Source organism: Hirundo rustica, chromosome 1, assembly GCF_015227805.2.
Source record: "Hirundo rustica isolate bHirRus1 chromosome 1, bHirRus1.pri.v3, whole genome shotgun sequence".
Classification (NCBI taxonomy): Eukaryota; Metazoa; Chordata; class Aves; order Passeriformes; family Hirundinidae; genus Hirundo; species Hirundo rustica.
Genome location: NC_053450.1, coordinates 114,731,192 through 114,799,694, shown reverse-complemented (window position 1 = coordinate 114,799,694; position 68,503 = coordinate 114,731,192). Strand labels below are relative to the sequence as shown.

Below are 68,503 nucleotides of genomic sequence, written 5' to 3'. Positions count from 1 at the left end.
ACCTTTGGCATGGAAATTCCAATGCATCCTAAATTTTATTAACAGGTGGGACATCAAGACATTGTTTGTGGCTAAATTCTGCTAAGATCTCTGCTGCTAGGCAACCTGCCTTAAGCACAATGTGAATAAGGTCAGTCAAGTTTCTGGTCAGCAGGATGTATTTTCTGTGAGTAAAATGTAGTGGCAGACTTGATCTCACTCTTGAAATTATCCCTTACTCTGCATCTCTGCCTGTCTTGTATTTAGCCAGCTCTTTATCAGCTCTGAAATACTGCAAGGAAGAGGCACCTCCTCACAGAGACTGGTGCTCTGACTAGCATGGGCATCATGGGGGATTATTGCAATGCACTTTAGCCTGGAAACCTGCTGAACGTTCTGCCATGCTGAAAACACACATTGCAGACCCTGGGCAGGTGTTGGGACAGGGATTTAGTAAAATATGCTAAGTGCAAATAGATTGGCTGCAATTGCTATGAGATTACACCTCTTGTTCCAGGTCACATCTGAGGACAGGCTGGAGCTACTCCAAGCCAACAAAAAGCCTCTCTGCTTTTTCTTCAGCTCCCCAGAACCACAGAGTCTGCAGGAATCCATAACTCAGTGCTAGGAATACGTGCAGTGCCACTGCCACAGCAGAGACATGGTGCCAAACAGATAAATTAAGGTTTTAGTGATAGAAGTTCAAGAGCCAAAGGCCAAATGACTTCATGTTATGGGCCCAGAGCCACCACAGCTAACTTAAGGTCCTCCACTGAGGCATCCAATCCCTAGACTTCCACTGTACCTGCCCTTCAGTGAGCAGCTCAGATGGTGTCTGCAGGTAAGTTAGTTCTTTTAGCCCACATGCTCCAGCTGAGTGTCTCTGATGAAATGGGGTGAACAAGGAGCATGGATCCCTTTCTGGATAACTGGTCAACTGCAGGGGTCGCAGTACAGCTCACTACAGCCTCATTCAGTGGTGACATGATGTCCCCTAACTCCAGCTAGCAATAGTTGTAGGTCTGAATTGCTGAAATAGCTAAGGACTGTGTCCTGCACTGTATTAGAAAAAAACCCAAACAACAGTTTCCAGTTTATATGTCATATTTTCCAAAATACAGTTGTCCTGAAGATATGGATGGCTAAGAAAAATGGACTACCTGCCACAATCACCCAAATTCTTCTTTGTTTCGACACTGGATCTAGACAAATATTAAGTAATGAATACACAGCATATGAATATATATATATGATTGAATACTAATTCTTGCTACTGTGTGCCAAAATTGATCAAGGAGGGTTTTTGATCTAACTTTAAAATAGTGCAAGCAGTGAACTCTGTCTATGCATTTTAAATAGCCTGACTGCATAATAGAGTGATTTTTTTTTTTTTTTTCATTATTTCTTAGACGAAATACACGTGAGTTGAACACACTAGTAATACATATGGGGTTGGGGGTTTTGCCTCATGCCATATTATGCTATGAATAATATGTCTGAAATTTTATTCAGTATTTTTGCCGCTTTAAACGGAATTGTCATATTCACATTTAAAATAAGTTTGTCCATTAAATCTTCAAATAAAAGCAAAACATTCGCCATCCTCACTATAAAGCTGCACCTGGTAGACTTTCATATGAGAAGTGCTTCCTGAAAGACGATGGACCAAATGGAGATGACAGTGAAAGTATTTTGCTAAACAAGAACAAAAAGGAACATGCATAAAATCCCCTTGTTTTGATGGCCAAAACTGTCACAGTTACAGTGGGAGTACCTGAAATCTTTTAAGTCAAGCAAAACACTTTGAGCCAGTGACTGTGTGCTGTCTAAATTACGTCTTTCCAGGGCAGAGGGGATTTTTTTACTACCAGATGGTTGTTGCTCCGGTTGTGGTATCCTAGGTATGTGCTGACATCTAGCGGGCCTTTAGAGAATAAATACAGCCCAAACGCTTATTAATTAGCAATAAAGAATAATAACCTCAGATTCAAAAACGTATTTTCTTCCTTTCCCCCCACAGTGCATGTAATAGTGTTCTAGGTAACTGAATTTTAGTGATTATTGTGATTTTCAATATTTGTTCAAGCTGATGTTTTCTAAAGCACTGTTTCCATTGACACCATGCTGAGTCCGTTGGGAAAATTTACCTGGAGGCATTTCTTGACTGACAATCACCATGTGTTTAAGCAGAGACTGTAAAATTGAAAAAGAAATAGATGCAAGTGCAGTTCTGCATGTCTGGAGCCACAGTAGGATCTCTATTACACCTGGTTTGATCAGAAACTCCTTAAGCCATTCCTACTAAATTCAGATCAAAATTTGTCTTTAAGCAGTTGTTTACCTATTATTGTAAGTAAACAGCCACAAATAGCCTTTAAATGATAATTTAGTTTACTACTATCTTGAAAACACCTTACTATATTGTCAACACCAATGAATATTTATGAGATAACAGTCAAAACTCTACTTAGAAACCCACTTTCCATAGCATTTACTCCATCTTCGTTTAGCACATATTTCTGTTCATTTGCAAAACCATGCATGCAATGCCCTCCTTACTCGGAATCACTAAACTGGGGAGAAACTACTAGAACCTTAACCACTGATTTTGAAGTAAGCTGAAAGAGGAAACACGACCAGAAAATTAACTGCCTTTAGGAAGAGCTGATTTGGGAGAACAAAAACTCCTGCTTAGATTTCAATTGATTTTAGAGTCCCCACCAATGAGAAAGGCTTTTATTACTTGAGAAATAAGACAGCTGAAGGTTTTACTGTGATGTATGTGATCAGAGAACCCCAGACAAATTCAAACCCTAAAAAGAAGGTCTATACCACCTCCAAGGGGTCCCCGAGGCCGTCTTTTAACCAGCTTCGATTTCCAGGACACAGTCTCTTAGGCTAAAGGAATAGGCATTTGTAGAAGACCCCAGGTCACAGAAAGGGAGAGGAATGATATGCTGAACTAGCACTGAAGAGATTTATTCTGAAGGAAGAAAATGGAAAACACCCTTATAGCTGGCATATATGTGCTGTCACTGTTTCACACGATCACCGCGGTCCCTGACACGTATCCACCAGTGTCCCTAATAACCCAGAGTGCTCAGCTCCTCATGAACAGGTCATTACTTACCACTTGCATGACATTCATTTTGGGGGTATTACCATTCAAGTGGCTGCTCAGCTGGTACCCTATAAAGAGTCTTGCCACATAATGTTATTTTTCATTTGTTGCCTCAGTGCAAGACCTGCTCATGATTTATCGGCTGTAGCAAAGCACAAAGCCATAATTTTCTTTTATTGAACTCACTCTGGGTAGCCATCACTCTGCAGAAATGCAGATGGTCATCTTATTCTTATTCGTAGCAGTGGGATGAATGCCACAACTCTGCTGACAAAGACAGCAAAGCAGCCATTTATAACAGTAAGAGAAGCATTCAATTTAATATCTGTGTTAGCTGCACGTAGTAAGGCTTTTTGGACACAGTTGTTATAGGATCCTGCTCTGCTAATACTTCAGGACTTTACAGCATTTAGGCAAATTTGCATAGCGTGCGTACTGGCATCCAGGTGCGATTTCTGTGCCTTTGGCAAATGAAACTGAACTGTACACTACTACATATATAGCTGGCCTCCAATTGAACTCTAATCATAATCAGGCTTTATGATGTGTATTTGAGATAGTGCAGTTTAGTAATTTGTCTACCTCTTCTCTTACTTCAGTTTTCAGGGGCATCCACACAGTGCAGATGAAATTCTGGTTCTGGATCAGAAACTATGAGCTTGAGTGAATTAATGTATTTAACTATTTCATTGTCAATGGAATTAAGGAGATGACTTGCAGCTTCCCTTCCATTTCAGAAAATAAGGATTTAGGGAATGTCTGGTGCCAGCATGACACACAAAACACGATTTCTCTGTTCTAGGGTGAGAAGAGTGGCAGTAAATTATCCACAGCAACTAGGGGAGTGCCCAGAGACTTGCCCTGTGATAACCGGTGAGTTTGTGGAGATCAGAAATATGGTGTTGAATATTAAACAGAAAGGGGCAGGTGTTTTCTAATAAGCACCCTGCTGGATCCTGCCAAAGGCCCCCATACAGACCTTAACAGCTGAATCTGGAATGTGCTTCACTTCATCACAGAACTGGCTATTGCCACAGCAACAAGTCTTGACTAATAATTCAAAGAAACAAAACAGAGATGCGAGTCAAATCCAGAAATTAGAGTATTTAATCGTTTAGAATAAGGGGAGATTTACCTAGCATTTTCAGTGAATGGATTCAGAGCAAAAATTCATCCATCTGCTAATGCCACATTTTAGTATTGCCTCTTCAATCAGAGTAAATTATATAGCTTAAGTGTTCATATCACCAATTAATCTCTTCTGAATCAGACCTGCATATTAGTTGCTTGAAATAGGCTTAATATAGCCATAATTGTACAAAACATGAATACCATTTTTCATAATAATTAGGTAGTCACTTTGCCCTTTTTCTCAATTTGTCTAAATGTTCATATTTACATTAGAAGTTAGCAGTTAATTTTATCCATACAACCCTTCTCAATTACTCCATTGGTGTGTCAACAGTACCTTCAGCTTAAGGCACCAAACCTGAGCAAAGTACAAGTATTCAAGGTTCACTGTATCAATTTCCTAAAAGGCCCATTTGAGAGGACTGGAACTCTGCTCCAACAAGCACATGGTAGGGAAGCAAATAAAATATTTCCCACTTTGGAAAAGGCTCAGTGAGAGGAACCAAGCACACTGACCATCCTTTCCTCCCAAGCTGAGAGCAGGCCAGGAGCTTGCTGTGAGAGGGCCATGGAGCCTTGCAGAGCAACTGCCTTGTGCCAGAACTACCCAAGTGCTCTTCCACAGCCATCTGAGTGCCTCGTTTGCTACAAAGACCCCAAAAGTGACTAGGACATAATTACTCTGACCCCTGCTTGTTGGATATTGCTTGAGAGGGAATTGATAGCAGCCTCATGAACTATCCTCATGTTTCATTTCTTGATGTGCTGTAAACCTTTGACTTGCTGCCAGAATTTAAGGTTGCCTTATGAGATAATCCCAGCTAAGAAGTTCAGTTTCTATGCATCTTCCTGCCCTTTTGCTGGAGACAGGGGCATGATGTAGTTAGCTAAGAAAAGAAATACAAAAGCTTAAGGGCTGCGAATAATGATCTTGAATGAGTTCTTGCATTTGCAAAACAGAGATAGTACTATTTACCCTCATATTAAATTTATAAAATCTTTCTCCCCTGCTGGAGTCTCTAAATCCCTTATTAGACCACCAAGAATTCTCTTATACATTTCCTGCTGCTTTTAATCGCCTACTCCCAATTTCAAGGGTATTTTCCCAAAAAAAGAAATGAAACAAAACCAAACAAACAGAAATTGTGCACTTCAGAAACAAACACTTACAGCAGCACTCGGGAAGAGCATGAGACTTGGCTTGCAATAATAACTTAAAATATACTGTAAATGCTTTATTAATCCTTGGTGTTGACAGCTTGGAATGCTGTCTGTGTTATCTGTGTTGCAGTGAGCCATGAAACTATCCCATGAGATACTAAAGTCCACCTTGAGACAGCATTGAAGCCAAAGCTTTGATCCTCAAGGCTGACTTGAGTAAATCATTATTTTTAAACTCTTTAATCCCTCATGCATTCGTGGCACATAATTTAGTAATGCATTTGACTTAAAGTTCTTATTACTTTAAAATTCAGTCCAACTTACTGCAAATAAAGTCAGAGCTCCCAGGGGCTCCAGAGAGAATTACTGCTGCTCGAGTGCAATTCTCCATTGAACTGATGAGACGACAGTGTCATCAGGAACCATAATTTTACCTTCTTTAGGTGCTTTTTTTCTCTTTTACTGTATTGCAGTGCAGTATTTTCGGGAGAGGAGGAGCACAAGAATTGGAAATCCAGAGGTCTTTAATTTCAGTTCTTGCTCCCACACAGGATCATGAGATAACTGCTAGAAAATAACCACAGACATCACACTTAGTAGCAGACAGCACCTTACATCAGCTCAGATACACGAAGCTAAGGTTTGGGACCTTACCCACACTGCTAAATAAAGTTCCAGCTGTGTGGCATTGTCTCATCACTCTGCATAACGTTTGGTCAAGGGTTTCCCTTTGGTCCTCTGTGGTTCCCTCATAGCCTGATCGTATAAACACCATTTAAATGTGTATTATTCTCAGTTCACAGAGTTTTAAATAACACCACAGCAATGTCACAACCCATCAAAACAACATTTTATCAGTACAAAATGCAGGCTATAGGTTGCATTATCTGGGGTTTAACAGAAGCCTTGAAGGTGCAAAACATCTTAGGATATCATTAAGGAGAGGAGAAGACAAAACTGGTCCTGACAACACAAAACAGTGCCGGACTGCAAAACAAGCATTAGCAGCCCCAAGAGTTCATTCCCTGTCCCTAGTCTCTCCTGCAGCAGAGACACAGCCATGGATCCCTACACACACCAGCTGCCTTGGTCCATACTGTAGGCTCTACCCTGTACAGGGCTGCCTCAAGGTGCCCTTCCCTGTGGCACACATCTTGTGCAGCCAAATGCAAACTCAGTTTCTGCCTGTAATGCAATGACAATAACATTTACCCAATTACTCTCCATAAAGTTCGCCTTTTCAATGCCAATATACCGTTCATCGTATTGAAAAAGTGTATCTTCTTTGTGAATATGTACCTTCGATAAAGAGAGTAAACAGAGAGATGTTCTATATCGCTGTGATCGCAAACTGTACCTGTGATTTAGGCTGTCATTTGCCAAGTGCTGTAAAACACACCCACTTCTAAAACTGCCCTATCTATTAACTGTCAGTTCAAAATCAAAGGCCAAAACGAGCTCCTACTGGCAAAAATAATTAGTGCCTGAATATTGCCGCAGCATTCTGCTCTCTCTGCAGTTCCTGGAAGGACTGGAAGACTGGAGAGGGAACGTGGTGTCTGCAGGATAGCCCCTCAAATGTTAAATATACCCTGCCTATGGAAAGTATCACCAGCAAAGCTGAGGAGCTGTATGTGCATAATCAGAAATCCTGCACACTAGCTGCTTGGCTGATCTATGTGTCTGTTAATTTTCATGGTGGTGCTGTAACTTAGACATCATTCCTGTTGAAGGAAGCTTATTTTCCACGATATACAGTGTCCTGAAAAAAAGCCTGTCACTGCTGTCTCAGGCTTACATTGCTACAAGGAGTCAGTGAATCTCAGTGAACTTGGCAATGTCTTTGGAAAACAAATTTCTTACTTCTCAGAAAAACATCACATGCTGAGTGTGAAAGGGATGGATAATACAATCCCCTACTTTGCCTGCTCTGCTCTTTTCAACTCTATAAGTCTTCAAAAATCTCCTTGATGGAAAAAATAGGCTGAAGTGTGGATGATCCTGTTCTGTTTATCAGAAGTATACATTGCACATGTGTGTGAGTGAACCTGATTTCTAGATAGCATTTTTAAAAATCACAATCAGCTAAATGTTTCAGATATTTGCTCTTGCTTTCAGGGTACAAAAAAGAAAGATTTAGGCAGGGAAAAATAATTTTAAAATAGCCAAATTTTACTAGCTTAAGGCATCATGATTATTCAGTGAACACAGTTCTCATTTAGTACTGCACACATGGCAAGGGCTACAAATCCACTTAGACCAAGCAGGGAAAAGTATTTCACCTGCCATCCTGAAAAAGAGATGAATGCTTGTCCTCCGGGTGGCGTCCAGCAGATATCATCCCTTTAAACAAACTTGTTTATATAAGCTGCAGAAATCACAGTTCTTCTAGTGCCCCCACCACATGGTGGTGAAAAAATGACCCTCAATTGAGGGAAATAACAGAGACCCTACCATGCACTGAATTCTCAGTGAGCAGTTTGATGTGCTTGCTTTCGGGCGCTTGAGATGCTGTACACTGTACCCTGTTCACTTGAGAAGGACCTCATTTCTACAATAATAAAAAAGTTTTTCATAGACTGCCTCACAGTTGCTCCTTCTGTCACTAACTTCTCCTGTATAAAATGCAGAAATCAGTGCTAACAAAAATTCTGACGTCATTTCAATACATTGCAGACCTCCCTGCTTAGACACGCGTAGCTTAGCAGCACCCTTCAGTCTAGCTTCTCAACAGCAGATTAAAAATATGACCTCTGAATCCCATTTGGTTGGCTAACAGACTGAGGGCTAAGAGGCAGACAAAAATCAGAGCTCTCCAGAAGTTTGACATGCTGAATTTCCACATTGGTGGTATTGAAAAGATAGAAAGAGGAAGGTAAAGAAAATGTAGTACGACTGTCCTTTCACAGCTAAAATGAGCGATAAAGTAATTGCTAATGAAGAAATTCACTACCTATGAATACAGAATTAGCTGTAATTCTTATGAGAGAATCAATTAAGATCAGCATAATGGTAGTCATATATAAGTTTATATGACAAAAGAATTATCTTCAACAGTTCATTAATATTAAAAAGTGTCATTAATATTACTTTAGAAAATGTTCTTGACATGTTTGTAGGTATATATTTTTATGTTTTCTGTATATTCTAAGTCCTTACCACTATAGATTTTGAGCACCTTACAACTTTCAAAGGAAATCCATTGTTTTTTACTTACTTTTCAAGGATGGGAGAAAAAGATCATGAAAAACAGTCAAAATGCTCTACGTTTTGTCTGTAGCTTTGCATATTCACTGTAAACATGGTCCTAGTCTTCTTAGTGTAATAATGTCAATCAAAAGCTTTGTTATTTCACAAAAAGGAATCCACAGCCAACAACTGTTGTAGCCAACTGAGAGAAATTAATGTGGTTCTAGATTCTATTTCCACCTATAAACTCTGCCACTAACACAGCAGGGAGCAAGCTGAACATGATGCAAAAATGGTCATGCTATTTGTACAAGGAAGTGCTTACCAGTTCACACACAGCAGAATCTTCATGCTCTGCATTCTGTGCAGTAAGGGGATGCTGCAACCTGCCATTCAAAACAGTCCTTGGAACTACAAGCAGCTGTGGAATCTGGGGAAAACAGTGAGGTTGTATAAGCTAGCTTATTATCCAAGGCAAAGAAAGAGTCTGTGCCATTATCATAACAGTCAGACAAACTATGGATTCACAGCTATTTGAAGCTCAATTGCAGCCACAAGCTGAATGGAGAGAACTGAAGGCTGGTGAGACATTTCTTCTGCTGCTGGAAAAAGTCAGTGACTACCCAAGAGGCCTGAAGGAACAGGACTGAATATCAATCAGAACAGGTAGACTCCACCTCAGGAAGACTAAGCTGGAAAGAAGTGGCAAAATATCATAATGAAAAGGTGTGAACATGGGCAGTAGGGAAAGAGATCTTAACAAAATTTCTCTTATTTTCTTTATAATCTCCATCATCCTTATTTCCCTCACTGTTTTGCTTATTTGAAATACCCTCCCCTTCCAGTCATTGGCCTTCACCATTCTCTTAAAAAATGCTTCAATCTTTTAAAGTTCACAGAATCCAACCTGAGATAAGATATTAAATATATGCATCTTGAAGATGAAAGGACAAGTGAGAAGCCAGAGGCAGAATAATTTAAATGATTGGGAAAATTCTGGCCATGAAATCAAAAGGTGGGAGAACTTATCCCACTCCTAAAAATTCAAGCACTTTCCCAACATTCTCTTTAATTCAGATTGCCTCTTATGTCTGCTCTGTCCATATCATCACTCCCATGAACCTTCTCAAATCTTCTAGCTTCTGCATTCTTTGTAGGATGCTGCTTAGAAAACAGATGTGCTACATGTTAGTTGGCAGATCTGAAAGATAGGGTGAATAGGGGCATTCTCCACGTTAACACTTTGTCAGCTGAAACTAAGAAAAACACATGCAGAAATGCAAAAAAAAAAATTTTGAAACACTGAGTTGTGAATTTTAAATCATTACAGGAAGAGATGTGGGACTGTAGATTTTTTCCACTGACTTGGATACATAGATACATAAATCACACTGCTCTTTCAGAACCACCCCATAAATAAAATCAGACTCATAATCACATGTGCACCAATGTGCCTAATTCAGAGTCAATAAGTTATTTAGTAATAGCACATTCTGAGGTGCGTGAACTCTGCAACAGGCAATATACAGAAAAGGGATAATATCCTTTTAAGCAGTCCATGAGCTCTTTAACAACCTCCACTCTTGTTCTGTGTCCAGAAGGCTCATAAGAGCAGCTGCATACAAAAGGAAGTAACCTTCACCTGCTCTGTGTGATTAATAAATGCATTTATTGGTTATTACTATAATTATCCATGTAGGCAAAAAACTGTTCTGTTTGTGCAAGTCCTTATCAGGATTATATATAGACAGTTATATCTTGTTAATATAGAAGAATGTATGATTACTAATACATGCTAAACTTATTCAATTTAATTATATTGTAAAATTACATTATTTATATAATTGTATGATAAGCATATATTATATTGCAATTACGCATATAATAGAATATCACCCAGTTCCAGACATCAGTATTTGCATTGAGCTGCTCGTGTTAGCTTGGAAGGGATGTTCCTGAGGCAGCTTTAATCTACAATCTCAAGCTTTTGCCTCTTGCTCTTTGAACTCCTCGAAGACCCTTGAATCTCGAGCAGACCACAGGATTCCATAATCTGAGAAGATTTACCATTATAGTTAAAAGGCACCTCAAGATAAACTGGACCTTCTGCTTAATTATAGTGCAGTATGGAATAATTCTGCACACTGCACAAGTACAGACAAGTATAGTGGAATATGGTGTTGTCTTTTAACTACAGAAAAAAAAAAAAAATATATATATATATATATGTATATATATATATATATATATATAATGGAGGATAGCCAAGTTTCCAGATCCTTTTTAGATGATGGAAACAAAGTAAGGCATCTTTTGACACACAGGAGAAACACAACCTGCAGGGCACTGTGTAGGTATTCTGTAGCTTGCACTAGAAATGCATTGATATAACATGAGTAAATGTGAGAATTGTGGTCAGACTGCATTTAGGTGAGTAGATAGAGATGAAAAGCAAAGTTGGAGTTTCAATGGTGTTTATGGTGTCTTGGAACCCCATTCTGTGAACTGTTATTTTTGAACTTGAGCTTCCAAAGCTCTATTAGCATACTTCTCGTCTCAAAGCAAGGGATGACCTGTAACAAATAATATTCAGAAGACATTCATACACCCACTTGCAACATGCACAGATAAAGCTGATATAAATATAGTACAGTTTTTAAGATTCTAATACACACATCTCAAAATTGAATGTTGTAGAAAAGAGACATATGGGTAAGAGCATAATTTCTTTCAAATGACATAAATTCTTATATTGGAATGAAAACACGGCATGCTGCCTGTGCTAGATACTAAATTCATTCTATTTTTTATATACACAAATATTTCATAACTTTGCTAATTTAAAAGGTTTCTACCTTTTCGTGTTTCCCGGTTATTCAAGCGAATCAATTACTTATGGAAGGTTATACATTGCCAAAACTGATCATATAGACCTAGGACTGTGTTCTTTATTTTATTAAGCATCAACATTTTTTATGTGGGCCTGGGTGGCCTGAAAATAGCAATGACTGGAGGGAGACCTAAGTTAGAGAACTTCCTCATAAGCTGGGATGTCTCTATGGTGTATCCTGGCAGTAAATCTGAGTCTGAAGTAGAGATAGAGGTCACACATACTTTGTCCTCTCTTTTCCTATGGAGGTAGTTGGTGCAGTATAGATTCTAGACATGAGCTGGTACAGATGTTTGACCAGCAGAGTAAAACATGCTGTCCCAACAGCTATTGCACACCTCTTCCGAGGAAGAATTGGCTAGCCTCATGGAAATATCTCACAACCTCCACAAATACGACACTCCATAAATCCAATAGCACTATACTGCAGGTTTTGGACTGGATACATCGAACTATAAGAGGAATTTTAAGCATGTGAACTAATGAGACCTATGCATAGTTCTCTTCTGGGTGAAATATCAGAAAGATACTTATAGGGTATCAAAAACTTCCCGAAACTTCTCATGAACATGTTGAAATATTGGCATAGAGACACTAAAGTAAGAGAGTTATTCTAACTCCAGCTACATTCAACTTTCAGCTGCTTTGTTTACAATTTTCACAAAACTCATAGTTTTATTAGTACTTTTTTATTAGCAATTTGACTGACACCTTATCAGACACTACCAGCTATCAAAAAGTCACAGGCTCTATTCCTACTGACTGGCAGGAGCCACCCTTTAACTGGCTAATATGGATGTCTCAGGCTATTCTGTGCAACAGCAAATACACAAAGCACATTTTCATTAGACCCCAAACTGTTCACCAAAGATGCATTTGGAGTCACAGAATAAACTGCAGCTGCTTCAGAAACAGAATATACATTGCCATGGCAGGAATCACAATACAGAAAATGCTGAAAGAAAGAGAAACAGAAGCCGGTAGGGTTAAATTAAAAGTTCAATCCAAATGCTGCTTAGCAGTATGAATACAATTGTCTGTCAGACAAAGAGCATAATTTCCAACACTGTCAGTCATTTACCACAGAAAACTACAAAGTTGCATTTTGAACTGGTCAGAGCCCAGGAGACTTCACATGAAATGAAAAGCGGAATGAAGAAATGCCAAGGAGGCAGTGAACTGTTTAAAGATCTTTCTTTTTAAAGCAGGGGGGGGAGGGCGGGGGGGGGGAGAGAGGAGAAGATTGAGAGATATTTTAAGCTAAAAATAAGAAAAAAACAGAAAATAAATATAATTTTAAATAATTTCTTATGTGCAAATATTCCAAATGGCCTTGAGCACATAATAATCTCATAAGTGCTGTCGAAGAGTGCTCACTAGTCAAAGCACTTTCCCAAGTTTTATTGCAATTCCTTAAATTTTATAGAGGTAGTTAAAAGGGGTGTGAAGCAAAGGCAGCATTATTCTCTTAGCCTTTTATGACAGACCTCACAAATTGCTTTATCCTAAGGAAATAGCTATACCTATTTCCTACTGTACACAATAATGGTGCTTAGGAAATAGTTACTTGAGTGAAATCAATTGTAAACTAGTATTCTTTTTATTTTGTAGGTGAATAGAACTCCAAAGATACTGCCAGCATTAAATCCTCGACATTTCTTGGCCATGTAGAAAATCAGTAATGGGTAGGACTATCATGCTGCTTTACTTCTAGAATTACTACAAAATACTTAGTAAGACTGGGAAACAAAAATAAATTCTAAGGGGAAAAAAAAGCTGTTTCATCCAGAAAGATAATCAGAGATATAGCTTGGGGTTTAGAGGAATGATTCAGGAGTTAGTCTTTCTTTATATTTAGCTAGTCATTAGAAAGAAAAATGCTTCTGGAATATCTTTACAGAACATAAAAATCAAAGCACAGGTGAACAGCAAATCCAAACAAAAGGAGGAAATGTTTGCTATTCAGATCTGCATCTCTGTGAGGAAGAGGCACTTACTATTCCAGGATGTGTGTGTCAGATGAATGTTAATCTGCCTTGTTAAGATACCTGGCCAGGTTTTCTTACATGTGACCCAAATAAAACTACTCTAATTCACAGACACAGCACCATGCACAGGCATTCAGACAAGGATTTCTAGAAGGTCAAACAAAAAGATGCCAACTTCTGTAGAATCTCAGAAAGAAAGGGATGCCTAACTCATCCAGGTGCCTTGGCAGATCCAGACTGGGACAGAGGCAACCCTGAATGATGATGTTTCAGGTGTTCATGACAAAAAAATATTTGAAAGGCCACGTTTGACAAAAAAGTTAGCCTTTTAAAGTTTTGCCTTTATTTCTGCTATATTCATTCAGCAGCTATCTAATTTGCTATAAAAAAGGCATCTGTCCTCATGAATGCTTTTTTTTTTTTTTTTTTTTTTTTTTTTTTTTTTTTAGAAAACTGAGTTTTATCTAGCTAGAACTTTTCATCTCAGTAAATTTCTCATTTCTAGAAGTGATATTGATTCCAGGACACAGGAATGGAAAGAACAGCTGTACCATGCTGGATCTCTGCCACATCAACTCTGCCACTGGCCAGTATCACTCTGCCTAGACCTGAGTGTAAGAAAATAAACATTTACCCACAGCACTGCCCCAGCTTCTTATAGTTTATTGAGGCAGATATAAGAATTTTCTTTAGGCAGCCTTGTTCAAATTTTCTTTCATGAATCTGTCAACTGCTCTATAAAACCTTAATATTTTTCAATATTTATCTTGTGATGATAATTTTCTTGGCTGAATTACCCATTATATTCAGAAGCACTTCTTTTTGCTGTGAAAGTAACACTTTCTAATTTCATTTCAGGTCTCTCTGTTTAGCACTGGAAAGGATAATGAACTCTACTCACGTTCTTTATGTCAAGCTTTAGGGACTCCTAGCTTGTTGTTCCTTGGCCAGCTTTTCTCCAGACTAAACAGTGTTAGCATACTTAACTTCATTTTATGGAAATTTTTCAATACCCATGATTATCTTTGTTATTCATCTCACTAACTTTTTAAGCTATTTTATATTTTATTTGAGATAGGGGAACCAGAATTGTTTAAAGCATTCAAGATCCAAGCCTAATGCGGATTTATACAGTAGTATAATAACATTTCCTTAAAATTGTGAAGACAGCTTGCTTTCATCACATAAAAATACAGAGATAAAGCATCAGAACTTAGAATTCAGTATCTCTAAATAGATTTAGACAATATTCTTAAATATCCTTACTGTCCTTAGGGCAATCTTATTTTCATATATATCCAAGAGAACCTACAAATCACTCCAATCCAATAACTGAGACTGACCTGCATTACTTCCTGTTTCTTCACAGGGCAAGAATTCCAGTCCTTCTGCTAACATCCATATGGTAGTTGCTACTAATTCTGTCAAATTATTAAGTGATGAGATAAAACAATGATCAGCACATTAGAAGAACCCAGATAAATCAGGCAGAAGATAGTAATAACTCAACTTATTCCCCACCCAGACAGTGCTGACATCCAATATGGGACTGGCATGGAACAACTGCTTCTCCTGTCGAGAAAAGTCAACCAAGCTGATCAAAGACTATAAGGTCCACCAGTAAATTTCCCTTGCAAAGCCCTGCACCCAACAGGTGGCAAAAAAAAATGTGTTTAAGTTCTCATTTTAGTTCTTTCAGATATTTTCATAATAGAAACAAATGTTATAGGACTGTTGTAGCCTGGGCTCTGTAGCAGCTCCTGGCAAATGGCAAAGCAGGTAATGCTCCACACTGAGGTGCTCTGGCAGTGACATTGCCCATGACAACGTGATGGAAGTTGTTATAGCTGCTCTATCAAGCCTGGCAGTAGCAGGCTACATCTTCCACTTTGAATGTTGTAAAAGTGCTATTAGGTTGAATGGAATATTTCATTTCATAAGCAAAAGATGTGTGAGATAATACACTGAATCATAGTGCAGCTTTTCTTCCCTGCATCCCTTCCTCACAGCAAACTGCTGAGTGTGTGTTGACAGGTCTCTTCAGACTGAAACTTTAACATCATCCTTCAGTCATCAAGCCCTCAGCAAACCACAGAAGGAATAATCAAAGGCCTTAAGGCTTTGTGCTGGAGGGAGAAGACAAGAGAGCTGCACTAAAATACATGTACAGATGGTGTTCACACATCTGTAACACACCCAAACTGGGGCTGTCAACTGGTCTGCAAGACGTAACACCAGACCGTAATGTTCCAGGTTGCAAGGTCAGCCAACAAATACCCTGGGAACTGTTCCTCAACACTGGAGAAAATCAAAAGGAAAATTATCCAGCATTTCTCAGCTTCTCTGAGCTGTTCAAAATTGTTTTATGGAGGGACATACATCATTTCTTCTTGTAAAGAATATCTATGGTACCAATTTCCTACCAACACAATACAAACTGAGACAAGAAGCAAATATCTGGAACTAGATATATATTACTTGGCTGAGCAGACTAAATGCAATAAAACTGAACTGAATCCCAAGAGTATTTTAGTTATTGTGTATAGCACCTTTAACCACTTCTCAGTATTTCTTCCAATAATTTAATATAAGTTTAAAGATTTGTGGGTCTAAAAAAAAAGTTAAAATTAAACCTAGCACTACGAGAATGTTTTCTAGAGAAAGAACTGTCAGGATATCTATCAGGATGTTCTTACTCAGATGTCTAACAATAAGGATTTATTTTTGGATGAAATCCTGCACTGGAACTGAGGTTGCTTATATTTAATCAGCAGCACTGCCATCAGCTTCTTGCATGACCTATGGCCAGTCAGTAAATTACTCTTTTATTCAATTCTTGTCAGTGAAGACAATAATAGTTAATTTTTCCTACTTGTGTTTATTTAGCAAGCAATTTGAGGCAGAGACGCTTTCCACCCTCATGTATATAAAGCACCTATCACAAAAAGAACTCTGATCATTTGTGCTGCTGTAATAAAAGTAATTGTACATATTATTTCCTCCAGGTATTCCTCTATTCTTTGAAAGCAAACTCCTGGATCTACAGGATCCCTTTATAGTCACCAGTAGAGGCAGGGCAAAACAAAGAAAGAAGCCTCGAGGTAAGAGTCTTAAGTAACATTCACGGTGTATATGACTGAAGAATGTCTTGGCAAGATATTCCAGTTCATTTAAGCACAGAATTAGCCTTGATTAACTGTCAACTTTTGCTATCAAATACCTCCTATTTAATTAAGTTATCCTGTAAATTACCCATAATAAGAACTGTTGTGGCTTAGATACAAGATGTAGCAGCTGTAGAGAAAGACTCTCTTAGACTGGTGATTGCAGCATGAAGGCTTGACGTGTGAAGATACCACAGTTACATGGTCATTTTTATATTATTTTTATGCATTAAAAACAAAAAGCAGGTCTTAAAATTTACCCACTGTTTAAATTATAGTTCTTGCCCTATTGTATTTCCTTTTTCCAAAATATAGTCAAGCAATGCCTTCAGGGGTTTTTTTTGGATCCTGAACAAAATTTAAGAGAATGTTATTCTGAATGGTAACTACTACAAAATATACTCTTGACAGTCAACAAAATAGAACAGAGAAAATTGTTTAAGAAACTGACCTATCACTGTCTTCTCTATCTAGAAAATGAAATAAATGTGACCAAGTGCCTTAGACAAAAGACTGGGAAGTAAAAGAAAAAGGATTCTTAAAATATATCAACATGATTCTGACTCAGCTGCCTTTAACTTTTTTCCCCCTCTGTGTAAGGCCAATCCACTTCAAATCTCTGAAAAGTCAGGTGGTCAAGTAGCTTAAAATCCTGTCATCTATATTTAGCGTGCTCAAAAAATTTCCTGTATAGACTTTCTGTTGTCATCAGCACAAACACGTGCTCTGGAATGTTTCTGCAATGTCAGTCAAAATGAAAAGAGGAAAAAGAAAGGTGAAGTAAAAAAAAAAGAAAAAAAATAAAAAAACCTTAAAAATTATTTTTCAAACTATGTAAAATATAGTATTGTGGGAAATAGAAAAAGCAGAAAGCTTTCATAGCAGTGCAGATGTAGGCCTAAAGGTAAAAGGATACAAGAAAAAAAGACACAGAACAATGAGACTGTTTTTGTGCTGAGTAGAGTAAGGCCTTAGCAAGTAGAAAAATATGTTAAGCAAGATAATAGAAAAGTTTAATAATGAGGCTCTGTACTTTGTTTATAAAAGAGTATAAAAAAGTTCCTGAGTAATAAGAAATATGAAACAAGCACCTATTGTTAGATATAAGGCATACATGCAGTTTTAATGATTGGTTTATGCAGATATCTGTAAGCTCTTCACACTTGGCTATTGGATACAAAATTTTAAAAGGCCTTGTAACACGGGATTTTGGCTGCAGTTGACAAGATGTGTGCTGTTGACATCTTTCAATTGTCTTACCCCATATTGAGGCTGATGTTGCAATAAAAGCTCAAAGAACATCTCCCAGCAGTCCCATCCCATTGTTCAGAAACAGAGATATCTAACATAGTATGATTTAATGTTATCAAAAGTTTGCAAGAATTTCATGAGCATTTTTACTTTGATTCATAAAGAAAAAAGTATTTTGGTTAACACAAAGGACTGAAGTTAAAATAACGCCTGACAGGATGTCAGGGATTTCATATTTGTCAAATATAGGATATATTATTGACAATTGACCGTTTGTATTTATATTTTAATGACCTGTAGTTCTGCTGATTCATTTCAGAATCCTAGAAAACTGCACTTGCAGAAAATCTTTTTCCTTGGGAATTATCACTAGCTGATACCAAAACCCAAGAGTATCCCAAGAGTTTTGTTCCATTGCTTCAGTAGATTTTCAACCTCTGTTTGTGATTGACTCTTTTGTCAGAATTTATGTAAGCTACAAATTGGATCTAAAAAGTGTGATATCACACCATATTTCCTGAAATTATTCCTAAAACAAGCCTTCACTAGGATATTCTATGTAATGTGCGTTTATGATACTATTTTAGATTGTAAGTCATGAAATGAACTTCAACGTTCAGGCATTGCTTCTATATCCTATAAAGGGCAATGTTTGGAATATGAACAAAATTATGGTCTGTCACTACAAAATGACATTGTGTTATCAAGTAATATCTGGCAAGATGAAACAGTTGGATGGGGATCTAAACACTTTTGATACTCATCCAAAGTGAAGAGAATCATATCTGTTCTGACTAGTTGAAAATTGTTTTGAGCAATTTATCAGACCATCAATGTCAAAGTTAGTGTTATGAAGTACAGATTGAGACAGTAATTTTGGTCTCAAAGACAAACTTTAATTCCAGCATTAAGAAAATACAATATTAACACACATTGTTATAATTCAGACAGCTGTCAAATTAGTTGTGCCATGAAATGAGCTTTGAGAGCCATTAAGATGCGAAGATACATTGTTAATTACATCAGTGGTAGATGATGCACTGAGTATGCCTACCAACGAAAGCATCCTTAATGGAAAGCTGTAACATATAAGCTAATGCTGTTTGTCTCATCTGAATGGCCTTCTCACTGGAAATAGCTGGCATATAAAATCAAAATTTGCCATCAGAAAAGTTGCTTCAGCTGTTACTTATCCAGCTCATCACATGCCTTTTTTAGGACATAGAACTCTGGTATTTTATAAATTTGTGTTTATTCAAGAAAGTATAGCAAGAATATACGGGCAAGACAGATTTTGCTACAAGTGGTGACCCGATATCCAACAGAACAAAAGAATTGCCTGACTTCAAAGGATTAATGATAGTAACCCTAAAAGACACCAGTTTTTACACTTTTCACTACATCTGTCATAGCTATATACAAACTGAAATAGGTTTTAACCAGAAGATTTAGTGTTACATGCTTGGTAGAAAAAAATCAACCATAGCTCATGTGATGATCACAATCATAGAATATTTCACATCTTCTATGTAGATATGTTTTCTACAAGCTCCTCTGGCAATTTACCAAGCTTTTCCTTGGTGCTGTTGAATTAAATTCTCTGCTTTGCTCTCCAGTTGTGCTCACTGCCCGCTGCAAGCTCCTCAGACATAGTTCCATTCTACAAGTAGTTGAAATTTTATAATTTCAGCCTGTTTAAAGTTGCTTTGCCTGCCTGTATCATAGTTTTCACTATGCCATCCTTTAAAATTTCTTTTCTTTAATGCACTTCTGTGCATTCAGAAAAATCCTGTACTTCAGGATTTTTTTCATGTTTGTCCTTCTCTATGAACCCACAATCTCTGGGCCATTTGTCCTAATGGTTCTCTACACTTCCTCATGCCCAGAATGTTAAATCCTTTCTATCATGCCAAAGGGCACCGTTTGTTCTTCCTAATCCCATTGCAAGTAACCCTTCTACCACCACCATCTACCCATTTCATTGGCTGTTTTCTCTCTGTACCACTTAAAATAACAATCATATACAGAAGACAAGAAAACTGAAATAATGCCTCAAAATTAACAAGATGTGTTCATTCACCTGCATGATTTTTTTTACTTTTACATTCCACGCACGAAGATGTTTTTTATTACCTCTTTCTGTTCTGCCACACAAAGAGGCAAAGTTCAACCGAATTCCTCTGTCACCACTAGTAGCTCACTTTTCACATACTAATTTACACTGCAAATCCATTGAAGCATTGAAGCAAGGATTGTTCTATTTAAATACCTTTTAAAGGCCTTTGGGGCTTAATTCCTCTCTGCCATGCCCTGATCCTTTACCCTAACATCACACAGCCCTTCTCTTTTACCTGCAAGAAACCACAGCACTGTTTCTACCATTGCTTCCCTCTTCCTTCTCAGGAGCAATGAAAACATAACGTTTGCTTATTCCATGAGCAAAGGTTAAAGAGGATGTCTGTCTAGAATCAGGGTCAGGAGAAAAGACTTTAAAACTGAAAGATCAAAAGGGCAAGAATCTCCTTTAAATGTGAGGACTCATTTCAAAGCAATATAGGTCTTAGTTACAACACTGTAAGAGTTTTTAATTGACAGGCAGCTAAGGAGCTGGGGAAGAAATCTCTCCCATTTCAGAGAAATTGAAGTATCTAAAGGTGCTTGCTTATTTGTGTTATCCACCCAGTAGGATGGAGGCCAAGCACAGCAACATAAAGCAGCTGAAGTATTAGAATTATATAAAACAAGCTATTACAGTGCTCCACTAAGTTATTTATGACCCAAAGATTAAAAATTATTCTGAGAGTCATACACACATTCCTGCACAAAGCTGGTCAGATTTGTGAGGTTAGATTGGTCTACTGGAATCAGCTATATAATTCAAGGCTCTCTGGGATGAAATTCTGGCCAACTTAAATGTGCAGATTTACATCAGAGTTGGAGATTGGGTTCAATTTGTATCACTAATGAACAACTAGATGAAGCGAAATAGATTAAAATTCATTTTGCACTGAATGAGGTTCTCTCATTCTTTTGATTTTCCCTTCACATTTGCCCAGGAAACACCTCACAAATTAACAGCTGTAGATAAAATGATAATAACATACATAGGAAAAACAAATAGAACAGGGTCAGTAAACAGAAATGTACTGCACTCAATGTCTCCTATTGTAGAGTTACATTTTTAAGTTTTATATCTTATATCCAAGTGGATATCACACAAATGGAGTGAGAATCAGTTCTATGTCTGAATAAATTTCTTAGAAATTATTTTGAAGCATAAATTCATATTTATAAAAATGAAAAAAAGGATACTTTTTCTTTAGACTAGCCCACTATGTCTTTTAATTTTGATTAAAATGAAACAGTACCAAATAAAGTTTATTCAACCTGGAAGAAAACTGAACTCTATCAAGCCTGATGAGCATATGAGATCTATAAACTTTACTTGTTCTAATCTCAATTTCTGATCTATAAAATATTGTACTCATGAATCCCTATTGATTGCTAACAATGCTTTTTTTCAAAGGAGTTTATTTTCAGCATGCCTTTAATGGCAGTGTTCACACAAACTGCAAGGACATTGAGCACTCTGAAATCCCCAATTGCTCTTCTCTTTCTAGGCCAGTCCTGTAGTGATGTTCTCCAGAAAAACTGAAGAATGGTTTAAAAGAGAGAACATTTTTCTCTGTTGTTCAGGCTTTGATTTTTGTCTGCTCGGTAGAATCACTAATACGCCTTGTTTCACGCATGTTTTGAGGAGCTGAACATCAGAGTTCAGATTTCCAAGCACAAAAGATTAACACAGACCACTTCTATTGAACTCTTTCTGTAGGCACCAGGCACAGAAGCGCAGTAGGACATTTTGTTCTCAACAGTTCTCAGAGCCTGTTTAGAGACGTGTCTATAGATGCGTTTCAAAATATCTAGTGCTTTTAGATGTTTTACTAATCTCCCATTTCATGGGGGACTATCCTTTTTCCTCAGAATAAAAAGGAAAAAAAAGCCCCAGCATCATATTTTATAAGACTATATTTATGCATAAGAATTTACTGCAAGAGGTAGCAGGGTCTCTTGCACGAGAATTTAACTGAATTTATCTTCAGTCTTGTACCTCATGTCTAATTGTCCTGTCTGCTGCGCATGAGTACACAAAGGGATGCCAAAGGACAGCAGATGAAACATCACCAGATCTAGAGGATCTGGTAATGCATGTATTCTTCTGTTCCATTTGTAGAGTGTGCAGAAGTGACTTCACTTCTCAAATTGGAGAGGATTTATAGAGTATTGCCTCAAAATAAAACAGGGAATTAATTTGTCTCCTCCCCTGCCCACTATGTGGCCTAATATTCAACATTGGACTAAACCCAAAACTTTGAAATAGACAGCTACCTTTAGCAAAAGCAAATGCTCAGATCACTAGGTGCAGAGTAGATTATAGACTAGCAATTCAAGATAAAAATTTAAATACAAAAATCAAAAAAAACAAACAAAAAAACCCCTTATTACTCTGTACTACTTTCCAATTTAAATCTGCAATCTGGTACAGCTAATTTATCAGAGCATACAGAGTTGTGACAGATGAGGCAAAATGCCATCAGCTACAGACTTTGTTGACAGACTCATAGCTAGGAATTCTTAGAAAAATAACATCTGAGAAGCAGGATAAAAATCAAGCAGTGGCAATTGGATTTCTTTTTCATAGGAGAGATGCTGAAGAGAAGTGTCATGGGAGAAACAGCAGATTACAAACCATGTACTCTGCATAACAAAGTCCTTTTTCCCCTGGAGTAAGGATGCCAGTCAAAGCTCATTCGCCAATGACGTATGGTAAGTCGACTGTATGACTTTATTTCTTCTGTCAATAGAGGAAATACAGGCAAGGAAGAGAAAGTTACAGATAAATATTCTACAGGATATCTCCTCTGAGCAAAATCACCAGAAGGAAATATAGATGTATTACCAAAATATGATGTGAGAGGAATCACTCTTAGTTCGTAAAACTTCCCTTATCTCCCACACCTGCAAAGTTCTGGGGCAGGAAGAAATTTGTGGAGTCGGTGGAACAGAAAAACCGTAGTGTCATCATCAGCTCTTCCCTGACCTCTCCAGTCCCTTCCTTTATTGTGAGGGCAACTCTTTGCAATCCTGTTACCTTCTTCAGAGTACAGCCAACCTCCCACCAAGAGAGCTCCAGGGACAAGGGCAGGACCTCTGCCTGAATGCAATAAAGAACAACAGGAAAAGTTTTATCCTGCAGACTGAGAGTTCATCCAGGGGAAAAAATCCACTGCTCTCCCTTATAATGAGGAGTTATTTCTCCCAGTGCCCCGGACTGAATCAAAAAAATTCTCAGAAGAGTTCATTTCAGGAGCTACTTTGCGTAAGTAATACTGACAAGTCCATATACATGTGGCTCCCTTTATCCTCTCATGTCATATTAAGGGCATGCAACACAAATTCTTTGTGCCATGTTACAAATTTAGAATTGCAATCGACTGTAAGGCTTATTATGCAGGTTTCATGGTATCTGAACCAGGAGAAAAAAATCAGGATATTTCCTGGAATCCATGAGAGACCAAGTGCCCAGTGGGATGAGCTAACCCTGAGGGGAGCATACTCAAGGCACTCTGTACAATATGCTAGACCTTCTGAAATGCTGAAGAAACACAGAGCAGTGCTTCCCATAGTTTTGGGAGAGACTTGGCATATGTGCATGATTCCCTGAAAGGCTGGGGCAGACTGTGCTGTCTTGTCCACTGCCTGCTCCTGCCAAAGCCTCTCAGAGTGCTCACATAACCCACAGCCTACCAGTACTCCAGGCAGCACCTGGCTGCAAAAGGCAAACAGGATTTAGGAAGCAGAAAAACCACCTGGATGTTCCCCATTGTTGTTATACATCTCTGCAAGGTCAGGCAAGCACAGTACAACGTACAGACATTAACTTTGTGCCAGCTGTTCCTTTACTCCAGGAAAATAATGTTGCTTTAATCTCATTTGCAAGAGTCTGATAAAAGAGAACCATTTATCATCCACTTTAAATGAATAAATCTCATTTAAAAATCATTGTGATGCAGCATATATGTGATCTATATTGCTAACTTATCACTGCAAAAGCTGACAGGCCCAAAATTAGATCATCCAGATGCATATGGATATGGGGAAGTAAGACTGAACACCACACTGTCCCTTTGCTTCACTCTGCTCTATGACGGACAGAAATCAGAAACAACAACCCTACAAAGCAGAGAGCAGGATCCTAGCTTATTTCAGTCCTTTGAAAGGTGTTTCAGGGCCCTCCTGAAACAAAACGAAAAGATGCTGTGGAAAACAAAAGCTCACTGAAGAAGTCAGTAGTGTGTTTGAGTGTATCTGTGCTGGTGGCCATGGTGAGTTGTCTGTCTGAGAAGCTAAAAATCTTACAGCCTTGTTGGATTTGTGTACACAGCTCCCACACTCTTTAGGAGCTACAGGATGAAAACTGTTGGTCAGTTTTTAGGGGGGTCACAGGAGTTTTAAGATTGCTTACATACTGGATATGCAATGATGCCAGTCAAAGCTCATTTATCATATGGTAAAGCCAATCTTGTGACTTTATATTTCTTATGTAAATAGAGGCAACATGGGTAAGAAACAGAAAGCTACAGACACATGTACCATGGGATATATCCCCTATTCAACCTTGAAAATGTTGCTGTAGAGTGGCATGGGAAACAAAATATATAGCAGGACCTCAAGACTAACAAACACCCAGATTGCTAAATGTAAAGGTTCAGAAGACAGAAAAGCATGAATTCCTATTAACCAGACACTTTATTCACAGATCACATCTTGTTTTCAGAGTTGGTAGAAGTAATACAATAAAATATGGTCTGTAACACCCCAGGGACCTTCCTGAGAACATGATGGTAAGGATTAAAATAACTTGAGTTCCTAGTGACTTGTGTTCTATGTGTCCTGACCCTCCCTCATTTTATCTTGGGTGCCCACACAGGCACAGAGTGGTTGAAGCTGGCATGGGTGTGTAGGTACATTAGGGCAAGTGTGTGTACAAGCACCCTCTTCCAGTGTAAAGGAAATGAGACAAACAAGGATGCCAGGATGTCAAATTGTCCATAAAAGCATTATGCATCGCCATTTTGACCACTACACTTTTTAAGACTGCAAATAATCCTATGTACAAAAGCATATAAGAAATACTATAACAAAAATAGAAAAAAAAAAAAAAAAAGAAAAAAAAAATAGTAAAAGAGAAAAACAAATAAACCCAAACCATTGAGGATCTCTCTGAAAAATCCAGGGATAACAGTCTATGCAGTGTTTTGAACCAAGTGCAAAGACAAGCATTGCTTCATGAAAGGCCTCTGTGTCTTTATGTATTTCTCCTTACTGAGAAAACTAATGGAGGATGCTTAATGCTGCACTTATGTGCCTGTAAGATGGGAATTCTGTGCAGTGAAAAGTTACCAGAGAAACCAAAGGAGATTTGTAACGTAAGAAGAGAGAGCTCTGGGAAGAAGATAAGAGAGGAACATTCTTTTCTAGCAGTAATGCTGGTCTAGCTCCAGGAAGGACTGAGGTTAAAGAGGAGATAAACTGGGAAGATTCAGCAGCTTGGGAGACCAGTTGTAAGCTACAAAAAGCAATTCTGGACCATCCCAGAGGAACAGATCAAGGAGTCCAAAAGACTTTTCAGAGTAGTAGGAAAATTGAGGTATAGAAACACATCCAGGATTTATTGTTTTCAGGCTCTTTTTTAACCCCCAAGCTATTAAGGGTACTGTCACTTCCAAAAGGCACATACATAGCACTTACCTCAGCCTCCCCGAGGAGTTATGGTCCATCTACATCTGTAGTTGAAACTGTGAGAATGGGTGCTAAACATACAGAAATGTTTGGAGATATTATGGCCAGTTTTAGACCTAAGCTAGGAAGTCATCAGAGGCACAAGGGAAGAAACAGCACTACAGTCGATTTGTACATACAAAAACTTCCAGCATATGAGCTCAACAAAATAGGATCCAGCAGTCTGCCAAGTGTCAGTACTGCAAAGACTTGATTAGACCCCTGACAAATCTTTAGGTACATCTTTTCAGAATAAAGACACTCTGGATTATACAACTACACAGTTAACCAAGACTCAGAAATACATTTAATTAACTTTCAAGGACATTGCATGTTCTTTAAGCTACTTAACAATGCCTCCCATTCAACTTTTGACATGAGTATTTTCTGTAAGTGTTATAAGAATATTAGGAACAAAATAAAATCATGCAAATGTGTCTCCGTGTCTTTCTATCAGTACCTGTGTTACTAATTTCCATTATACAGTGGAAAAAATACAGTTTCATTTTTTGGTAAGTATTACTTCTCATGCAGCCCCTGTAAGTCATTTTGCTCTTCACCAAATATCTGCACTGCCCGATGCAACAGTGCATTCTACAAATCTAGAGTACCAAAGCATCCAGCCACTCTAATTTTACACACAAATACAGCGTGCAGTACAGATATATTCCCAGCTCCATTTTCTTAGGTGTTTCGTCTTGCTCTGTGCTGGTGACAATGAAGTTTCTAAGTGAGTTCACACCAAATAAAATGCTTGTCAGTAAAAGCGGGGCTTTTCTGAGTGGATGCAGCACAATGGGTACAAATTCTCAGCACAGTAGCCACTCAGGTTTAATTGCCTCTACAGACTCTCTGGACAAAGCAGGAGGTAACCTTCTCCATCTTCCATAAACCACCTCATATGAGCTGTGCTGTTCGTGCTCACTGGAGTGGTCTCACAGAGACAGCATGACACGCCTATAGCCCTTTACACTCATAACCTTCACACCCATTTCTCATATAGGTATTCTCTAAGAGCCACCTGGTACAGACTAGAAATATGAGAAATAACATGACAGCAGATTATCCACAATCTGGACAAGAACAGGGCCACAGAGAACTTGAGAGATCTACTGCACAACTTCTACTAATCTACTTAGGGCAAGAGAAATAGCTGCTTGCAAATCTCCAGACAAAACTAACCAAAAAAAAAATTCAAAATGTAGGATAGGGACTTCTTTATAGCCCACATGCATCATCTAAAAAAATCTATAGAACAAGGAAGAAGACAAAAAAGAACAGTATGTCTTCCTTTGTCTTCCTTTCCTTTAACATGAGACGAATGTTATTAATATCCTCATTATCTTCACTGTTTGAATCTAACTTCAGAAACAGCACTTCTGAGACAAGGTCAAGGTCGTGCTCCACCTTATTGTTATGGAAACAGCACACAGGGTCAGGACTCATGTCTTGTTGAGATTTTGCTTTCTCTTTGCAAGGTCCCTATTACCACTGCTTCTGATAGCATAATGCTTCATAAAGAAACTACTGGAATGACTGCACACTGAAATCAATAATATTTTTCTCACCACTGATAGAGATGTTGAAGTAGATTTCATAGAACTAATTGATTGGAGGGAATGTGGAGCAGTAAAGATTAGAGAGAAAGCAAAAAATGAATAAAGTGCCACAATCTTGGCGTGTACAAGAAAGATCATTAACTATTCTACACCATTCAGTCTAATCAAAAACGGAGGTCACAAATGCAACAAAAGGTAGAACAAGAAGTGCTCAAGCATCCCAGCCCGCTGCACAGATGATGAAGACACAGTAAAAAATACTTTTGCTGTTATTTTGCCTTTACTTTTAATTAGTGCCTATTTACTGTTATCATCCAAAATGAATTGGAACTTTTACTAGATACAAGTTTAAAGTTTAAGAACCTGATAGACTTAGAGGCTTAAGAGAAAAAAACCCCACTTTCAGGAAATCTTTCTTAGGTGATCTTTTAATGATGTATTAAATTTCTGCATACTGCTGAAAACTAGCAATTAGTCAATTTTAGATATGAACAGATAAAAATGGGGTTGTCGTGATGCCAAGCAGCACTGACACTGAGAACGCAAATACCAGCATGACAAGCTTTATAGTTCTGTTATTCTCATTATTATTCCACTCAGTCTTTCTGGTCTATTGCACCTAGGCTTACAGGTCAGCTTTACATGATCATGTGTAAAATGAGAAAGAATTGTTATAAATCAAAGCCATCATAATTTACAAGTGTTTGGCTGAAAGGCAGACATGTTTTGCTTCTTCTGAGCAAGACCACTTAAATGAGCTCCAGATTCTTCTACACTCTAAATATAAACTTCTCTGCTCCCAAGTCTTAGTTTTAATAAACTTATACTGTAGGAGAAAACAAGCATCCGTGCCAAAGAAAAAATACAATCTGAAGTGATGAACTAGAGCTCCTAAAGCAGAAGTTTGCTGCAGCTTTTGCAGACATGCTTATGCAGCCCTAAGCAAGGCTGTGAGTGAACACGAGTTCTTTTTGTTTAGCTACATCAGCAAGGCTAAGCAGCTCTCGGCAAGTTCATACCCCAAGGTTGCTATATTGCTTCCAGTAGCCCTAGTAACTCGTGATCCCACAGACACATCCTTATGATATCCTCAGTGATCTCATTACAGTGTTGCCTCATTCTGTGAGCTAAACAATATTCAGGCTGCCATGCCTCAGGCCTGTGCTACACCACTTGTCCTGTTCTGGAAGTCAGAAACTGAAACGTGCACTAGTCCCTTAATATAAACAGGCAAGGTTTCTGTTGATAAATAAGAACCTTTTTCTTCTGCTGGGACTACCTAATTCAGGTGCCAGATGGTTCTCATCACCACACAGCAAGGAAAGGTCTAAATACTGGGGGAGAAAAGGCAGCACTCAGGCAGGATATAGCAGTGATCCAAGAAGATTGCCAGCCACTGTAGTAAACAACATTCAAATTGGTACAGAGAGGCAAAAATTAAATAAAATCCAGATTCCACTTAGCCTCAAGGCAACATCTTCAGAAAAGATCTCAACTTACAAAGAAAATGTTGGAAGCACAACAAGTTCAAACCTGTCACAAAAATCATGTGGAAGAAAGATATTATATGTAAGAATAACCAATTCCAGGACTGGAATAATTTCAACTCTGAGCCTGCACTCTGTTCCCTGTGCTTAAGCTTTTAAGTGAGGACATCCCTTGAAAAGAAATGGCACTCCCAAAAGGCAGGTGTCTTCCCATGTGACCATATGATTGAAAAGAAATATTACAAAATGCAAGTGATCTGAAATTTGATACTGGGAAAAGTAAACTGTCTTTTTTGAGGGGAGAAAGAACCTTTTTATTTTCTTCTCACTCACACGATTTACAGAATGATCCGTGACTAAGGAACCTAATGTAATTAGAGAACTGAATAACCTAGTAGCAAATGCATCTTAAATGGAGTTGAATGCTGAATAATGGAAGGAACAAGATGAACTCCTTGCATGCTCTGATGGCTTGTGCTCATAATCATTTAGAAAAAGAATTAGACATCTTTCTGAATAGCACAAAGTCCAATGGCAGTATGAAAACCACAAATAGCCTTTTAGCCTTCATTTAGAAACAGATAACAAGCAATCTGGAAAATATCAAAGTGCCATTATATGAAATCAACAGCACAATCACATTTGCTTTCTGGTCATCCAATATCTCCAAAGCCAAAGCACAAGTATTACAGAACAGGGAAGGGCAATAAAAACAATTAAATACACAGAAATATCTCAATTTTGGAACAGATTGAAAAGAAAAAAGAAATAGAATTTTTGTTTGAAAGGCAAAAGAACTCAAAACCTGGGAATATAATCTATCTATGAAATAAGTAATGTATAGAGAAATGCAGCAACTGGATCCTAGCTAATAAGGAAACATTCTAAAACAGAAGAGATTTTAAAAACTGATAAAACACATGAAAATCAGCATTCCAGTTCCACAAGATACTATTGAAAAAAAGATTTCACTACGATTAAAAAGATGCTACCTGAAAAAATACATTTCAGTAACACCAATCTTTTCGCTTTCAGATATCAGTGTGCATTGAGATATAACAGCAAATCTTCCAGATTTAGATTACTAGATTCTAATCTTTCTCTAAAAGATGCAGTATTGGATACTGCTGGTCTTGGGAAATACAGCTCTAGATGGATCTTGAGGCTAGTCAATATCCCAGTGTTGCTTGGGAAACTTAATAATGTAATGTGCCCACTAATAAATTAGAGCAAAAATTACCCATTTACGTCAGGGGAAAAAAAATGTAAAAAAAAAGAAAAAAAAACATATACATATATATACACATATATGTGTGTGTGTGTGTGTGTGTGTATGTGTGTGTGTGTGTGTAGAAAAGCTAAATGCAAAACATAACATCCCAGTGAGTTATTTGTCAAAAAAGGAAATGAACCAAAACAAACAAATAAAACTCTCTACAAAGAAAATACGGGGAGCATGTTTCATATCAATGAAATCCTGTTGCTTTGAGTTGCTTAGCACAAATAACTTTTGCCAATATTTTCAAGACCTAGAAATTATGAAAACTTCTGAAAAATATTAATTATAAAAACTCCTCTAAATGCAGTGCTTTAGCTAATTAATAAAAAGGTTAATAGTTTCTCATGCCTCCCCACCAAGGTTAGCAGCTGTAATTGAGCTGCTACTTCATGTAGTGAAGCACACTCTCAAGGTATTCAACTTTTTATGAAAGATCAGAACAAGGTTTAATGACTCCAGTTTTTCTACCCCCTTTGGCTTCACACAGTATAATTGAAATAAATGAGATATTAAACCCTAAAAGTCAAGGTACATATAATTAAAAAGTAATCACTGCTCACTTCAGCACTACTTGCTAGGACATCATCTTATAAACCTCAAAAGAAATATCATTTTAAGTGACTCATTTCTGTCTGCCCTTTATTTACAAATTGCCAGCACTATTGAAGTTTGGTTATTTGTGAAGTTTGATTATTCCACAGACACCACCTAATAGAGAGGTTTGAGCTTCCCAAGCTCATTTGACAGAGATTCACAGATCAGACTTAAACCAAGGACTCATAGATAAAATGCAATAAAGCCATCTATTGGAAAATCAATATCTCAGATGTAATGAATTGTAAGACAAGTAAATTAGAGTACAGATTACTCTGTCAATTGGAACACACAACTCTTCTCTGTAATTAAGTATTTCACATGTGATGCACTGCATTTGGCACTGGTTCCTTTGTCTAATTATTGTACATTTTATTTTAAATGAACAAGAAACTTCCCAAAATACCTTGGCTTCCAACTCCGAAGATGCATGAGCCAAAAGAGGCTCTGGAGTAACGAGAAACATTTCCTGCCCTAGCAGGAGCTGGCATTGCAAATAAAGTGTGCTGTATAATTAATGTGTCTGTCCTTTCTCACTTCAGCACTGCTACTCATATGAAAACAGTTACTTTCAGAATAGTTCTAATCACCACTAATCCAAATCACAGAAACAGTGTGAATATGGAAGGCAACATGAAAAATTATAGCTCAAATCCATAACACAAGGAAATATTTCTATTTAAAAATACAGCTAAAAAGAACACACAATTCCTTTGTGTTATTCTTAAAACAGTCATTGATTAAGAGCTTGCAAATCCCATTCCAGTTTGCAGATAGCTGAGGCACCTAAAATCTGTTACACCTGTACTGGCATGGGACTATACAATGAGATCAGGACATGCACAGGCAATTACATCAACTTTGGAAGAGGAAGACCTCGGGCTGGGATGGGATTCTGGGCAAACAGAGACTACTCTGAACACGAGAGAAACCTGTACCATAGCTAGAGCTTCCATACTGTTGAAGAAAGAGTTTACAATTTGTTCATGTCATTACAGAAGCCTGAAGGACCACCAGTAATCTGAGAGCGAGATTACGTTGTGCAAACCTCTGGTCTTGGAATGGAGACACCAGAGAGGACATGGTATCTGCATTCCAAGAGGTGGTCTGAAGACTTGTGGATATGAGTAGTGCCTGAACTCCTAGATTTAAGTCTGAAAGTTTTCGACTATCTCTTACTAGATTTAAACACAGAAGACTAATACATACGATGCTGGCATTTGAAGAGATCGGCAACTTGCATCTGTTTTTTAAGAATGGACTAGGAGACTGCAGATGTATGGGTGTGGAGGGTTATATAACAGAAGGACCAACTGGAAATATCCTATCACCATGTATGCACTGATGCATACTTTTTACGAAAAACATTTCATATTATTCTGTGATTTTTAGGTACTGTATAAAGAAAGGTTTTGCTCACTCTAAGAATAAAAAAGAACTGAATATCTGTAGTTCTAAAGAACATCTTTGTGGACAGAGATGAAAAGTTCACTTTTTTGTGTTGTTCATTTATTCTTTATCTCCTTCCTTCTGACTGCTGCATCTGATCACTACCCAGAGAAATCAAAGCGAGATTTTTCTGATCAGTGCTCTGCTGTTGGTGTCAGATATAATCAAAGACTGGGAGTTTATTTCATTACAAAGTGTTGGGATCTAGTAAGAGATCAGATCAAACAGGTTAGGTGAAAGCGCCACAGATTGGCATTTAAAGTGCATTGGCCTCTTCATGAGTAAAACCCGGCCACTTGTCAAGGAAGAAAACTTTCCATATTTTGATACCCACTTTGTCCTTTCAAAGAAAGTCATAAAAAAAAAACCACCATAGGTGAATGAGAAAACAATTTGTGGACTGTCTGTTAAGAAGGAATTATTACAATTTTATTTAATGTGCACTGTAGAGAAGATTTTTTTTTGCAAAAGAACCAAAAAATATTCTAGACCAAAGCCCTCCCATATCACCAGTAACATAGAAGAGAACCTGTGTAATTTTGAGCTATACTTACCTTCATTCTAAGTTCATTTTGCATTCCTTGAGTGATGTAAAGAGGTCATTGTGTTAATTAAGACAGGATCATTTCCCATCTTCAAAAGTCTTTATCCAAACGTTTTCTAGACAACAAATTGGGAGGTGGTGTGTCTCCTTCAGGCCTAACTACACCATGCAATGAGGTGACACACAAGAGTTTCTAGGAAGCAAATCTAAAAGCACGACACAGAGCTGTGTGTGGTAACTAGCTCAGGTCAAGAAGATGTGTCTGATGAGCTCAGGCACACACTGGAACAATGTGCCCATCTTGCTTCTGAGACTGACTAGCTCAAACATAGCACGATGTTCTCTCAAAAATTTTTACAAGGCACATGACTTTCTTATTCTTTCAAACCCCCTGACAATCAAAAATAATCCATTTCCAGCAACTCAGACATAAGTCAATAAAGCAAGGACAGCTTTAGGATGATTTTGCGAATCATGATTTAACAGATCTAAAAACGCAGCAGCACAATTATGCATTATAGTTCAGCTGACAGGAATCATGACTTCTTCACATGACAAGTCTCATCAAAATCAGAAAGATCACAAGGATTTAAGTGCTATCCCACACAAGAGCACATGGGTCAACTGCTGATACTACACAGTCACACTAAAAATCAATAGATGTGCTTTCATAGCCCCCTTTCTACTCTGGTGCTACTGGTTGCTGAATTTGAGCTACACATTACAGTCTTGTAGTAGGATATTCAAACAGGGGCAAATACACAGAGAAAGAAAATAACTCACCTGCTCATGTTTTTAAATACTGGTTATGATTTTCTGCAATCCTGACCTTTAGTCAGTGAGCTGCATTGCACATTTGTTTTCAAAAATAAGCATTTTATAGTTACATTCACACTGTGCTAAAGAGCTGATAGTGTAATTTTCAATTTCATATCGAATTCACATCTTCTTTTTAAAGTGAGAAAACTAGTTTTTTATTACTGACCTGAGAAAATAAACAAATACAAAATACAATGAAAACAGCACTACATTTTTCTTTCAACCACAGCATAGCTAAGCAAAGTCAGATTTGCCACAGAATGGCCAGATAAAATGCAGAAGTTCCAAGCACTTTGACTCTATTGGGATTAGACCAACAAAAAGTGGAAAAAGCCACACTCCTTAGAATGAAACTGCAGGAGACAAAGGTTCTGCCACACTCATGAAAAAGCCAGGGAGTTGGGCGCACAGAGTGATCTCTCCACCCGAGCAGCCAACAGCTCAAAGTCAAGATACATAACAGAGCAGAACTTCAAAATTTTCCCAGTCACTCAGCACTCAGCAGGACTTAAGGTACAACTCACTTGCTAACCTTGAATAGCAGAAAATCAGATTACATAAGGAGGATCATAACACCCTTAGAGTTCTCTGCTCCTAGAACAATAAGAACCCAGGTGATTCAATCTGTCCACCCCTTATGCTACTTCCATCCACTTTACTGATAAAATTAGATGCTTTTGTCACTCTGCATGTAAGCATCCACAGTACAAACACTGAAAACAGGGAAGATGCATATCCTGGAATGTTTTAATTTTGCACATCAAACTTCATAAAAATCTATTTCACTTTATTTCTAGCAGCCATGTAGATATTTTCCTGAATATTAATCATAGGATCTAATCTTAGTGTCAGGTTCAACCAAGCCCTGAAACCCTGAAGAAGGCACAGGTAAAGTAATTTATGATTTATTGCAAAAGAACTAGGGAGAGTATTCAGGAAAAGTAATCCCAGTTCACTTTTTAATAAGATTAGTTAAACTGCATTAAGTTGGCAAGTGGATGCTTTTACTCAGGATGAAAGTGGTCTTAACTTGGTTTAGTTTAATTTGCTTTGGAATAAGTTCAGGAATTAATCTGATTTAACTAATCCAACTATTAAATCCATTAATTACTTCAGATTCTTGAGTTTTCCTGTGCAGACAAAACCATTTTCACCTTAATTGTCAGAGTCTGAGCTTGAAGATCTGGACAGAACAGCTTAAGGAGCACATTCCAGGTACAGATTAGCATCTCCATGGCTAAACCTCATTAAATAATTCTGTGATCTTAGTACAATTCTATTGCACAACAAAAGAGAATAATCACCTTCAGCGGTCTACAGAACAGGTCATGTGTACACTAAACACGACAGACTCATTTTGGACAGGCTCACCAGACACTCTGTTGCTCAAGAGGCTTTTAGCTGACAGTGGTTGGAGGTTTTATGGGTCAGATTGCTTTATCAGCTGAACTGGTACAGTGAAAATATTGAAAGTCGATCTCAAAAGGAAGAAAATATAGAACTTTTCTCTCTGACTTTAAATTCACATTGGCCTCCTATATAGGTTTTTAGGAGTTTCTCCTAGAGCAGTTGATATGCAAACAGGATAGATACTCCGAAGAAGAAACTTCCAGGTAGCCCTGGGGCAGCAATACATCACCTGGTGCAAGCAGGAGCCTTGCTCAGTATTTTCAAAGCTTTTCCATCTATAACCTAAAGGAAGGACAAATAGATTGATTATTTTGCCATTCTTCAGAGGATGGAAATTACAATTAGATTAGGGGAAAATCTGAACAAGTGACACAAATGCAAATGGAAATTCACTCAGAGAAAGACATGCTGAATCCAAGCCCGCTGCAGTTACTTGATTGGGTTTTGTGACACTTGTCAGCCAGGTATCACAAGCTTGCTGCAGGGAACATGTAGACAACAGCCTTACACTTGCCAACCCAGCCCAAGTATTACCTGTAGTTTTCACCTGAAAATGCTTCAAGAACTCAGGTGTCCACATTTCTCCTCGTCCCAGCCCTCTCAGGGAAGGGCTTCTATCTCTTCTATCTTCTGCCTTACATCTTGACTAACCCCACTGAGTGCAGCTGGGGCCATGCCATTTTGCTTTACAGAGGACCTGTTGCCATGGGTTAGACCAATTTGGTTTTTTAGTTATAAAAAAATGTAAAATAATTCTCCAGGTCGGGACCTGGGAATTGCTTTGGAAGAGACAGAGACCTATCAGAGAGTTAGTTGGAATATTGGCATCTGTTCTGACCACTGAAATTGCTGGCTGCGACTTTGGGAAGTACCATATAAAACCCTGTAAATTTCCTGTAGGTGGGTCTTTTTTCCTTCTTTACTTTGACCAGAGAGAGACAGGTAACATCAAGTTGGGCCTGCTGCTCCCCTGTTTTGGGGGGGAGCTGGCCTGAGGCCTGGCCGGATTCCATCGGCTCCCGGGTGAAGGGGGGGGAAGGAGAGGTTGCTGTTTTGCAATAGCTACTTTCTCTAAACTTCCCTGGAGCAGGGAGAGATCTCTGCTGGGCCCCTGATAAGAGCTATGGGCACCATTTGGGCCAAAGCCACCCTGATTTACACTGAGGGGTGGGCTGAGAAAGCATTTATGATCCTGCCTGTTTTTTTTGTTATTCCGGACTGCCTGAGTGCTCCGATCTCTGATGTTTCTGTGAGTTCTTCCTCCCTCACCAGCGCAGCCTTGAAACATCTAACACCACGAGCTACAGAAAGAGAGACAAAAACTCGGAGCAGATTTAACTCTTTCTTAGCAACATGAAGCTTCCAGAGCTTAGCCCTTCTCTGAGAGAGTAAGAAAGGACAGAGTGAACATAAAGAAAAAAACAGCATAAAGTCAGTAGAGCAAGAGTGAGAAGACTACTAGGACAGAGAGTTGAAGAGTTGGTTGTTCTATTCTTAATAGAGCCATGGAAATGAACTCTATATTTAGATCATTCCTTTAAATCATGGGAAAGATATGCATTTGGGGAGATGATTGTTTTAATTTGTGTGTAGATTTGAGCAAAGGTGTTTGTGATGAACTAAGTAATATCCTATAAGATGCTTGAACAGAGAAAAAGATGAGAAGCCCCCTACGCCAGTAAAGAAGTGAGAAGATATCTCTGTACCTTGAGGTGAAGAATCCTTTGCTGTGGAGTTATTCATCTTCAAAAGATGACACCCCAGTATGCAAAAGTCTAAGACCCATGACCCATAAGCAGCTTGGGAAACTGCTCCTGGGAGGGGTCACAAAAGCAGGTTTCTCCAGGCAGTTGTTTTTGTGACAGTTTAAAACCCGTAAGAAAACTGTTCTAGGTTATCAGTGGGATCCATGACTCTAAAAGATACTCTTCCCCTAATGAATTGATGAAAGACTATTGTCAAATAGTGAAACTGACTGAAAATTACAAGTTTTGTCTCTTTATGTTGCTTTGTAAGAAAGTGAACAGTTTGTAAGTGGAGGGAAGAGTGTTTTTGAAGTTTCATTCTGTTTTAGGGTTTTTTTCTAACTTTCTTTTTTTCTATTCTTTTAGTGTATGTTAATAAACTATTTGTTAATTTTAAAGCTGAGCCTGCTTTGTTTTTCTCCTAGTCTCTCTCCCACAAAAAAAGTAAGTACCAAGACCAAAATTTAGTGAACATGAAACCACTACACCTGTTTAATCTGGATATGGGACAAAATTGTGCGGCAAATCCATACTAGTGCTCCTTCTGGCCACCAGAAAGAGGGACTGGGAAGTGCAGATTCCAATACAAAACTCAGAAAAACACAAGGATATGTTAAATACACCAAACCAAGTTTACTCTTGGTAGGAAAAGTGTCTCAAACCCATTCATGGCATGTTGGTCTCAGCCTGCATTCGTCTGCCTACCATGTCCCAGAGCCAATGAGCTGATGCCCAAAACACAACTAATGACACATTTCACACCTCAGAGGGGTGTATGACCTATTCCACCAGACTGAACACTGTCTGCCCTATCTGAACATTGCCACATACTCACCAGCCAGTTAAAAACATTACCGCTCACTGGTTGTGACAGACTGAATGGGAGAAATACTCTAATCCCACTATGAGCTCCTACATCATCATGAGACCAGAGAGTTGCCTTGTTCCTGGTTTACTGAATATGCACAGCACTTTCTTTCATTGCAGAGTCTGCCTTGGTGCTCTCTGAAGGTGCAGAACTGATACAACTGATCTACATTTTGACTAACACCTTTTGGCTAAATCCAGTTGCCACAGAACTACAGCCATCATGACACAGTCCCAACCAATGAAAGTAAACTCACTTATTCATCTAGGAAGTTAACTCTAGAAGGTTGTAACAGGCTGGAAAAGAAATAGTTTTGTGTGGTTTGCCTTCTTCAAGATTATTAAACTTCTACAACAGCAAAACCCTAAATTTAGTACTGAAAAGACTTTCTATTTTAACGCATATTTATGACAGTAAAAACTGCTATCTTACCCACACATAAGCAAGTGCTGTTGTTGGGATTTCTTTATTGACTTAGAAAAAGACACATTTTCTGCTAGCCTGACATTAAAGCAAAAAAATAAGAACCTCAGCCACCCTGTAAACAAAATATATTGACCATAAAAGCTAAACTCCATGATTAATAGAGAAATAAAATCTTATGTCTTAATCATATTATTACCTGACTGTCAGTTAAAGCAGTGGACTGCAGTAAAGTTAATTTTCTTCACACTAGATAGCATAGGGCTGGGGTTTGGATTTGTCCTGAAAACCATGTTGATCACCCAGGGCAGTTTCAGATGTGCTCACACAGACCTTCTCTGCTACCCAAACCAACCCCACAGTGAGTGGGCTGGGGGTGCACAAGGAACTGGGAGGAGACACATCTGGCACAGCTGGCGATACAGCCAACAGACCAAAGGGATATTCCATGCTGTATGACATCCTGTTCAGCATATAGAAAAATCTGGGGGAAGAAGGAGGAAGGGGGAAAAATTCATGTTGGTGTTTGTCTTTCCGGGTAAGCATCAGATGTGATGGAGTCCTGTTTTCCTGGGGATGGTTGAACACCTGCCTGCCCACGGGAAGCAGTGAACTAATTCCTTCCTTTGTTTTGCTTTTGTGTCCAGTTCTTCTTTACCTATTAAAAACTGCCTCCATAACAACCCATGAGTTTTCACACTCTCACTCTTCCAGTTTTCTCCCCCCTCCCACTGGGGGCGAGGGGAATCAGTAAGTGGCTGTGTGGTAGCAGGAACCACCTGAATCAATGGAGGATAAGCCATACAAGAAGAAGTGCAAGTGCAGCAGTACGGGACTCAAGCTGGCTTTTTTGCCCATCCAACATTTCACTGCTCCTGTCCTTAGTGACCACCATAAGCAGCAGACAACAGGGAAAGAATGTTCACAGTCTCCAGCAGACTACATACAGCAAGATATTGCTGTACATGCAAGTGATAGGTAACACAGTATCTCTCTCCATAACCATCTTGTGTCTTGACACTCTCCAGCCAATCTCTTTAGCTTTTGGTTGGAAAAAGAGCAAGAAGATTACACAATTAACAAGATTTTCTAAGCATGGTGTTCTATGTGTATTTATCTTCTCCACAAGAGAGAAGAAGGGTGAAGGTATTCTCCACAAGAAAGAATAAAAGTGAGGGAAGAGCCTCTCAAAAGTGCTATTACAGATGGATAATTCACCATGCACCTTGTCACCCACAATGACTATTTGTCTATGTTTTCAAATAAATTGTATGTGGATATATAAAAGATATTTCCAGACAACATAATGCAACACAAGGTTTCATACTAAGACCACATTAAGCAAGAGAGAGAGAGAGAGGAATTTGCTTCATTAAGTAACTCAGTTGATATAATTTTTCACAAATTCTAACAGAATATAAAGTCAAGACACAAAGCAAAGATTTTTCGTTTGTTGCTTTTTTCTCTGTCAGGCCTGAAGGCCCACAGGACCTGTAGTTGTAGAGGCACTGGGCTCAGCAATGGAAAGAAATCTCTTCACTCATACTGTTCTTGCACTCTTTCATGGAAAGGATAAAAACACAAGTTACTCAGTACTGCCACAAAATCTACTCCTGCACAGTTGTGAACCCATAATGCAGCTGCCAAGGTATATGAACAAGAATCAAATCTCAGTACAAATCCTGGATGACACTGAAGCTCCTTGGTGTGAAAAAGTCTTTCCTAGTCACCTTCTTCCTTCTTAGCAGTAGCTCCTATCCTCATACTTTGATCAGTCTTAGCACCTTTCCCTATAACCTAAGGACTACAGATCAGCTCCCCAAAGTGCTTAATCCCCTCAGCCAGCAGCCTCATTCCTGCCTGTGCTTAAACTCACTGGAGCTCCTGAGCCTTTTCTTCCATTGCCTTTCTAGATCTCAGATTTGTGAAGTTATCAACATGGCTTCTAACCAGATACTTTCCAGACTTCGTCCCTCCCATCACAAATCATATTGATAGTACACCTTCTCATGGCCCATTTTTCCTATCAGCAATCCTTTCTCAGCATCTTTTGCAACCATATTTCCTTTACCCTCAGCTTTTCCATGTCTCTTTAAAGATGATACCTGCTTCCTGACTCTCCCTTTTCTCTTCTTCACTTTTTGGTACTTACAATTTCTTCCTTTTCTTTTCACAAATGGTCCGATATGCACTTTTCTCCCCCCACTCAGAGGCTGTGTCTGCTTCTGTTCTCTACTCAGCCTACACATTGATCTTTCTTTCTTACATTTGATTTTGAAGCTTCACTCCACAAAAACTAAACAAAAGGCAGAAAAGAAAGCAAGCGCTAATAAAGCTCTGATCAGAGCTCCATACATCCTCCAGCAAAGTTTAGCTCTAGTGGCCTTTAAGGAGAGCAAACAGACTCTATTCAGATAACACACATGGAAGAGGAAATGACTGCAGTCAGCTGTCTTGGCTCGCACATCACTCAGACAGATACTGCCGTGCGCCACAAAGCCAGGCATTAGTCTAAGCATAGATTATAAATACCAAATATGCAGTAAAACCCTAATACAGGACAAAATTACTCACTTAATATTAATAAAGCATTTTGGAAAATAAATTCCAGAAGACTAATGCTCTTCCAGGCGTGTGGCCTTCAGCATAAGCCTCTCAGGTATCCAGATGAGGCAGTCAATAACTGCTTTGAAAGACGCTCCTGCCCAGGGTGAATTATCACTTAATTAGACGGAGCCAGGATGTTCTATCACATGAGCAATGCTTTATGAATAAAATCAAGTGTATCCTGCTTTCTAAGCATTCATCTCACAGCAGGACAAAACCTGGGAAGTGACAGTTTGCTACCAGGAGGAAATCTACCCAAAAGAGATATTTCTTATGTTTCAAAAAAAGAGTGCAGCTATAAACAGTTCAAACAACTCGATAGACTGCAGTGCTGTCAGTCATAAATGCTTATGTGGTGCAGGAGCAGAGAAAAGCTCCAGTCAATATCAGGGCCCTACCGTGATGAGCTGTATCGATGTGGGAAAACAGCCTGGCCAGAGTTTCCCCACAAAAGCAGCTCCATGGGCACTCCCCTCCTATGCTCATTCTAACACCCCAGTAAGGAGCCCTTTACGCTAATCCACTTCCAAACTGGCTCGAAGCAATTTCAGAAAGATCCTCTGTTTGGATTAAGACTGGCCACATGAGGAGCTGGCATGCTTCAAAGTCACATTCTAGATTCTTTTGAAACACCTTTCACGTACAAATGTATACTTCAAAATAAAATCTCTGCATTGAAGGATTTATTATCCAAAAATCCAATTCTGCAAACACTTATACACCTTCTCAGCTTGTGATACATAATTAAATCCTTCCTGTGTGTTTTAAGAAGCTTGCATAAAGTTTCATGATCTGAAATGCTAGGAACAGTTTTTAATTTCTGAGTTAATTGCAGGTGATCTCCCTCATGTCACATTCCTAACAACAGGTCAATAAATTCAGTAGGAAGTCTTTTCAAGCAACATTTCAATTTTCAGTTCATAAAAGAAGACTCTAAAATCAGCATATACTTGAGTGAATATTGCACTTCTCAAGAGGATAAAATCACTTATACTTCCCACATTTCAAATGCTTTGCTAGATCAGATACTATAAAGACACATGTTAACACTAATTATTTGGTTAGTCCAATAATTACTGAGAGTTTTCTATACAAAATTGCACAACATTAATTCCCTGGTTAATTTAACTCTTAAAAAGTTAGTACAAAGGGTGATCAAAAGGATGAGGGAAGATTGTAACTAATACTACTGCTAAAAGGTTTCATAACTTGTGCAGCACAGGAAAAGTCATACAAACAATACCTAGAGAAACATTTTGTGATATAGAGACAGAGAGATAGATATGCCTAGAAGTCCAAAGAAACAGTGGTAGTAGTCCAAATAAATCCAAATATCAATTAAATAAATAGAATAGTAGGATAGCTTGGGTTGGAAGGGACTCTAAAAGTTATATACTTCCAACTCCCCTACTCCTTTCACTGGACCAGGTTGCTTAGAGCTCCATCGAACTTGGCCTTGAACACTTTGAGGGATGGGACATCCACGACTTACTCAGGTAATTTGTTCCAGTGCCTCACCAACCTCACAGTAAAAATTTCTTCCCAATGTCTAACATAACCCTACTCTCTTTCAATTTGAAGCTATTCTCCCTTGTCCTGTCACTTCATGCTTTCATAATAGTCTCTCTACCTCTCTCTTGTAGGCTCCCTTTTGGTACTGGAAGGCTCCAATTAGGCCACCCCAAAGCTGCCTCTCTTCCAGGCTAGATAAACCCAATTCTCTTAGCCTTTTCTTGCAGGATGGGTGCTACATCCTTCTTATCATCTTGGTGTCCCTCCTCTGGACTCAATCCAACAGGTCCACGTCCTTCCTGTGCTGAGGACCCCCGAGCTGGATGCAGTGTTACAGGTGGGGGCCCACAGAGAAGAGTAGAGGAGAAGATTCAGCTTCCTTGCCCTTCTGACCACATGGCTTTGGATGCAGGCCGGGATAGGCTTGGCTTTCTGGGCAGCCAGCCCACATTGCTGGCTCATGTCCCGCCTCTCATCCAGCAGCACATCCACTAGGGATACAGAACAAAGATGCTGATAGCAAAAATTTATTCCAGCTTCATTCAGTACAAGGTTGAGGACATCAAGTGTCACAAATGGGTGGCACCATCCACACAAGGAATTAACTCAACTGAGAGTGGAGGTGGTGCACTGATTCTGCTGGGCAGCTCTACTGGTGTGTCTCTGCCAAAGGTGCTCACTAGATAAGGCTGCTGTTCTCCAAAAGGAAGCCCTGAGCAAATGTAATCAGAGGCTCTCTAGTAATGAGTGGGAGATGGACTGCATAACACTGAAAGTGCAAACACTAAAGGCAAATGTGGATGATGTGTACCAGACTATTCACCTTCCTGTGGGAACTGTCACCACCGATGTGTCATACAAAATCTCCTTTGGAAACTGGCAATATACTGGAGACCATGAACTTAGAGAATGCGTATGTTATTCATCTCTTCTCTAACACTAAATATGTGACATTTATAGCTCCCACATGGCACTAAAATATAAAGTGCTAAGCCCACCATGGAAAGGAGTAGCTAGCCAGCCAGCTGGCCCCAGTGCTCATCTTCAGATCAAGCCATCAAGTCCCCACATTTTTATTTCAAACCTCAGTTCTCAATGTTACAGACCACACATGATTGAAGACACTCAAGCCTTTGAAAAAGATGAGAGGAGATTAAGTTCCTACAGAGAGGAGGATGAGAGTCCTATTTGCTACTCAGTGCAAACTTTGAAGCTGAGGCAGTAAAAGTAAGTGGGGAGTGACACTGGAGGGAGACTGCCCAGAACACAGACACATTTCGGCTTTGGTTGAGAAAGGATGAGTGTGGCTAACCACTTACTTAGGCTAACTAGATTTTGTGTGTGCTTTTGGAACACTTCCTTCCATGTTTGCAGAAAACCGTATGGCCTTAAATTTTGCTTGGCCTTGTGTTTGGCCAGTTAAGTTTGTCTGAAGCTGTCTACAAGGTGGCTTGGGGAAAACCCTCTGAACTGAGCAGATAGTAAAATTTTTAATGTGACAATGACAATTGTGGACCTGCAGGCATTTTAGGAGACCCAGTGCTGAAGGTACTTCTTGCTACACTGTTAATGACGCTGATTTGCAGTTGCTACCATTACTGCCAAGCCTTGGAAAATGTGTTCCCTCTGGCAAACACAAATCAGCATTTCTCTTGCAAAGAGCAGATGGATGAGCAGTATCCTGGGACTCTAGGCAAAGCCTGAGGCATCACATCTGGGAAATTTCCAGTTATTTTTCCTTTCCCCGCTTCCATAATTTAGGGACAGCTTAAAAGAAGCCAGGCAAATACTGACATAACCTAAGCAACCTTTCTGAAAGTCATATGGTTACACTGCTTTACTGGTAACACTGTACACCGTGCTTTTTTTGTTAATCAAAGCAACTGTTGATGCTTCTTGTTTCCCTTCAGTAGTGATAAATGCCTCTGTTTCGCAGCATACTAATTCATACTGAACCCTCCAGAGTACTGCAGATAATCAGCTGGGATTGCAAGAAAGAGGGGCAGGAGCTGCAATTCTAGAGGCCACTGGATTTAGTATGGTAGCCTCTGTCCTGGTTTACATTGTGTAATCTTCCAACATTGGTTGAATTTCAACCAATTTCAACCAATTTTCACTGGTTATGAAAATAATTGGGGTTTTTATCTCACAGTCTACAACTGCCCATCTTGGATAAAGAATCACCACTCTCCAGGTCAGCCTTACCTTAAAACAAGCTTTTATTATTTATCAGGTGTCGTTCCTCATCAGCTATCATCTAGGTTTCTTTGGGTTACAACAGCCCTGCCAGGCATGTGCATTTCCTGGGAACTTTGTGCCAGCAGCCCCACAGAAACAGTCTGCATGAAAAATTCATTTGCATCAAATCTCTGCAGCATCTATTTTATCAAAGCAAGTGCTTGTATGCTCAACCAGCATAAGCCACAGATGGGAGGTTTTAGGCAATCAGCTGCAAGATTAGGAAGAAAACCAAATACATATCCTGCTTATGCATTTCTGAATGTAAAAATAAATCAAAACAAACCAGTGGCATAGAAACAGTAAGAAGCAGGTCACAAGTGTCAACTATTCTATCAACTTCAGTAGCAGAACATGGATATTTATCTGGGAGGAAAACACATTGCTATATAGTCTGTTTTGATTAACTCATTGCATAAATCCTCTTTTACAGGAATTTTCAAGAGGTATTGAAAGCATTATTAGAAATGTCAAGGCTAGAACTGGAACTACAGTGTAGAGGAGCCTCAATTGAACAAGGCAGAGTGTAACCATTTGAAAATCTACTGAATTAAAAGTTTTTATTAATTTAACTTTCTTATAGAAAATCAAAACTCCAATTTGTTCCTAATCCTCCACTTGCTAATCAGAAAAGCATCTTTCCCTTAGAACATTATTTTTATTTCATTTCCTGCTATGATTTCCCCAAGCATCTTTGCCAATTGGATGTCTCAGATCACACAGCTTTTCAAGAATGACTGGACTACTGAAAAACTTAAAGCTTCTTATAGTCTTTATATTGCCTCAATAATTACATGTCCCTCATAGATCCAGAAATAAACATGATTTTTCACAGAGGTGATAGCATACAAAGAAGGTCCACATTGATTTACAGTCCTGTGGACGATGAGAGGGTATCCCAAAAACTGAAGAAGAAATGACACTGTTTTGGAGTTCCTAAGAAACCTACAACAACTGTAGAAACACCAGGAAGAGCCTTTAGACCCTTGCAAGGAAAAGGAATTTTATGGGTTGTTGCTACTAATAGACAAAAATAAAAACAAATAAAATTAGAAATAACATTTTGATAAGATGTTCTCGGTTTTTATTTCAAATTTCTTCCATTTCCTAAATGTAGCTTTTGTGATGCTAATCTATATTTTAGCAGCTGCACAGCATTTTCATTAAACAATTTCCCATCTTAAAAAATATTTACTACATGTGCAAAACAAAGCAAACATATCATAAAGCTGGAAAGGTCTCCATTTTTTTGTTTGTTTGTTTATATATGAAAATCTAACTACTTTATGTGGTTGTTTTATTACAATATCCCATGGAAGCCATACACTGGTTGCTGAATGCTCTCATTCTCCCCTAGCTGCATTTTCTCTTCCATCATTAAAGACCTCTCACAAGGGATGAGACTGGCACGTTGTAAGGAAAGGAAAATATGAGCCAACAGGGAAATATTTTTGAATCCAAAATATAACTGATTTGAATTAAATGTTCCATATTCAAGTGTTTTGACAAAACCTTTTTTTTTTTTTTTTTTTTTTCAAGACAACATAAACAAACTAAAGCCTCCATAGAACTATACTCTAAAATTTTGTCAATAGTGTATCTGGCAATGTATCAACAGAGTAAAGCTGATCTATAAGCAAGGTGAAGTTTTGTCTACAAGTATCTAAAGGTGGGTTGCCAAGAGGATGGAGCCAGGCTCTTGGTGGTGCCCAGCAATAAGACGAGGCAACAGCCAGAAAGTGATGCCCAGGAAGTTCCCCCTGAACACCACAAGAACTTACTGGCTTCATGACTGTGCACTGAAACATGTTGCTCAGAAAGGTTGTGGAGTCTCCCCCACTGGAGATACTCCAGAACCATCTGGACACAATCCTGTGCCACATGCTCCGGGACGGCCCTGATTGAGCAGGGAAGTTGGGCCAGATGACCCCACTGTGATCCTTTCCAACACAACTCATTCTGTGATTCTGTGAGTGGTAAACCATGAAACACCACAGTGTTTGCCCATATAAATGTCATAGGTAAATGTAGGAAAGCTAGAAATCCCCAAATTCTGTCATAATAAACCCAGATATTTCTGTAATATCAATAATACAAATTAAATTCTTGCTGCTATAACCTAAGTTGTAGTAGGACATATGTAATTTATTCAGGCAGTAATTTGTTCTTCCCATAGGAACATGTGAGAGGGGCTGATAGAAAGAGACAAGTATCCCATGCCTCATTCTGTTTTCTCCAACTAAACCAAATATATTTACCTAAGGCAGGTAAATATCAGCATAGTAAAACCAGAGAGCCACTGCAGCAAGGGAATGCTAAACTCTTTGCCTTCTCCAGAAAGAGAACAAACAGAGTATGTGAGAAACAGCAAATGAATGACTCAGACTTTCCAGCATAAAGCAAACATGCCCTCTGTGTCCCACAAGTCTTTTGGGCACTAAAAGCTCTCTTCACCACATCATTCCAAGTGAAAAAAGGTGTAATACTGCAAAGAGGGTGAAGAACGGTAAATTTTGAAGGAATATAGTCATAATAACCTTACTAAGATTCCTTATCTCTGTTAGTGCTACAACCACGTGATCTTAAAAAGATGCATTTTTTATTCTCTTGTGGTTTTTTAATATCTACCCTGCTTGTTTCTCTCTTCCCACACAGTTTGGCAGGTATTTTCTTTCCCTTATTTTGTTTCTCTTTCATCTGTCGGTTTTCAGGAACAAGTACTGTGTTTGTGTTTTGAATTTATAGCACAGTAAGAACATATTGAATTTAAAGCCATAATCTAACATAAAAACATTAAATCACCACAAATAATAAAAGGCTGATGTAAATTGTCCTAGACTGCATAGCTGTAAATGCAAGAAACATGAGTCAAGATTAAGTTGTAGTGGCATTTTGGCTGTCTCAATGTAGACTAAAGAGAGATGGAACACCTGCTCTGATCTTCACAAATTAAATTTCAGCTCCTCGGAAGATTTTGAGTTCTCATTTGCATTAGGAAAGGACACCATTGTTAATGTAAATTGGACATTTATTCACATAGCAGAGTAGAAAATGTGCAAGGTGTCTGCACACAAGTAGTGCAAGCAACTGTGCTACCAACAAGAAAACACAGAAGACACCCTAATTACAAGAAACAACTACTAAGTAATTTGTGCATAAATGTTATGCTTCCAATGCTTTAGCAGCATGCAGTCAATGACATGACTTTAATACTTATTTTCAGTAACTACTAATAATCCAATAAGAGGGAAATATTAATTTTTCTGGTACAAAATAGTAGTGAGATGACGGTCATATTTCTCACACTGAGACAGTGGGAAAAGCAAAGGTTGTTTGACTCTGTATTTCTGAAAATAGTTCTGAGAGCCCTTGCACTCCAGCATACCCAAGCTGACATCTTTCCACTGTCACAGATAACTGACTATTCCCTGGCTACAACAAATCTTTGTCCAACATCTGTACATGTATGTGGTTGCAAGCAGGTAGATAAGCCAATGTGAAACACTAAAATTCCTGCAGAGCAATTCATCCGTTTGCTTCAGTTATTCACCCAAAAATAACAAATACATACAGATTTCAAACACATCATGCCGGTTTGAATTGGCAGGGAGGCTCTGATAAGTGAATGAAACAGTGAACAAAATCTTTTCCAGAACAAAAGTTACCTTAAGATAACTTCAGAAGTCTTTTTCATATCATCTTGAGATAAGACACATTTCTTTATTCTCAATTTACTTCTCTGTGGTGGGTCCATTCTGAAGCACAAGCAAAACAGCAGCCCTACAGAGAGAAAAGGAAAAAATAAGGGAAAGTAAGTGTCTCATTCAAGTAACAGAGACACTTTAACAATGACCAGAGTATCTGTCAATGAACGTTGAAGGCACGTTTTTGATCCAAGTTATTTAATCTTATTTAAGTAAGATTGATACAGCTATCAAAGTTATCATATATAATAACTGCCATTTTCATGAAAATAGTGTTCATGAAGTCATTTGACTCTGCCAGTGCTCCTTTACTCGTAGTTAAAATGAGTAAGAACATGGTTTAACAATGAAGAGAAGCCTCTCCCCACCACCACTAGACTATTCTTCTTGAGCACCCCGACAGGTCTACACACACTTTTGTCTTTACACTTCAGCAATAACACAGCTGTTCCCCAAATGTTCAACAACTGCTCTCTAATGCCATCAGTTTCACAGTGTAAATGGATCTTAAAGTAGCTGGAACATTATGTCCTTTACCATTCTATCTTCCCGCCTGGCTGCCAAATTGTTCTCTTTTCCTTTTTTTTTTTTTTTTTTTTTGATGGATTAAGTAGAACCACAGCAATTTGTTGATTTGAAAACTAAGCAATATCTTTAAACTCTCTCTGTGCTCATCCACTGCTGTCACTGACTACCTGAATTCATTTTGGAGCCTACATTACAAAAGCTTTATTCATGAGGGATTTGCATGTGCAAGCAGTATTGGTGAATCCAATAAAATAGACTGATTTCATATCTAGAGACAACTTTGCAGATTTACTTTTGGTTCGGCTGCTGACACTGGCCCTCTTCACTTTTCTTCTCACCTGTCTTTTTAGGGGCATAGATTGATTCTGCAAACATTTTATTTGTAAGTGATGTCCTCTCACAAGTGTCCTTCTTGGTGGACTGTGCAGGAATGCCAGCAATTGCTCTAGCTTTGCACACTTCCAAGATCTGTCAGTAGCAAAGGGGCTCTACTCAAGCACCAGTGTGATTTTTCTTGAAACCAGCAAAGAAAATAGGCCCTATTCCATTGTCAGAAACCAGGACAAAATTATTTAACAAGAGGCTTGACACTAGAAAAGCATTCTTCTTTGTGACTTACAAACTTCCTTCTGCTCCATTGAGAGGTGTGTGGGACAACAGGCCAGCTGTTAAGATTTGTCTATGACAGTTCTTCACTCAGGGATCATAACTACAGTCGTGTTGCACTCTCTCACACAGAAAGATGAAGAAAACACAGGTTTGTTACCCCAGAAGCTCAAAATGAAGCAAATCTTGCACCAGGGACAGAAAGGAACATCAGCAAGGTCAGATCACTCTGCCTCTTCCCCTCATTCACCAATAGATGGTGGCAAAGGCCCCCTCCAAATCTGCCACTGGACTTACACAGTTATTTTTTCAATTCCTCTCTTAACATAGAAAATCAGGAAGGCAGATGCAGACATCTCCTTTGTAACAACCACATATAAACAAGTTAATAATTTTGTCTAACATACCTGTACATAATTTCTCTGCTAATGCCAGTTTTCCTTATCTTCAGATAAGAACATATTTGTTTCTTCTTTTGTAAAGTAACAGCAGTGTTTTGCTTTAATTTCACTCAACAGAGCATAGAGAGGAACATTAAAGCAAGCTCTTCTAAAGTGGGTTAAGAAATGGTGCTTTCTCCTAGGAACTCAACACATATCTGCCTGAAAGGCAGGAGGGTCTAGAGGAGAAAGAAAATTATTTCAAACTCTCATTGCAGAATGCAGCATTTTGAAGGGCAGGCTGCTCTTTTCCAAACTGCCAACAGTCAAGGCAACTTCACGTCATTTCAAGAGGCTCCAAAGAGCTGCCTGCCACTCTTGGCCGCCCATGTCAGGCTCAACAGAGTTCCGATGGCTCAGGGGAGCCAAGTATCAGAGCCTTGCAAAGCAGTATTTGGTGGTAAAAGTAAAAAACACTATTTTATTTTGATTGCAAGGATTTTTAAGTACCATCTTTGTGCTTCAGGGAGCTGTGCAAGAAGCCTACCTCCACCTGACACAGGAAGAGAGCAGTACAGACAGAGCACTAAGGGTGGCTACAAAGCCACTAGCACATGTGACACAGCAAGCAGGAGCTCTGGATGTTTGCCAAGTACCTGTCATGATACCACCTGAAGTAAACCAGATGTGCTGGTCTAATATATATCACACAATAATATCCTGCCTATCCTAACATGACATTTGTTTGCACTTCATGATGATATTCACCACCTCATCCCATGATCCTGTGTGAGGTTGCCAGCAAATGACCATCATATTCCACATCAGCTCTTGAGAGATGGCCAAGGTTTTTTAATCTTTAATTTGAGAACAAAGACCTCTGAGTTCCTTGGGTTCAAATTGGTTAAAAAAAAAAAAAAAAAAACAAACCTATTTTAGTCTATTCATCACACACTGCAATAGTTTCTTTTCTCACATACCTTTGTAGAGCACTTCACAAAGATTTTTCTGTATTTATATAATTCACATAGATGCTTTTTAGTTCTTTGCTTATTTGCAGTAACTCATCTCCAAGCTGGGGATCTCTGATCAGCTTTTTTGTTTGAGTACCAGTCTGTCAGTATAAATAACCCCTTGTGCATTAGGTTTTCCATCTTGAAAATAACAGCAAAAAAGATATTCACGTAATATTTCCCTCCTTGCAAGCACAGTGAAACTTTCCCCAATATTTTGCCCAGTCAATAATCTTTTGATTTTCTTAGGATGCTCTAAACTAGTTTTTCTAAATTATAAACCCTTTCCTCCTGAGTTTGAAGTAAGTATACAGAGAATCCAAAAAGACATTCCTAGTGACCCATCAGGCTCTACTTCTTACCAAGAGACAGAAAAAGCAGCTCTGAACCAGATACCTTTTGTGTTGGATTAGGTAAGCTCCAGACATCCCTTACAACCCAACTTATTCTGCGAATCCATGACTCTATAATTCATTCACTTATTAGTTTGCAGCTCTGGATTATTTATGAGAGAAGGATTATATTCCTAAGAAAGAGATAAATTCAAAACAGAGAAGGTGGATAAGTAGTTCAATTTCTGTCCTTATCAATCCTGGGCTGATATAAACATAAATACTTATAAAATACTCAGGTTCCCAAAAGGCAGTACAGTGCAGGTACTAATACTCTGCTAGGAGATCATCACAGATAACACACAAATGTCCTAGCACTGAAAGCCTAGACAGTTCCTTTTTTACCTCAGTAAGCTATTCCTGTCTTACTGAGTCTTCAGTGTGAACTTTTCATTGTCTACACAAGGTAAGGTGGCATGTCTACTTGTTACCCTGGTTTTTCTGAGTTTCTTTATTAGCCTTTTGATTTTCATAAACGGAGTCAGATCTTTTAGTTACTGTAGAATATTAGAGCAGTTTTCTACTTTTGCCACAGAAGTAATATAAACAAATCCTTTGTTTTTCATTCTCTGTCCTTTGTTTGCATATTTCTAACTTGAAAACAATTGTAACTGACAATTGGTCTGGTCACTGAGGCTGAGGGGTGGAAACCCCAAAAAGCCAATCTTCTGCTAGACCCACAAATGTATAAAAAGTAAAAAAATAAACAAAGGGGTCTCTTCTCTCCGCTCTTTCAGCTAGGAGCTGGATCAGGAGAACCTCTGCAAAAATCTCGTCTGCGTGTGATTGCTTTGTGTGTCTCCGTGACATCTACTAACCTAAGAAGTGGATGCTTAGCTGTAGGATACATACCAGTGGCTTCGTTCATGCCCTCCAGAACCAGCTTATGCTCTTTAATATCATGCCTTTATCTGAGACAAGAGGATGCCAAGATGTTGAACTAGGATTTTTATATTGCTATTACTATTATTGCTAGGGCTAGCAGCAGTAGTAGCACAGCAGGTTAGAGGGAACACAGTTATGTTCCCAGCTACCATCTTACTCATTCTTCATTGGCTATTACAGATCTTTGGACAGGTTTCTGGTGATAAAATATATTGCTGAGGGTTTCAGTGCAGATCAAAGTGGACAAGAGTAGCAAAGAAAACTAACAATGGCCCTACCACTAAGGAAAAAAAATAAAGTAATGGTTCAAACAGTAGAGAAAAAAAAAAAAATAGGTTAGGGGGCAGTGCACTGGACTGAATACTGGACACTTTTTGCCATTGTACTTAAAAGAGGTTCCTTGGGAAGTGTGGATTAGGGCACTTTTGGGGATAAATAACACAACAGCCTGAGGGCAAGAAGGGATAACACACCTTCAGAAATCCAATGGTTTCCAAAGCCACCAACTGTGCTCCAGTAAGATGATATGCAACAAAGACATATTTCACACGTGGTTTTCCCACCCAGCAGTGTTTTCTGTGTCCAGACTACTGCTTCAATCTAAAAAAAACTTCTTCAAAATCTGCCAGCTGGTTTGGGAGTAGTGGTGGGAGCACCATGGCTTCAATTCATGTAAGTAGGAAAAGGGGAATGCTTGTTTATTTTTTGAAGTCAGACCACACAATGGAGGGAGCAGCATTCAGCCTGAAGAGAAATACTGGTAACTACAGTATACTGAGCATAATTATTTGTAAAAGCTCAGCATTTGAACCAATGCCTATTTAAGTCAATGGGCGTTTTTCATTGACTTGGGGTGATAGATAAAATGGGCCATTAGTGCACTTTTTAAAAGCTCTGCTGAACAAATACATCACTAGGTGGTTCAGGATGTTTTTATAATGCTTTGCCTTCTCTCTTAAATACTGCATTTATCTCTAGCCTTGTCCTTTACCGCAGCTTGTATTGTAACACTTTCACCTGCATCACAGGAAGAGAAGAATTCTCAGGCTCTTTTCCTCTTAAGTCATAACAGAGAATCTGCTCCATTAGTGTCCTCATACCACAGCAGCTCTGAACAAAGAAACTTTATCAGAGTATACAAAGGTAGTTCAGAGAACATCCTCACGCTGTATACTTTACAAGCTTTAAAATATTCCACTTTTTTCTCTTTAAATTCTGATAAAACTGTTTTGTTACAGAATTTCAGTTACTCTCACTTTGAAGCACAGCAGGGTGAAACAAGTGGGCAATACTTATGGATTCATCAAATGAAAAGTATTTGGAACTTTTCTACTCATGATGGACATTTCCCAGAGAAGGAAGAATAAAAAAAGAAACAACTTTAAGAGAGTCATCTGTGTTATGCCAAACTGCCATTCCATTCAGCCTTCTAAAAAGGTCTTGTTATCTGATGGTATTGTAATTTAATAGCTACAATTAGGTAAAAGTAGATGCCGTGGAGAAAACACAGAGTACACAGCACTAATAAAATACAGCAGCAATAAAATACAGCAGCAGGTTGTCATTTGCTGCCCACGTACTGTAAATTTGTGGGTAACTCCATATGTGTTAAGCACCCTGGTTTCAATTCACAGAGAAACAGCCAAAAAAAAGCCACTGTCTGTAACTGTCTGAACTAGGAATGCCTCCCACCTGCGATAGCAGTGACTTTTTGGCTTTTCAATTTTTAAATTTTCTGTTTACTTGAGCTGCGACACCATTGTCTATAGGAGAGAGCAGAACATGAACAGACAGGTCAATGAGAAATGCAGTTTACCCACCTGTCACTGCTGGGCTAGACTAACAAATACAGATTGATGAAACCTGTTGATTTACTTGCCATTGCACCACTGGAATAGAAATGCTCCAAATTTCTAGGCAGTCCTTCAGCAGCATCATTCCCCATAACAGCTGGAATTCCTGCTAAGAAAACTTTTCTATTTCTTATTAGGATGCAGAAGTGGTAGGTCAGCATTTCCAGAATCATCTTGGTTAAAGGCCTGCATGCTGGTGAATACCATTTTTACTTGAAACAGAATATGCAGCATTTAAAAGGAAAACCTTTTAACTGAAGAATAATTTGATTTTCAGAAACATTGACAATGTTACTGAAAACAAAATGTTGGAAATGAGAAATTTTCAGATAACACTGCCTTTCAGCTCCCCTGTGCTTCATGAGGCAACAGTGAGTCACAGCACAAAGACCTTAGTGACAAGCAGCACTTGCTGACACAGCAGTATCACATTAAAAATATGCAGCACCACATAATTAGAAAAATTAATAGCTGCTGGTACTGCCATGGTGTCCCTATTCAGTGCTAACTGTGTTTCTGCCCCTGTTTCCTGCCCATGTATGCCTGGGGTAGTAGTGGCAGATCCGCAAACAGCTGGAGGTGGATGGTCTCCTTTCCTCACCCGGGATGAGCATCAGTGCTGCCACCCTTGTGAGCCTGGGAGGACCTAAAGGTCTGGGGAAGAGAGGAAAGGAGAGAAGAGGAGGAAGGCATCTAACACTTTTGAGCCCAGTACTACAGACTTCTGGTAGCCTGTGACTCTCTCTTTTGACAAGTTCCAGCCCACCGGTTTTTCTCCTCAAGCCTACTAATTCCTAGACTGAAATCAACTGCATTGCAACAACTTGTGGCAGCATATTCCTTCTATTATCAGTATTATTATAGATTCACTAGGTAGGTGTTGCCCCTCCCTAAGCCACCTACTTCCTATACCAGTAGCAAATAAACAAAAATGGAGAACGCAGGACTCCACTTCAGGAAGGGCGTCAGCAGGTGGGACACATGCAATGCAAAACACCTTTTTTGTTATTAGTGAAAGAGAACACTAAATCATCTCGAATTAAATCATGAGGCTTTCTATTTGCCTGAATCACAGCTTTTTGCTGATGCCCTCTCTACTTACCATGTCAGAGTTTCTGATTTTCCATCTGGGAATTTAACAAACAACATAATTTGCTTCATAAATCTTTGTTAAGATTTTTTGAATGCTGGCTATTTCCCCACACACAGGCACATAAATGCACTCCCATTTCTACAGTAGAGCGCTGCATCTCACAGCAGGAGAATGAAAGGGGAGAAAACCAGCTGTAGCACAGTCCTGAGAAAATGAATGTTACTAAAGCTGATATATATTCTGCTTTCCCATGAATTTTGTGGTTTCTCAGAATGAAGTCAGCTGCACCTACCTTGTCAAAGATCAAAAATAATATCTTTACAGGAAATTAAATATTTGAACTGTTCTGAGACCTCCCACTTTCAAAAATCCTTTGCTTGAAGTAGAAAAATGAGTGAACAAGGGAGGGCTTGGTGACAGACAGTAACAAGAGGAAATCAAGGTATTACCCATTCTTCTTTAGAAACTGTTGCAAGCTATTCCAGAACTGCATGTGTCTGCTCCCTCTCTCAATCCCCCTCCCCAGCTCCCATGTCATCATTACTGAAATCAATCACAACACACTGTCTTATCATAAACGTTAAAACTCTGACCTTCATACTCTTCCCCAAGAGTATGAAGCAAGGACAAGCAGCTCTTGAAACAAAACTATCCGTGTACCCTCATAACAGTACATAAACAAACTAAGGATTACAAGCTCCTAATGAGGTCTTTGAGGCTTAGCAGAACAGGCTTCTCAAATTGCTGTTCTCTGAACAAAGGAATCTTGCTAATCATTGGATTTGTGCTTTCCAATTTTGAGAAGTTTGCAGTGTTGCTCAAATGATATTATCTGCTTTTAGATTTCATTCTTAAAGAGCTTTAACAGAACTATCTGTCCCTTCTCTTGGCCCTGTTTCGGGAAAGTGTTTGGTCACATAGTAAGTCAGCTCTTATTCATAAATTCATAGGCATGAGTCTGAAAATATTGCATATAAATCCCAAAGGAATCTCAGTACACATTGCCTGAAAAGTAAATTTCTGTGACCAAAGCTTTGCAAATGGATTCAGCAACTAAAAAAATAGTTTTCTAGAATATGGAGAATTCTCCCTGCTGGACAAGCATATCAGAAGACATTATTTTGACGGTTTTGTTCCTTGTCTGTGTTAAGTTTCCTTCCCTAAGTTCAGATATGCTGAGGTAGCAAGTCCCTGTAATGCTGTCTAGAGAGTTGCAGAAATCTCTCACTCCTGCTGTTCTTTGACCTCATCTGATTTCATTTACATATTCTGCAGATTTTCAGCTTGGCCTGTCAAATTTGCTTGATATATGCCTAACTCGCTCTCTGGGTTCTCTTCCAAGGGTTTTATCACTCCTGTTTACTTCAATGCACCTACTTCTCAAGAAGAGTTTAGTTCTCATGCGGAAAAGGACAGTTCTTTCCTTGCCCCTTCTCTTCAGCCCAGCTGTCCTCCATAGATGTGGCTGCTCCCAATTGCATGGGGCTTTGCCTTTGAGTAGACGAGGCCTTTTTTACACCAACAAGCATCACAAAGTGTGAATCAAACCCAAAGGGTGTTTGACTGAGAATTTAGAAAGTTAAACTGCTGAAATATGTAGTTTGTAATTAAAATACTGAGAAAACCTTTACTGAAGAATCACTGCAGCAACACTATAATTATGCTGTCCTTCACATTCTGCCATTAGCATTTCTAGAAGTGACATAATAAAAATCTGGTCTTTTTTTCTCTTTAGGAACTGTCAGCTCTCTTTACAGGATTCAAGTAAGTTTATAAAGAATATAAAGTTCTTAAATGGAGAATGGAAATGATGATTTTTGTGTAAGACCTGACAGTCACATTAGTAAGCTCATGAAAATCATGCCCATATATGTTTCAAGTCAGTGGAGTAGAACTCCTTTTTCCTTTTCCATTTTTTCCCTATCTATTCAGAGTTCAAGAAAATAAAAAAAGAAAAATTTAAAAAACCCCAAACCTAAGAATCTTTTTTTTTTTTTTTCAGCTCTCCTGTTAACTGCTCAAGCCTCATATTTTTGTAGGAACACAGACTGCCCATATTTCCAGAAACACAAAGAGAGCCCATTTCAATCAATTAGAATCATTGAATTATCAAGCTTGGAAATGTTCATCTCAGATCATCTGGTCCAAGCATGAGAAAGGGATATCCTGATCCCAGATACCAAAAAGACCCTATGAGGGTAACAACTAAGCTGACAATAATAGAAACATTCTGGGGGATGACCCAAGGACATCCTTTAGGCTGCAGCTGCCAGCAGACCATGTTTCTTCTCCCTCATAGCAAGGGAAACACTGCAGCACCAGCTGCAGCTGGTGAGTGCCTGGGAGCCTAATTGGACACATATTCTCTGACCACTACATCCCTCAGGAGATGTCATTTCATAGGTATTGCTACACACTAAGAAGCGGTAAAGGAAAAGTATACGGCCCTGTGTTACTACTTTGGGGACTGTAGTGACCCAACTGATTCTGAAGGAGAGCTGATACACATTCAAAGCACAAGCTCTCAGGAGTTGTGGCTCACATGAGACCTTGGCAGCCAATTCTGTTCTGTTGATTCCCAGTCAATTCTAAGTGTTGATACAAGAAAAACGTGTTTATGAAAAGTGCATTTTCTGTCAAGCAAGCAGCACAAGTATAATGGAGTTGAAATGAGATACTTGAATGTTTTAAATCTTTTGTGGAATGTGGCAGAGAAATAAGTGCTAAAACAGATCTAAATGCATTCTTCAGTAGATTTTAATAACTGACTGCTTGAGAATAAATTATATTCAAAAATAAACTATGTTGTCTTGACTAAATTGCGTGAAATTATATGGTTAGGATATTTCAAGATCATCAGATGTTACATTGAGGGCATTATAACAGTTCTGGGGGAAGGCAAGTGTTTCATGTCTGACACAGACAGATAGCATTTACATGTTATATATGTGCATATAAGAAATTGACTTACTAAGGATAAGCAAGACTGAGTAAAGTAAAATTACTGGGAAAATGTGAATTAGACAGGAACCAAATCTCCATTTACCAAGCTAGTGTAGCACCAGGCTCATATCACAAACTTTATGAAAGTCAGCGTATACTTGTTTGAGCCTAGTACTACCTAAATCTAGCTATACTTCTTTATAAATCAGTTCTCACCAGCTGAGAGCAGCAATAGAAATAAGTCACAGCTGACAAAACATGCCAGGAAAAATGCTGCTGATAAAATCTTGAAGTTTTCCTCTGTTTAGAAGCCTGGTCCAGAACCTGTGTAATGAAAGTGCCCAGGGGCTCTCGCTCCCTTACAGCCAAAGCTCCTTCTTCCACAACAGAGATCACAGTGGTAAAAGATGGTCTTTTGTGTAACACTTTCAGGCTGTACAAAGTGGAAGAAATAATTTGTCTTTGTATCACAATTAAATCAATTTTTAGCACAAAATCTCCATTTTCTGTATATAACCCAAACTTCCCTTTTACCATATATGTGACAAAGGCTTTAAACTCAAACTAGTTGGCTTTTAAGATCAGGAAACTGGATCAAACCAGCAGAACTCAGCTGTCTACCCAGTCATTCTGGCTAAGGGCTAGAAACATCAGCTGGGAGGGAAAAGAGTGAACATGTGAGTTGTTGTGGTGTTTTCAGTTCTAAATCCCTGCAGCTTCACGATGGAGTTCTCCCAAATGAACTAGCAAGCTTCTGCCAACTGGAGAAATCTTTCCAAAAGGGCATCATGATGAGTTGAAGCGGGGGAAGGAAGAGTTCACATGGTTGTATCTGTATGTGTCAGATGTTAAGCTTCATCAATCTTCCCCACTGCTGTGCTGCCCTTTGGTGTGTCACACCGTGTTGAGTTTGTCAGATTACCTACCTGCCCTGTAGAGCACCAGAGTCAAGCTGACCAGCTACTAACTCACTCTTTTTAAAAGCTGGAATGCAGTTCCATGCTCTGCACTGGTGGTCACACACTCCTGAAAGCTGATTATCCTACTCAACATCGCAGCAGTCATGTACTGTGTAACTGCCTACCACAATGCAGAGACCCCAGATTTCTCAGACTCCTGAGAGAATAAATAATTTGCCTTTAAAAGCTGTCACTGCAGCACAAAATGCTGAAGTATTTATGTGAAGTACACATAAATAAAGGTAGGACAGGGTATTTGCCTCGGACACATCTTAGGTAATGTCAAGAAGAGATGTTACTTTTAAAACAGCACAGGAGAGGAGGTCTTCTGATAATTGTGTAGGTCCTCATCTTACGCTGGGTTGGGCATTATGGAAAACACTGATGCTGATGCTGAAAACCAGCATCAGAATTCTGATGAGTTAGAGATGAAAAGTCAGAATAATTTTGCTATGAAGGAGCTAAAAAATAACACAGAGAGAGGGAGAGAGTCCCAAACTCAACAGGATTGTGGAGGAGACCTGGCAGTAAATGCTGCATTAAAGCACTTGTATGGTTGATCTAAACAAAGACAGACCCTCTGTGCCTGACAGAGGCTGAGTTTCAGCCAGGTGTTAGTGAAAACCCTTTCTGAACCTATTTGGCTCTATCCTCATAATTCTCACATGTATGCTGGAAAATTCATATCAGCAGCAATTATTTTCCTTTATTTTCAGATCCCATGGCCCTCAGCAGCATTAGCACTTACCTCTCAGCTGTCTTCTTTCATTTGGCTGGCATCCAGGGCATACTCCTTCTGCACTCCCAGTGCCCCGTGTAAGGCTTCATATGACAAAGCAACAGAGGATAAGTTGGAAACCTCAGGATCAGTTGTGGATTAATGAGTCTTTGGCAGACCTTTGTACCTTCTGTTTTAAGTGCAAGGCAAAATCCTTTGATCCTGCTTTATCTGCATATTTGCATAGGAGCATGTAAACTGAAAAAGAAAACAAATAAATAAAATCCCTTAGGTCCATCAAAATAAGAGACCTAACTGGACAAGATTTGTCTCTGAGAAGAAGAATCTGACAGTAAGTATGTAAGAGGCGTGTGAGAAATATGGCATAATGCACTAATGGAAGGCTGTCATGTGCCACAGGGATGAGCACAGTCTAATAACAGTTTGGGAAAATGGAATTATTGTTAGTATCAAAACTTTCAACATATACTACAGTCTGTACGTACACTATATATTTATAAATATATAAAAATACATTTGTTTCTTCCCCCTTCATGAAAGGTATGATTTTTCAAAATTGCTTAGGTGACTTTCTCACTTGAATTTAATTGAATTGCATAATTACTGAAGCTGACAGCATGAGGCCAAATGCTGCTCTTGAACTCATTGCCTGCTCTGGTAATTTTGTGTGTTCAGAAGACCACAGATTTTTGCAGAGGCTGGATCCGCAACGTCTGCACAAATGTAGCAGCCTGAGCTGGCCTTTTGGAGCCAGCCATCAGAATTACACCTGCCCTGGGACTGTTGACAAAGCCTTCAATGTACACAGCATTTGAAAATAAAAACTCCATCCTTTATGGAAATGGTCTATTCTCCAGATAGATGTTTTGTGCTTTCCCCCAGCACTTCTCCATAGTTTGGAGAGAGTGTCATGAATAGGGCAGGTCTTCCTCTGAGAAACAGCAGAATTTCTGATTTCTCTACCTTTCCTATGGCAGTGCCAGTCACAAGCAAACACATTGGAGGAACATTTCCACGGTCTGTTACTGTGATATTTCTAACAAAGATCACTGAACAGTCGCTTCTGATCATGCAGCCATGTGGGGCTTTAACAGGTATCAGCCCAGAAGACAGGGGAAAAAAAGTGGATGCCTCATAGGCTTCCACCAGGATTCATTTTTTCTGAGATGGGAAAACTGGTTTGAAAAGCATCAGCTTTTATTAGGAAAGGATAGTAATGTGGTCATGATAACAGAATCCAACAGAAAGAAAGAAACAATCAGACTGTGCCTTGCTTGTGGAGATACCCTGCATCTACTAGTTTGTGCATTCCCTAACCTGCCTTGGCCACAATAGCCACCTGAACATAAACAGTTTACATTGCAAAGGTAGATTGACAGGATTCATTTTGATAGAAGAGGGTTAGGCATTGCTGGCAGCCCTGAATGAGTGATAGCATCTCACACTACAAAGAGTGGTGATAAGCAGTTGTGGCACAACTTTCTAATGGCATCTGCCTCCTACTGCAAGCTAACCTGTTTAAAACTGGTAAAACAGTACTATTTCTTTGTATTTAATGTGATAGAGCATAAAACTGATGCCAGCACTCTCATGAGCCAGCAAGTATTAGAATGAAGTGCAAACCCTTGGGTTACACTACATTCTTATATGCCACGAAGATGGAGGGAAGGGATTCCAGCTGCTGAAGCACCTGGTAATAGCATTTGTGGAGCATGAATGGGGAACCAAATCCCAGCCTGCTTTACTCATGTGAGTAGTTTTGTGCTGATCTGTTCTTAAAATAATCATCAATTCCTGCTCAGTGCTTCCCCCCATAAATTAGTTCCTATGATGTATAACAGCCACTAACGGAAGGATTGAACAGGGGAAATTAACTTGCTTTTCAGTAGCAGAAATTTATCAAGGCCACACTTCTTACTGGGACAAAAACAATTCATTTAAGCCTTGTCAAGATTTCTAATTAAAAATCCTCTGCTCCCAACTGCAACTCACAAATACTGTGCTTAATTTAGAAGTTAATAATATTTCCATGCATTTCTGCTACACTCTGCTGTTGCAGCTATGACTCTAGTGTGATAACAAGAGCATTGTACCCAAGCCAGCAGCAAATGACTTTCCTCATTTCTGTGTAAAAATGAAGCTTACTTTGTAAAAGAGGGATGGGGAGGTTTGAAGCTGTTATTTATTGTCTGGGTTTCAGCTCTATTGTATGAGATAAGAAAGATATGTCTCATTATGTGTAGGTTAATGCATCAGATATTGCAGGTATGAAAAGATTAGACTTTTTATTGGGACTCAATCATCTTACACCAGGCCACCTGCTGCCTGGCAGGTCTGCTATCCTTAAGTGTTTGTGTGAACAGACCACAGATCACAGCAATGGAAGATCAACTAGCCCACAAATAAAGCTCAACTATGATTTTCATTAGTTCTGAGTTGGAAGAGGTCTCTTTCTTCAAAGACTTATGTAGTGTAGGCCTTCATCCTGTTCAAGGACCAATTTTCTATTCTAGCAGAATCTGAGTAAGATTATTCTGTTCTGTGATGAATGACCACGATTTCATAGGTAATTCAGGCCTATTGTACTTGGACTGGGTTTTCCATGAAAACTACAATATGAATGTGAAAGAAATAAAACTTTCAATTTTCACCAACATGTAACAGCTCATCTTAACTTCCTCCAATTCTAGAGGACTATTACACTGAAGAACGTAATTGTGACAAATCTCCAATAAGTCATTATTCATTATACTTCAGTAACATCATGCCTCTACACTGTCTCATCTTTGCCTACCATTTGCATCCTTGCTTATAATCTATGGGACAAGAACACACACAAGAACATTTTCTGACCATACACTGAGAGCCACAAGCATTCATTTTTCTGTACATAAGTCCATTACCTCTGTAGCCAGAGTATATTGTCAGAGTTCTTAGGGGATATTGCTTTAAAATAGACAGTTATAAGAGGAGATATGAGAGGAAAACAGGAGGCATTTTCTGACATCCATAGGAAAGGGTTTTCTAATTATCGGAATCAAAAACAACAGGAGCCGTGAGTTTAAAAAAATCATACTAGATGTAGGGTAGGATGGGATTCCTGCGTGACCACAAGACCATCATTAAGTTTGACCCAAAACATACATTCCAATATAATAACTAAAAACCAGACTTCACTTTCCCAGTCTTAAAAAAAAGAAGCATTAAAAAAGCCTCTTAAATGGAGGAACAGATTTTCTGTTCTTAGTTTTATATAAGTTGGTTATAAATATATCCAACAGTCAAAAAGCAACTAAAGAAATGGCAGCATAAACATTAAGGGGGGGAAAGCCTCAGTACAATGATTTTGTCCTTTTTTTTTTAAGCCAAATTTAAATATTATCTGTCCATGAAGTTTCAGAGGACTTTTGGTGTTTATCTTCCAGTTTAACCACCTTAGGAATCTTTAAGAATTAAACCAAGTTAGAACTAGGTATTAGTGAGACTTTTTTTTTCTTTTCTGTAATCATTGAAGACTGGCATACACACCAATTTTTGAGTTCCAATGTACATGTGACAGACAGGGGAGTTAGGTCCTCCTGAGTTAGTACTGCTAATTCTCTCTAAAAATCATTAAGATACAAGAGAAGAAAATTCCTCATGTTGTTATAACCTAGACTAAAGCCACCAGAGCCAATACAAGTCTTTCCAATGGTATCAGATCAGGTTGAAAATCCTGAGACAGCACCATCTCTTGAGTTTGATGAGCTATGATTCCTTCGCACTTGTGGCAACGCGCTGTCACTGCAAAGGTCACATCAACCATGAAATCCAGGCAGGCCTAGCAGCCAGCCTGCCTTTGGTGACATAAGAGAAACTGCAATGGACTTTTTTGCTGTTGTCAGTTTGTTCTCAGTGCACAGGGAAAGAGAGAAAGAGAATCAGTCTCAGCACTGCCTTTCTACCTGATATTCTCTGGCTTATTTTTCCTTCTTTTCTTTTTTTTTTTTAATTTAAATACTGTACACCTCATGTGATGGTTATTTTTACTCATTAAAATTCTAAGATGCATTTTCTTTTTCCTCACTGTAAAAGAAAAATATTAGGTGTCTTGGGCTACTGAGCTGATGTTACTTGTGTAAATAGTTTGATGTTGGAAGACCACAGCTTGACATTCTGTGTGCTGCTTGTAGTTTTTAGGGATGTAACTTTGTTAGGTAAAGCACAGCTAGACAGTTGTATTGAAAAAAAGAATTATAACTGACAGAAATAGCCAAACTAATTTAGCCAAGAACATTTACACAGCAACTTATTAAAACACTGCAAGAGCAAAAGCCCACAACTGTCCTTCAGCTACAAACTTCAAACAATCTGGAAAGCGCTCCCCACCTCATAGCATTCATTCATCTCAGTCCAAAGAGGCTGCAGCACAACTGTTCCTCTGGGACAACCTGACCTTGAGATCAGGCAGCCCACACCAGCACACTTAAAGCCCTACTCCTACTCTTGACAACTCCTGCTCAAGTAAGCAGCTAAACTGGAAGGAAACACAACGTCATTTCTGTAATTAAGAATCACTCACATAGACAATATATACCCAAATTTCTTCATACACTTCTAATTATTGCATAATATTTGAAGGATACCTGAGTTCCATCTATATCCTGACCTAAACTATAATCACAGGAAATGCACTTTGAAACTCCATAGTCTAACTGAATTCATATTAATTCTGATGAGCATGAAAATAAGCAGGACTGCTGCAGAAGGTTCAGAAACTCTAGAAAGGGTTTCATTATGTATTGTAGCATTATGTATTTACAGCTATTGTGAAACATTAAATTAATAAATGCAAACCTTTTTCCTACATATGAAATCCCATTAAAAAGAGTTCCAAAATTTGTCACTTCCTCTCCTTACTGCTGACTATTGGGGGATTGATGTCACAAATTTGGTTTCTCTGGAGATACAGGTTTATCTTCCTGCCAGAAATGAAAAAGTTACTGATACTGAAACAACTTTAAATAAAAGAGTTTTGTTCAAAACTATAATCAAACTTGCATGTATAAAACCAGCAAAAAATATCTAGTTGCCATACATTTGTATTTATGATAATAATAATAATACATTTTCTGCTTTTGGACTTAGATCTGTATCTAACCCCTACTCAGAAGGGCACCTAATGCAAAGAACACATTAGCTCCATTTCTATATGAAGCAGGTGGTTTCCTCCACCTTTCCTCTGAAGCATCTGGTGCTGGCCACATTCAGAGACAAGTTCGTAGAGCAGATTGGTATCAGGCCTAATTTGGTATGGTAAATCCTCTGAGACAAATTCCAGCATAGCGTGCAGATGTACCATGACTCTGAAGTCAACAATTTGGCATAATTTACATCATTATAGATTTGTCCCAGGTTGGCTGGATATGGGTTTTGAGGTTTTATCACAGTCCTTCCCTTTCTAAGTAGGACTTCATTGGATTTTATTTTAAAACTATATACAATTGTGTTTTCTTTAGCATATTAACTCCTGAATACACAAATGGGTTTTATGTAGGGAGACTGAATTCAAACAGGGGGAAAAACACCCTGTTTCTGAGATGGTCACACCAGTCATGTCAAGCAGCATGATACAATACTATGGCCAGTAATCTTATATACATAAGTGCCTGTTCTCTAAATCTCACAGCACAGCTGTTTCTACTTCACCAAGTGCTGCCAGGACCTACAAACAAAACTGGAAGTGTTGTCTCCAGTTGAATTGCTCAACATAAGGAACACTTCATCACTAAGAATGCTTTTGACCACCTGCAGCCCTTCCTAACACTCATAAAAATGCATTTTTTCCTTCCTTCTCAAATGCATAGAGAAGGGAATTTAAAGCAGGAGCTGTGATTTTTTTTACCTGGGAACAATTTGAGCACTTGCGACCTGTGCAAACAGGAAGAACACAGATGGTCTGATAAGTCCTGGGAACAAAGAAAAAAGGAGAGGAATTAATAGCCTTGTCCTCATCCTCCTCTGTCTTTTGGGAAGGGGCTTGTAGACTCTGATTTCTTTCCCAAATAGAAATGATTTATTTTTATTCATTGGCTGCTAGGAAAGATTGTGTTCATGTTAGAATTAGCAAATATTTTTTTCTTTTATGAAAACTATAAACCTGTTTCTCAAATTGCATTAAATCATTTATTTTCTGAAATTTGGGAAAGGATTAATGTCACACAATCATTTCCTCTGCAGCTACATCTACCAATGATAAGATCATAAAATGGCTGTTATACAAAGGTAAACTTAAAAACCAAAGAGTTTGTATAGTTAAGCTGGTGACAGACCACTCAAAACTGAAACCAAGCCTCCATGAATTCAATTGCAAGCTGTAGATACAATCAATCTATATTTTACTTTTATTTCTGGATTACAAATGGATTCCTCCATGCATCCTGCATACAGCAAGTACCAAGTATTCATTACAATCAATAGAGTGTATTATATTGTGACCTCTCAGCTGTAGCAAGATCTTTCACCCAGCAGAAATCACTCTATGTGAAGGGCCCTTGAGCACAAATTAAATGAAAGTAGACTGCAATCGAGGGAAATTATAGACATAACTGCTGTAGAAATGAAGTCAACTCTCTCTCTCCATGATCACAGCAAACAGTGCAGATGCTCTCTACTATCGGCATTGATGTAGGTGCCAAAACCTCTTTCCTGTTGAAGGAGTATTAATAAAATTCCTTTTTCCTAAATGGATGTGTCATCCATACTACTCAAAAACAAAGACAAAAACAAGCCTTGAAAATACAATAGGAGCCCAGGAACCAATGTGATCTACTATTGATGTTATAATACAAATTAGTGTCTAATGACAGACACTTCAGTTATGAATAGGAATTCACACATTGCCTGCCTAAGTGATATATGTGGAGTTGTACTAAATACGCTGAGAGGTATCCTGCTCCAAGTTTGACAGAATCACACTGTTAAAAACCCAAAACATGTGCTTGCTTAAAAAACTGAGCATCTTCTCTTTTTTTCTTCTGACTGCTTTTTCAACATAGATTTTACAGCATAGTTTTTTTCTCTACAAAGTCAATAAAACCAAGTCACTCTGCAAGGCAGTAAGGCATCCGAATCCAAGCTAGCTTGATAATAGCCAAGAAGTTAAGAACAGATAACGAAATCTGTTTGCCAACACCTACCAATTAAAAATACAAAATACTATTACTTATGACCATGTTTATCAGAGACAACTCACTAGCTAGTAAAATGTCCTACAGTCAGGAAAGAACTATAGAAAACGCAGAGATACTGTTCTTTTGAGCAGAGACATCAACTTCAGGGTTCTAAGCATTTAAACAGAAGATACAGTTTAGCAGAGCTTTTGAGCTGTCTAGGAGAATAAATAGATCTTTCACAAGGGTAGAAACCTCTCAGTTTTTCCAAGTAAACGAATGCAAAATGCACAGTTCTCCTTTAGGACTCAAAGGCATTAACTGTAGATTGCTGAAGGAGCACAGGCCACTTTACTTCAAAGACATCAGTGAATAAGTAAAAAACAAATTGAAAGTTTAGAAAATGGTTAAAATCTATTTAAGGATATTTCCACTTTAAAAAATATACTTCACAAACATACCAACTAAAAAAATCCTCCTTTAATACTGACTCTCAGTATGTGTTAAAAATTAATTTACAGTGCTGACTTCTTAAAGAGAAAAATGCAAATAAAAAGAAAACATGTTATCTTAATTGAAGTGCTTGCAGGAGACATACCCATTTCTATCAATAAGAAACAGCACTCTCTGGGGACCAGGACAGATGGATGACAGGCAAATGGTGAGAAGTCTGAATTGATCATCTCTAACATCACTTTAGGATTCCCTTCTCTTTCTGTCCTGAAATTGTTAAAAGCTGGGAAATGCAAAAAAATATCAGAGGAGAGGAAACATCTTTTTGCCGATGAGAAAAAAAAAGAAAAAAAAAAAGAAAAAAGAAAAAAAAAAAAAAGTACTATCTTTTTTATTTATGGCCTCATCTCTTTATTTATTCAGGAAATATTTGCATATATATATATATAATTTTTCCCATTAAAGATTTTGGAAAAATGAGAAGAAAAGTCAATTTACTATTTATCTTATCCTGGCTGAGTCCCTTTCACAGGGAATCATCAATCTGCAGTAATTGGACCCAACAGTTGCATCCCACACAATTCCAAGCCAGCTGAATCTGGCAAGATTCCAAATACTGCCTTTACGCTGGGTCTCTCCAGAAAATTTCTGGATATAGAAGTCTTGTCTAAAGCCCTCTGAAAGGGACATTTTAGTCGTAAAGCCCAGGATCAGGAACCAGTGGTAAAGGCCCAACTCAAGTCTGCTGCTAGGCACATTTTCCCAGAATTAGACCTAGCTGTAGGTCATGTTCTGGTTCATGTTAAAAACAAACAAACAAAAAACCCAAACAAACAAACAAGACATTTGATGGAATTTCCTACAAACACTTACTTCAATTTTAGCTAGTGCTAGAGCATTGCAACATTTGCAAAAAACCCTCACCAATATTTGAAAAACATCTTTTTCTGATTCCTTCTTTTGGAGAAGGATGCTGGACATACCTTCTTTATTTTTACAGCTATGTCTCCTTTACAGCACTGGAGCACTATCATTTTTCTTCACCATTTAGCTGAAATTTTCCCATGTTTTCCCCATCTCCCCTTCTTTATCAGCAGCTGAGCAGGATGACATAAAGAGCAGTCATTCTGCTAGTAGCAACCCTTCTACTCTACCACAGTGGAAGCATCTGTTGAGACCTTGATTGGCCTCTTACTGCTTCCTAGATGCATTCACTACTACCATAAAAAAAGACACTTTTCTCTACATTGAAGGCCACGGTCATAAATGATACTCGTAAAACAAAGAAACATTCTTGTCCTGACAGAGGCATGTTCCCCACACTATTGTTCCTGTCTTTCTGTACCAGAGAATCAACAGACTCTGCTGAAGGAGAGCTCCTGCAGCAGGTTATAAATAGGCTCCCTCGGCAGAGCACACGCCCTGTGCTATCCTAACAGCATGAGGCTGCTTCCAATCCCAGTGTCAGCCACCTGTGGTACCCCTCTATGGGGCTGCCCATGTGCTTTCTGGCCATCAAACTACAGCTCCTCCTTGCTTTTGCTAATTGAAATT

At 38.7% G+C, this 68,503-nt stretch overlaps 1 long non-coding RNA gene across 3 annotated transcripts; it reads right to left on the bottom strand.

The window, feature by feature from the left end:
- Positions 1-34,959: 34,959 nt before the first annotated feature.
- Positions 34,960-68,274, bottom strand: LOC120759100 (uncharacterized). 3 transcript variants are annotated; one of them, XR_005703122.2, is made up of 6 exons: positions 67,933-68,274; positions 65,230-65,293; positions 59,512-59,582; positions 59,355-59,428; positions 47,916-48,030; positions 34,960-35,139 (listed from the first exon to the last, which is right to left on the bottom strand). It is a non-coding gene; the product is annotated as an uncharacterized LOC120759100 (long non-coding RNA). The 3 variants fall into 3 exon arrangements; XR_009208359.1 differs by lacking the exon at positions 34,960-35,139 and having other exon boundaries at positions 47,867-48,030; XR_005703123.2 differs by lacking the exons at positions 34,960-35,139; positions 47,916-48,030 and adding an exon at positions 57,927-58,080.
- Positions 68,275-68,503: the final 229 nt, after the last annotated feature.